The 66,263-nt window shown below is 41.5% G+C and overlaps 2 protein-coding genes and 1 pseudogene across 2 annotated transcripts; all 3 read right to left on the reverse strand.

The window, feature by feature from the left end:
* Nucleotides 1–29,177: 29,177 nt before the first annotated feature.
* LOC115899958 lies at nucleotides 29,178–36,915 on the reverse strand (annotated as a pseudogene).
* A 1,463-nt stretch (nucleotides 36,916–38,378) lies between these two features.
* On the reverse strand, nucleotides 38,379–39,369 carry LOC104672858 (taste receptor type 2 member 50). The gene has a single exon (XM_010376735.1). The coding sequence runs from the start codon at nucleotides 39,317–39,319 to the stop codon at nucleotides 38,420–38,422; it is 900 nt and encodes a 299-aa protein (XP_010375037.1). The 5' UTR covers nucleotides 39,320–39,369; the 3' UTR covers nucleotides 38,379–38,419.
* Nucleotides 39,370–48,804: 9,435 nt separating this feature from the next.
* On the reverse strand, nucleotides 48,805–51,114 carry LOC104672859 (taste receptor type 2 member 20). The gene has a single exon (XM_010376736.2). It carries the CDS (start codon nucleotides 50,690–50,692, stop codon nucleotides 49,763–49,765), a length of 930 nt encoding a protein of 309 aa, XP_010375038.1. The 5' UTR covers nucleotides 50,693–51,114; the 3' UTR covers nucleotides 48,805–49,762.
* Between the last annotated feature and the right edge of the window lie 15,149 nt (nucleotides 51,115–66,263).

Here is a 66,263-nt window from a genome sequence, read left to right on the forward strand (position 1 = left end):
CCTCAGGGTGGGTCCCAGAGGCGGCTGAGGCTTGTGGCTACGGACACTAACGAAACCAAAATCAGAGTATACGCAGGTGCAGTCAAGTCTTATGACTTCTCCACTAGAATATGCACAAATGTTCATCAGCAAATCTGATCTTTGCTTTACCTCCCTCCCATGACCTAAAAAGGAGTCCACCACACACACACACCCCACTTCAAAAACATAATTCTTCCTTGCATTCAATTCTGGGCATTTGGAATAGACCTAATGGTGGATTAAACCTCTCCTCCTACCCATTGCTTAGTCTTCTTAGAGGATGAAGGATTTTGCATAACACAAGTCAGCATATAATAGATCTTTCTATGTATAGAAACATACTTTCAAATGGTCCTCATTATAGTGATTCGACTAATATACAAAGGACCCAACACACAGCACAATGTCTATTAGAAGAATGATTAATTTGTTCCCCTAAAAATCCTAATATCTACACAGAAAAAATACCCTATACACATTTTATCATTCTTTACCAGTATAGTCATACAAAGGAGTATCACAAAAGCAAAAGAACACATTTGGTTTGACTCACAGTTCTAAATTTAATATAAAATTGCTAAAACCACCAAGACAAACATGACTATGAAATATTTAACGATCTTCACCTAAATTCAAGTCACCATTCAACCACCAATACCTCTGCTCTCCTTACAAGAACTTTCCAAGAGTAAATTCTGGAATTAAAAGGACAAATTTTTCTGGTGATAGAAATTAGGAAGACATTGGTTGAAGGCTGTTCCTTGGCTGTCAAACTTTTTCTCAATAATATTTTGTAAAATAAAAGCATCAAACACATCTTCACATGAACTTACAATCTATCAAGCAATACTGGAGCAAGCTTTAAATAATAGCCACATTCTGTCAGGGCTGACTAACATTAAATCAGCATCAGTCTCATGTCTTGCAGCATCCACAGTTTGTCTTCTCAAAGCCACTTAAGGTTTCATAATTAACTCAATTAAACAATGTGAGTCATCTCCTTGATCTTTGACATGAAGGGGTAATTTTCCCCCAAAGTAGTACCTCTTTCCTTGACATGATTTAATCTGTGGTTAGAGTATTTAACAGGATTCTTTTCCTTCTTAGAAATTAAAATATACACCTTTCCAAGATGAAAAACACTAACTGATAATGCTATAGCTTAACCATGTCAAAGGCTTTTTTTTTTTTAAAGTTAAAAAAAGAACCTAACTGCATCTTTGGACCTTATGTGAGACAGTGTCCAGGGTCACTGGGACCCCCGCTTGGTCATTGCAGCCAGGTACCAATTGAAGACAGAAACCCAAGCATTCACTCAAAGCCCCTTCCCGGCGGTTCATCCTAGTGGAAACAATAGGCACAAAGGAATGTGGCATTCCACAGAGGGCATGGAGGACAGGCTGCTTGAGAGCATCCAAGTGGCTCACGTTCCCTGAGTATAAAGCCAGTGACTGCTCCTACAGGAGCAATACTCCACCACACAGTGGACAGCCCATCATCCGCGACAGCATGGATGGAGCTGGGGGACATTACGTTAAGCAAACGAGCCAAGCAAAGAAACGGCGCATGTTCTCACTCATAAGCAGGAGCTGAGAGCAGATCTCATGGAGGCCAAGAGTAGGTGGCCAACAGGGCCCAGCAGAGCCCACTCATAAGCAGGATGGGCAGAGGCTGGAAACGGGCACAAACACACAGCCTAATGGGAGCACAAGACCTACTATTGATAAATCAGCAGGGGGATGGCAGTGGGTCATCTACTGTGTTTCAAAACAGCTAGGAGAGAATAACTTGAACATTACCAGCACAAGGAAAAGAAAATATTTCAAGTGAAAGACATCCCAAGTAGCCAGATTTGATCAATATAGGGATGAATCAAGATATCACATGCACTCTGAAAATATGTACATATATTTGTACATATATGTACACATTTGTAAATATGTGGTACTATGTATCCACAAAAACAAAACCCAATGACAGAACCACTTACCAAGCACGTGCAGAAGAATGGAAAGCCTGACATGGTGAGGCTGTGTGTCCCCACCCAAATCTCACACTGAACTGTAACCCTGTGTTGGAGGTGGGCCCTGGTGGGAGGTGATTGACTCATGGGCGTGGTTTCCAATGGTTTAGCACAATCCCCCAAATGCTGTCCTCATGATAGTTGTCCTGAGATCTAGTTGTTTGGAGGTGCCTGGCACTTTCCCCTTCACTCTCTCTCCCCTTCCAGCCATGTGAAGACATGCTTGCCTCCCCTTCACCTTCCACCCTGATTGTAAGTTTCCCCAGATGTAGAAGCCTGTTCAGCCCACAGAACTGTATGCCGATTCAACCTTTTATTCCTTATTACCCAGCCTCAGGTAGTTCTTTATAGCAGTGGAAGAACAGTAGTCCTCAGGACCAGCAATGTTTTCCTTCTACCCAGTGGCCAACAAGGTCCCACCCCCTAGCTGGTTTTCCGAATCATTTGCCAGAATGCTGAGGCTCTTTTAGGGATACTAACTTTCCCCTTCTCTGGCAAGCCAGGTGGGGCATTCTACTTGCCCCTTACCACCTTTCTCAGAGAGACCCCACCTCTGAAGCAGCCTCCGCCAGTATTCCTTGCACTTCCCTTCTTCTGAACAATAAACATCTTAAACTTGTTTTTCCATCTTCCCAGCACATTGAAAAAAATCTCTTATGCTATTTTCCTAAGACACACACACACACACAGAAGTGCCATGAGGGCAGGGGCTCTTGTTTTCCCAGATCTGAGCCTGGCCCTCAAACGCTAGCCGAATTCATAATAGCACGATATCCAGAGGCAGAAAGGCAAATATCCCCACGACTTCAAATACCCTAAAGATCTAACAGGCCGAGTGCCCCATGTAACTATGGTTTGTGCTGGGCCATTCAACTGGTGTCCAAATCACTGTCCAAGTGAGCTCTTTAATTTTGGGACTTTTCAGACACTTTTTTAAAATTCTGTTTTGTTTTTATTAAAGGGCTCTATTACAGTTACAATCAAGAATATCCCAGGCCGAGTGTGGTGGCTCATGCCTGTAATCCCAGCACTTTGGGAGGCCAAGGTGAGCGAATCACCTAGAGTTCAGGAGTTCAAGACCAGCCTGGCCAACATGTTGAAATTCCGTCTCTACCAATACAACAATGAACCAGCCATGGTGGCAGGCACTTATAATACCAGCTGCTCAGGAGGCTGAGGCAGGAGAATGGCGTGAATCAGGTGGTGAGGCTGCAGTGAGCCAAGATCATGCCACTGCATTCCAGCCTGGGCAACACAGCAAGACTGTCTCAAAAAAATAAAAATAAACCAATACGCCCACTTCAGATGTCAGATACATCAGTTAAAAGAAAAGTAATATGAAAACATTTTCAAATTTCAGTGTTGAATTTAACCGTATCTTTTAAGATATGAAGATAAAAGTTCCCCAACGACTGGGGGAGAAAAAAGCACAGTTAAGAAATTTTTAAAACCTCAGGAGAAAAACAAGTGTGGGGTAAGACGTCAAGGCAAACTTTCTTTGCACTTTGATTTCAAAAGAACAGAGATGCCCAAAATATGAACTCTCCTATCTGCATTTTATATTCCTCTATGTCCGTTGAAAGGCTGGAGGTGGGATCCCAGGTTCCAAAGTGCCTGGCCATGGCTCACATCAGGTGGCATCTTTCACAGCTGCTTACTCCCCTGACTGTGCCTAGAGAGCTGTGGCCCAATTTACACAAAAAGGTCCTAATTTACACACGTTCATCACTTTGAACAAAGTCTCAAGAAATGAGACAAATATTGACACTCCACAGAAGCAAGTATTCTTTTCTGAAAAGTCAAGTGTCAGGTTCCCATGAGCCAGGCAACTTGGTTACAGAAAGCACAGGCTGATTCGCTGGTTTAATGTTGAATGCATTTAAAATGTTAAGTGATCAGGGACCCCTCCCAGTGGGTGTGAGCGCTGAGCTGGCTGCAGTAGTGATGCACACTGACCATGTTCTTTCCTTTGGTTTTGCTTCAAGCAGAGCGTCCCACACCCAAAAAGAGGTCATAGGATGGCATCGAGGTCTAGGACAGTTCGAAGGAGAGCTGCAGACTGACTCATCCACAAAGAGTCTAATTTACAGAGAAAATCACTGAACAGAGTTCATAACACGTGAATTTTAAAAATTCATATTTCTAATTTCATCCCATTAGAACTTTTGAAGAACAGATGTGCACCTGCTCTAAGTCAATGAGAGGACGCTCGCACGGTCCCTCACAGGTCCTTGGCCTCCGCCTCCCACCTAGAAAACGTCAGCTCAAGTCGATCAGAGCACAGTGCGATTTTCTATAAATCATGTGCACGCCTGCATCTGAGCTGAGATGTGAATGTCTGGAATGTGCCTGCCAGGCCCAGGAGGAACTGCAGCAGCTGTGGGGACACCAGCCACTAAGGAATCTGATGTGGAGGGAATGCCTGGTAACTACAACTAGTTCCACTGGTTTTTCTTGGCAAGGCTCGACCAGGCATACTGTTATCACTATTGCCAATTCATGGTATTTGGGATGGGGACTTAATAAGTAGAGCAATTACAGAATTTGCTACTCAATTACAATGGCAGAGATTCCAGAGAATGGAAGAACTGTTGCCCAGGAATAGAGTTCAAGAGGTCCCCCCCATGCCCCGGGAAACATGGTATTTCCACGCATCCCTGCTTTGGTCCCCCGGCCACCACACTCCTGATCTCGGCCATCTGATGGCATCACTCCCCAAAGCTGGAAACACCTGACCTCTTGTTACCCTCCCATCTGCCCCGCCTTCCTCCAGCCCGGGATATTCAGGGATGCCCACATACAGGACCAGGAAACCAGGGTTATCCTAAACCAGTGCCTGCATTCAAAGTCCTCCACGGCAGGACAATCACCAACGGCCAATACTCCCAGAACCTTCCACCTCAAAACGGGAACACATCTGGATTCAAGCTAACAACGCTGCATTCTCTTTGCCACGTACACACAGAGGCATATCAGGTTCCACGCTGGTCAGGAACCCAAGCCTAGTCACTCTGTATGATCTCACTTCACCATCCAGGGAAGCCTGCAGTTTTCCTCTGATGCACGGTGTGGATGGTGGATGCATTTCCCCTGAAGACTTAGAGACAGGAGCTTGGCCAAGGAGGCCAGTCACCCCAGCCCCTGCAAGACCCGGACCTGCGCCTCTGCTGTCTGCACCCAGTACCACAAGTCTAGCAGTGCTGGCTCTGTGGTGGGATCCATCTAGGCCTGCAGAGGACCCAGGGCTCAGGAACTGTACAGCCTGGCTACAGCCAGAGTTCTAAGGGATTCCCATGAGGCTCTCCAGCCAAGGTGCCCTCACCACAGGCAGAGCCATGCACAAGAACTGCCTGCTGAACTGGAAAAGTCCCAATCTGCTCAGCCAACTCAAAGGCAACAGCCACCTACAGCTGCTGAGCCCAGAAACGTGGCCACTGGGCCTGAAGGGCTGAATCGGGAATTTAATCTGTGAAATTCTTTTCAAATGTGTTTAGCTATGTAATCAAATCTTTATTCTAATTAAATTTAAAGGAGCCTCTGGCTATGGGCTCCCTTGTCGGGCATCACAGCTCCAGGGAGTAATGGGAAGGAAAGGCCCAGAGTCCCTCTGCATTCTCCACGCTAATTCAACACTTCATAAGGAGAGGCACTCCAGCAGGAGAGGTGTGCACGGGAAGAACCGGGTTGGCCCTGGCACAAGCGTGACCCCCATGGCATCACAGCTGCCTCAGCCAACAGGCAAAAGACAATGATGCCCACCTGGACAGGCCACCGGATGTAATGAGGCACCCCAAGCCCTAGACCCACAGCAGCCAGAGACCACCTGCCGCTCATCCCGGGTGAAACAGGCAGAGCTGCCCGAGCCCTCAAAAGCAGGAAGAATTAAGCAGGCAATTCCCACGATTCCCACCACACAAATGACACTCCTCGGAGACAGACACAGGCTTCGCTGTGAAAGTGCAGAGGACGGTGCAGTCCCTAGGCGGGCTGCTTCTTCCAACGATCCGGGAAGAAACCAGATCCGTTTTCTTGTAGGAGAATCATTTAGTACCGTGATTAGACAGAAGGTGGCTGGAGTTATCAAATCACCAAGCACCGCATGGCTGCTTCTCCAAGGAGGGCCTGGAAACTTGCAGCCACCCGCGTAGGGGCCGCAGTGTTTACAATGGAGACACGGGAGACTGAAGTCTGGCTTCCTCAGGGAAGCTAAATTTGAACTTTTACCACTGAGGAATAGGTCAATTACAATCACTCACCCTCAAGGCAGAAGAGGGCTCAAGACACTGCACCAGACTTCAACACTCAGGGTTAGGGTCAGGGTCAAATTCACAAGTTTTACAAAATGTATTTACTTGGGATGCCAGAAGAGATGTAGCTTCAAACCTCCCCACCAAGGTTTGCTTAGCCCCTTCACCAGCGGATCACACCAATGGATGACACATCCACGCCTCGTCCACGGCAGCACAGAAAACCACTTGGAAGATGGCCACTCCCACCAAGCTTCCTGGCTTTGGTGTTTAAATTCTGCATCTCGTACGTGCGATTGCACTCCTACCGAACAGACATTGCGACTGTCATTTCACCCAAAAGAGCTTTAGGAAATGACAGGCAGCCCAGATGCCAGAGGTGGCCGGCCACCTTACTGTAGCCTAATTCCTTTGTGCCTGTATGGAGGCTTCACAGATACAGCCCGGTCACATTAATGACTGTATGAGAAGCTCAGGGTATAGACGAACTCTGCTGAATTTTTCCATTTATCGCCCCTTTGTTTTGTCCAGAAGACAGCTGAGAAAGTCTGGGGCAGATCATCTCCTCGAGTGTAATGACTCCACCCACTTCTCTTCACCCCAGGTCACCCCTCAGTCACACGCTTTTGAGAAACCAAAGCAATTCTCTTCTCTTCACTCTTGGTTCCAAGTACTAAATTCCTCCATTTTATCAGATTATCAAGCAGCCATTTGTAATCTGGACTGCAATCTGATACAAAATTTCAAGCTAATTTAGGCTGCGGTAATAGCTCCTATTTACATTATAGACAAGGCATGAATGAAAACTTTAATGTTTGTTCATAGGACCAATTTTGTAAACAAACCAATTTTTTTTTTTTTTTTTTTTTTTTTTTTTTTTTTTTTTTTGACAGAGTCTTGCTCTATGGCCCAGGCTGGACTGCAGTGGCCGGATCTCACCTCACTGCAAGCTCCACCTCCCGGGTTCACCCATTCTCCGCCTCAGTCTCCTGAGTAGCTGGGACTACAGGCGCCCGCTACCTCGCCCGGCTAGTTTTTTGTATTTTTTAGTAGAGACAGGGTTTCACCGTGTTAGCCAGGGTGGTCTCGATCTCCTGACTTCGTGATCCGCCCGTCTCAGCCTCCCAAAGTGCTGGGATTACAGGCTTGAGCCACCGCGCCCGGCCCAAACCAATTATTCAAGCAATGATTGTCTTCAGTCAGATGCAAATTAATTTGCTCATAAAAGAGTTTCCAGTAGGAATTTTTAAATCCCCGGTATTTCCTGAGCCTGTCTCTGCACCTTCCCCCAGGTGCACAGCAGGACTTCCCAGGGCCTCCCATCAGCAGGCCCACTGAAGAGAATAAGCCTGCAGCCAGCAGCCCAGGAATCAAGTCCGAGCCCCAGCAGCCCCTCATCCAGCCAGGTCTTCCTCACCAGCACAGCACCCAGAGGTCTTCCAGGTTTAATACCACGTGTGTGTGGAGAGTAGAGTGCTGGAAGGACAACAGTGGACGTTCTACAAATGCAAATTCCCTCCTGGAACAGCCCAGCAACCCTCTGTACCTTCCTCAAAGTACCCATGCCAGGCAGGCATAAAGTCTCTAATGGGGTGCCTAGGAATCAGCATTTAACACGACTCTGATGAATAAAAATGTTTGAGAGGCCTGTCAGCGACAGGCTGCCATAGCCTCCACTCATTTGCAGGCTCTGAAGAGAGAGATTCAGGTAACAGGCCAGACAGGACGGGATAAGGATGGGGAGGTGGAGGGCAAATTCCGTGGACCACCAACCACCCCGCCATTCTCACTGAGACTCCGTGATTTAAGGAGGCAAAGCCAGGGAGAAAAGATGCCCACACCATGCAAGGGACTGAGATTTCACCTAAAGCGGGCAGCATGTGGCTGAGGGCCAAGGCTGGGCAAGCTGGGAGCTCAGAACGGGCTTCACCGGCCCAGAGGTGCCCCCCACATCTAGACCCCACGCAGACCTCCCAAGCACTGCCTGTGTCTCCTGCCTGGTTTATTTCCTGCCCCCTTCTGTGTTGGTTTCTCAGCCGTCCCCTGAAATGCAGGACCTCCGCCCCCACAACCACACCCCTCTCTACAAGCTTGGAGGACTGAAAAGAGCAGGTGGGGTAAGAGCTGGGCTCTGGAGCCAACGTCCTGCCTGAGACATTAGTTCCAACCCACCCAGCTGTGATGTGGGCCTGAGATTTCTCAAATGAGATGGGAAGGTAACTGAACCCACTTCCCAGGGCGGCTGTGGAGACCGAGATCACATATAGCCACACCTCAGCGTCCAGCACACGTGGGACCCCAGCCGTGTTGCCCCTGATGGGAATCCCTCTATACCCCCTCTGCTACCAGAGCCAACTCCCAGCAGTAGCTGTGGAGGGTACGTCCTCTATTCCCACTCCCCTCACCTCCCATTGCTCCAGGCAGTGACCTGCCATGGAGCGGCCACCAGCAAACCCAGCCCCACTGGATAACCAACCACCCCCCTCCCACTTTGGGGCATCTTCCACTTGCAGTTCCAAAGCAAGCTGAGAAACCACCCTCAAGGGCGCTCACCTGTTCCTTATTGCACGTAATGACCTGCCACTCAGGACCACCAATGAACCCGGCTCCACCATCCAGGCTCCGGTGGATAACCGAACTCCCACCCCCCACCTTGGGGCTTCTTCCACTTGCGGTTCCGAAGGGGACAGAGAAACCACCCTCAAGGGCGCTCACCTGTTCCTTATTGCACGTAGTGACCTGCCACGCAGGGCCACCTGCAAACCCGGCTCCACCGTCCAGGTTCTGGTGGGTAACTGTCCCCTGTCCCCCGACTTCCTCCTGGGGTGTCTGGGAGGCTCAGAAATTGCCCTCCAAGGGCACTCATCTGTTCCTTATTGCACTAATACCTCGTTTACAGAAACCCACTTTGACTTCCAGCACTGCAGGTGTGACAATTTAGGAATTCTGCTTGCTTGCAAGCTCCAAGAGCTTGAGGTCACGTCCACCTCACCAGCATCCCAGAGACCCATCACTGTCCAACTCTGTTTAAAATTCCAAAATACTCTTTCAAAATGCTATTGGTATTTGGTTTGTGCATAAAATGCTAAAAACCTTCAAGTGAAACATATCTCCAACAGTTTGATTCAATCATAACATACAAGTTACACATCTGCCAAGTTGTAAAGCCTCATACATTGATAACATTTTATGTATGGTCAAATGGTTCATTAATATAAATTATCAGAATCTCTAACAGATTTTTTTTTCAGCATTAGATGACCAAAGGAAAACTGGGTTCTGGCTGGCTTGCAGGCCTGTAGAGGCAAACATATCTGCTGACACAACCAAGCTCCTTCCCACTGATGTAGCCTCATCCCAGGCCCCTCACCCAGATGCCTGCATGCCCCTGGAGGAACAAGCCGACCTGCCCACATTTCTCAAATGCACAGCTGTTGCTCACACTGCAGATGGAGCTCAAGGCACGAGCAGGTCACCACGCTAAAAATACCACGCAGCGTCCACACCAGGTGACAGTGGTTTTCACTCCATCCCAAAGCCCCATGTGTGAGTTTACAGCTGTGACTACTAAATGGATATTTAGACCCTCAAGACATACTTTGTTTGCTATTATGCAACCAAGTTAAAAGACTATCACTCAGATCTAGGCTCTGAAACTGTGGAATAATTATTTGGGAACAGAGCCTCTGCCAGATCAGGATAAGCACTTGGGACAACACCCTGTGCCCTCGGTCCACACAAACCCATCGAGACCAGAGGCCTCCCGCACTGCTCTGGAATTTGTGGATTTCTGTAAATGAGGTATTAGTGCAATAAGGAACAGATGAGTGCCCTTGGAGGGCAGTTTCTCAGCCTCCCAGTCACATGGCCACATTCAGGCTGAAGCTACACCACCTCCAGAAACACTGTCCCTCGCTGAGGTGTGCCTGGCTTCTCCCTTTTTCCAGAACTTAACAAAACCTGAAAGGACAGGTCTGTGTAGAAAAACACAAAGTACTTGCCATTCCTCTTCCCAGTTCAGGCTGTAGGAAGCTCATTTCAGCCCTCACTGTGTTGACTGTGGCTTGGTTCCCACAAGAAATAAAATCAGAGTTCTAGTCCCTATTTCCTGGGTGATCTGGCAGGCATACATACCTTCAGTTACATGAGGAAAGGCGTGGCGAGCCCCCTTCCTTCAGTAAAACTGCACAGTTCCCAGAACCCTGATGCCATCCCCCTCACGTCACTGTGAACACCTGGACAGAACACATTTCAATGCATGCACCTTCATAGGCTAGTTTTCTATTTCTACACTAAATCACCCCAAATTTAGCGCCCTAAACACTTATTTTCTCACATTTCTGGAAGCTGGAGTCCAAAACAGGTCCCACCAGCTAACGTCGAGGTGTCGGCAGGGCTGGCTCTGGGGAAACAACCGTCTCCTTGCCTCCCGCAGCCTCTAGAGGCTTCTGCATCCCCTGGTCCATATGGCACCCACTGTCTTCAGGACCCACAGCGGCTCTGACGGCCCCTCAACAGGAAGATGCAGAAATGTCAGGAGCCCGGACTCTAACGCTAGGGTCAAGCCTCCCCACCCTCCCAGCTCCTCACGCACTCCCGTGCGAGCTAATATAGATTCCACTTTAACTAGTGTCACCTGTGTAAGGGGTACGTACCCAGCTGTGAACTAGTTAACCTCGCCCACACAGACCCCGGGAATAAACTCACAGGCCATGGACCACTCCACAAGCAACGACTGACCACCTGCTTGGGGACCTCCATGGCTCAGGAGAGCCCTCTGGTGCCTCCCCATGGGCTCAGGGACTGGCGTGGGTCTGCAGCGCTAGAGGGCCCTGGATAAAAAAGACAGCTCCCATGTTGGGAGGCACCCGCCCGCGGTTGGGTTCCCGGTACTTTAAGTAGCTCAGGTGGACAAGCCGCGCCGTGTGCAACTCCATCACCAGAATAATGGCTGCACGTGGCGAGTGCATGGGTGGCCACCCCTCAGCCCAGCTGGCTGCGCTAAGCACATCACTGCCATGACGCCCAATCAGACTCAGCTGCTGGCACAGTCCAGGCATCCGCCCCCAAGAACATTCTGGATCACAATTCACAGTAGTTAGTGATTGCGATCAGGGCCACATGTGGCTGAATGTATTTATAGGAGGACGCCACAGCCAATCTGGCTGGACTGAGACCATTTCCCACTGTACATTCTTACAACACCATTTTATTTGCACTTTACTAAACTTTTATGGCTTTTTTCCGCCTGTCTACTTTATGGGAGTGTTTCTTGTTCTTATGACTGCAGTGATAATTCAAGCTACAACTATCAATGTGTAAAATTAGTTTGGAAGGCACCTTATCATTAAACATTTCACAAGCAAGCAGTCAGAGGCACCTAACCCGGAGGCCTGTTTTCTTCTCTGAGCCAAACCTACATTGGACTCAAAGAAAACGGCAAATGGAGAGGGGCTGGATCTCCAGCGCCCATTCCTAGGGGGCCTGCTGGGGAGCAGATGTGGAGGGAGAAGCCCTGGGCTATGGCACCGTCTTACTAAAGAAAAGTCCATTTGGGTAAATGTAAGCACCAGACTGAAGAGATTAAGAAAACCATGAAAAGAAATCACTAACCACAGCTCCTCCAAAACAGAACTAAACTCCCTTTAGTTTGAATTGGAAAAGCAGAAGTGATGATCAGGATACAAAAAAAATGACAAAGTATCTGAACACAGGAGAATAAACAAGGGCCACTGTCTGTTCCTGTGTCAGTGGGAGCCTCACATCTAAGCTGGGTTTAGAAGGTTGCTACTTTGGACTGAAAGGTATCCCCAACCCTAGTTTGTAAGCAAGCAGAGCAGAATGCTTCAATGATTTCAAGGTTTAGCGGTAAAGCTCTGCAACTCTCACAACCATTTTAATTGGTGTGAATTTTAAAGTGACTCAATCTGTTGGCTGGAGTATCTAATGGCTTAACCATGGGGTCATGTTGGAAAATTATTCCAATTGCTTTTGTTTTTCCTACTGAAGATGCATTTGAATATTCTTGTAGTTTGCACTTGGCTGATTCTCATGTTTGGTCCTGAGGAGGCCCAAGTACCCGGAGAGGAAGAATCTGAAACCTGAAGACACTTGAGTGCTGTCTGGGGAGATGGAGACCCCAGCCCGAGGGCCACTGTCAGACTCAGCACAGGCGCAGAGCTGTCCGACGCAATGGGCCACGTATTTGCCACTTACAAAACAACATAAGCACACCTCCCCAGGTGTGCACGCACTCTCTGTACACGCTCACATCTGTCCGTGCCAACACCAACACACAACCCCGAGGTGTGCACACACGCCCTGTACACATCTGTCCCTGGAACACCAGCACACACCCCCAGGGGTGCACACACGCTCTGTACATGCTTACGTCTCTCCATGCCAATGACAGCACACACCCCCAAGGTGTGCACACACGCTCTGTACACATCTGTCCCTGCCAATGCCACTACACATCCCCAAGGTGTGCACACACGTTCTGTACACGCTCACATCTGTCCCTATCAACACCAGCACACACCGCCAAGGTGTGCACACACGCTCTGTACACGCTCACATCCCTCCCTGCCAATATGAGCACACACCCCAGGAATGCACACACGCTCTGCACATACTCACGTCTGTCCCTGCAGCCTGAGTCAAACAGTCACAGAGAGGCAGAGGAGGAGGAGGAAGGACGCGATGGGCACTGAGGTCCTGGGCCGGTTCCCCTCCCTACCTTGGGAGAGACCCCTCATGTGATCCTGCCATCACTCACCCTTCTGCCTCCATCCTCCATCCTCCCACATGGATCAGGAGGACGCCCACTGCACAGAGCTGTGATGAGCATGAACAGAAGATGGCAGGAGCTCACGCCAAGGTGCTGAGCACGGGGCCTACGGAGTGCTTCTTTCTGCTGTGGCTGACATCGTCAAACAAGAGGCTGACACGGCTTCTGCAGAGAACGTCACTCACTGAGAAACTGAAACGTGTGACCTAGGAGCCTGTGAAGGTCTAAGAACAAACCAACAAAGCAAACAGCTTTGTTTGTTTTTTAAACACCATAGCCTGTGTTTTTCTTTTGTTTAATGCTCTACCTTGAGTATCATTTTGTTTAATTTCAAAGTAAGTCCAATAAATACACAAAATCACAGGACTGAGCATGGAGCATTGTTTCACTTCATGTCCTACAGCCTTTAGGACACATTAAGGAAAGACATGATTCCAGGATTCCCATTAGAAAGGCTGCCCTGAGGCACCTGCTGGGGCAGCCAAAGTGCAGCTGTTGATGCTGCCCCCAAGCTGCTTGGATGAAGCAGAAGATTCCGGAGGTCTCTTCTCTTCTGCCCCTCGCCCAGGAGAGAGGTTGTGGGGAGAAAGGTGAGAGAAGACAGGAAGAAGGAGGGGGGAGTGAGGGAGAGAGGAGGGGGGAGTGAGGGAGAGAGGAGGGGGGAGTGAGGGAGAGAGGAGGGGGAGGGAGGGAGAGAGGAGAGGGGAGGGAGAGAGAGAGGAGGGGGGACGGAGGGAAAGAGGAGGGGGAGTGAGGGAGAGAGGAGTGGGAGGGAGGGAGAGAGGAGGGGGGAGGGAGAGAGAGAGGAGGGGGGAGGGAGGGAGAGAGGATATTACTGCCCATATCACACGAGTTGTAAAACCCCTTCGGTATTTTGCCTACAATCCTGAGGGGAGAGGATGATATTGCTCCCAATATCGAAGAAGGCGTACACCCCCCTGTGACACTATGCCCAATATCCACGTTGGGCGAGGTGGCTCCTAATAGCCGGGGGGGAGAGGAGGTGGTTCCTAATAGCCAGGGGGGAGAGGGGCTGGCTATTAGTCCCCATCTCGCAGGGGGTGCCTCAACCCCCTGCAAGGTGGCTCCTAATAGCCGGTGGGTATTGGGGGTTGCTATTAGTCCCCACTTCGTGGGGGTGCCTCACTCCCCTGCGAAGTGGCTTCTAACAGCTAGGGGGGAGAGGGGGTGTCTGTTAGTCCCCACCTCGCGGGGGGTGCCTCACCCCCCTCACAGTATCACTGTTGGCTGTACACCCCCTGCAGTACAAAGAATAATATTATCTTCTTTTCCTTTAGCTCTCGAGAACAATATCACACGGCAAGGGACACCCCCTGCACTATTGGGAGTAATATCATTCTTTCTTATTCTGGATAGTAGGAACAATATCTCAGGCAGGTTGGACAACCCCTGTGATATTGAGAGTAATATCATCCTCTCCGAACGTGGATATTAGGAACCATATCACAGGGGGCGTGTTCACTTCTTTGATATTGGTAGTGATATCATCCTCTCCTCCCTGGGTATAGGAAACAATGTGACAGGAGGGATGGACACCCCCAAGTCTTGCGGAGTAATATGCCTCCCTGGATATTAGGATCCACGGTGGACACACAGCGTGTTTACAGTTTTGTGAGTAATAGCATTTCCCCTTCTAGACATTACGAACAGTATCAAAGAGAGGTGTACACCCTCTGCAATATAGGGAGGAATATCATCCTCTCACTGGCCGGATATTAGGAACAATATCAAAGGAGTGTTTATAACCCCTGCGATATTGGGAGTAATATCCTCTCCCAGGTGGAAATTAGGAACAGTAGCACCGGTGGCGTGTACACCCCCTGCAATATTGAAAGTAATATCATCCTCTTCCCTCCTGGATCATGGGAACAACATCATTGGGGAGTGTACACTTTCTGCGATATTGGGAGTAACATCATCTTCTGTGTCTTGGAATATTAAGGACAATATCACGGGGGGGGGCGTGTACATCTTCTGAAATATTGGGAATGAAATTATCCTCTCTCTCCCTGCAAATTCGGAAAGATATCACACAGTGGGTGTTCACCTCCTGCGATATGGGGATTAATACCATCTTCTCCCCTTCTGGATATCAGGAAGAGTATGACACGGGGGTGTACAGTGTCTGCAGTACTGGGAGTAATATCAACCTATCGGCCTTGAGATATTAAGAAGAATATCACTGGGTGGATGTACACCCCCTGCCATATTGGGAGTAATATTAGCCTCTCCTCTCCATGGATGTTAGGAACAATATCCCAGGCTGGGTGTATGCCTCCTGCTCTATGGGAAGTCATATCATCCTCTCCCTTCCAGGATATTAATAACAATATCACAGGGCGGATGAACACAGCCTGCGATACTGGAATTATTATCATCCTCTCCCCTTCCGGATACTAGGAACAGTATCACAGAAGAGCTGTACCCTCCCTGCGATATTGGGAGTAATATCATACCCTTCTTCCGTGAATATTAGGAGCAATATCACCAGGTGGCTGTCCATTCATTGCTATGTTGGGAGTCATGTCATACTCTACCCCCGTAGATATTAGGATCAGTGTCACAGGGTGAGTGTACACCTACTGGGATATTAAAACTAATATCATGCTCTCCATCCCTGGATATTAGGAATGACATCACAGGTAGGTGTACACCCCCTGCGGTATTAGGAGTGATAATATGATTAATTATTAAACATCAATGATCGATTTTAATAATTATCAATGGTACTATTAATTAATAGGATACCATTATTATGCATAATTATTTTAAATATATGATTATGTATGCTTAAAATTAATTATTAATATTAATGTCATTTAACAATATTATTAGTTCTTAATATTAATTATTATTTTATTACCAACATCTCTTAGTATTGATTTAAGTAACAATTGCTGATATCATTATTTTATTATTAATAGTGATATTACTATTATTAATACTAATCATTAACATTTTTAATCAGTATTAATTTTTACTATCTTTATTGTGATATTAATATCGATAATTACTATTAATTTTTATTATATTTATTAATTTTAATAATTCATAGACTTGTTCCTGATATCCGATGGGGAGAGGATGAGATTACTCCCCAAATCGAAGAAAGTGTACACTCCTCTATGATGTTATTCCTAATAGCCAGGGGGTAGAGGATAACATTATTGAAACTATCGCAGTGGGTGTACATCCCCTCGGTAATGTTGTTCCTTATATCCTGGGTGGGAGAGGATGATATGACTCCCAATATTGCAGGTTGTGTAGACCTCCTCCGTGATATTGTCCCTAACATCCAAAGGTGGAGAGGATGATATTTCTTCTGATTTCGCAGGGGGTGTACACCACCACTGTGATATGGTCCTAATATCCAGGGGGCGAGAAGATGATATTAGTCTCAATATTGCAGGAGGTGTACACTCCCTAGTGATATGGTTCCTAATATTCAGGAACGGAGAGGACGATGTCACTCCCAATAGAGCAGGGGGTGTACACCCCTTCTGTGACATTGTTTCTAATAGCCAGCGGGGGAGAGGAAGATATTACTCCCAATATTGCAGGGGGTGTACAGCCCCTTGTGATATTCTTCCCTATATCCTGGGAGGGAGATGATGATACTAGTGGCAATATCTCAGGGAGTGTACACACCCACTGTGATATTGTTCCGAATATCCAGAGGGAGAGAAAATGATATGACTCCCAATATCACAGGGGGTGTACATCCTCCTGTGATATTGTTTCTTATATTCAGGGGGAGAGGATGATATTAGTCCCAATATCACAGTGGTTGTACATACCTCCTGCAATATTGTTCCTAATATTCCGAAGGGGAGAGCATAATATTTATCTCAATATGCAGGGGGTGTACACCTCCTTTGTAATATTGTTCTTAATATCCATGATGGGAGAGGATGATATGACTCCCAATATCGCAAGAAGTGTACAGCCGCCTGTGATATAGTTCCTAACATCTAGATGGGGAGAGGATGATATTACTGCCCATATCGCATGAGTTGTAAAACCCCTTCGGTATTTTGCCTACAATCCTGAGGGGAAAGGATGATATTGCTCCCAATATCGAAGAAGGCATTCACCCCCCTGTGACACTATGACCAATATCCATGGTGGGAGACGATGACATTATGCCCAATGTCGCAGGGGATGTACACCCACCCTGGGATATTTTTCCTTATATCGAGAGGGGAGAAGATGCTATTGCTCCCAATAATGCAAGGGCTGTTGCTGTACACCCCTTCTGTGATATTGTTCTTAATATCCTAGGGAAGAGAGAATGATACTACACCCAATATCACAGGGAGTGTACACCCACCCAGTGATATTGTTCTTAATGTACCCCACCTCCCACCACCAGGGATATCATTCCTAATATCCAGGGGAAGAGAGGATAACATTATGCCCAATATTGCAGGGCAATGTACACACCCTCTGTGATGTTGTTCCTAGTATCCAAAGGTAGAGACGATGACATTACTGGCCATATCCCAGGGAGTGTACACCCTTCTGTGATACCGTTTTTGACATTCAGTGAGGGAGAGGATAACATTAATCTCATTATCGCAGAAGGTGTACAGACCCCTGTGATGTAGTTCCTACTGTACAGGGGAAAGAGAAGAATATTGCTCTCAATATCGCAGGGGGTGTAACCACCTTGCCCCCCGTATATTGTTCCTAATATGCAGCGGGGTGGAGGCTGACAGTACCCCCAATATCCCAGAAAGTGCACACACACCTGTGATATAGTTCCTAATATCCAGCAGGAAAGGGCTGATTTTACTTTTGATATCGCAGTGGGTGTACACCGCCCCCAACCCTGGGGTATCATTCCTAATATCCAGGTGGGAAGAAGATGACACCGCTAACAGTATCGAAGGGGGTGGACACCTCTTCAGTGATATGGTTCCTCTTATCCAGGGGGTGAGTGGATAAAGTAGGAACCCAATAGTTCCCAATAAAGCAGGAGCCTTACAGCCACCCTGTGATTTTGTCCTTAATAACCACAGGGGAGAGGTGATATTATTACCAGTATTGCAAGGGATGTACACCCCTCCCGTGATATTGTTTCTTATATCCAGGAAAGGAGAAGATGGTAGTAGTACAAATATTGAAGGGATGGACAGTCCCTATGGGATATTGTTCTAAAGATACAGATTGAAAGAGGATGAGATTCCATCCAATATAACAAGGGGTGTACACCCCACCTGTGATATGAATTGTAAAACCTAGAAGAAGAGAGAATGGCATTGCTTCCAAAAACACACAGTGTGTACACCCACCCTGCGATATTGTTCCTGTCATCTAAAGCAAGAGATGATGATGCTACTCCCACTACTGGAGAAGGTACATACCCCCCTGTGATATTGTTCCTCATAACTTGTGGGGGAGGGCATGATATTACTTCCAATATGACAGTGGCTTGACACCCAGTCAGTGATATTGCTCCTAATTTCTAGTAGGTAAAGTATGATGTTCCTGCCAAGAGAGTAGTGGGTGTACAGCCGCCCTGTGATATGTCTCTGAATATTCAGGGAAACACAGGACGACATTACCCCAAGTCTCCCAAAAAGTGTACACCCATTGTGTGATATGGTTCCTAATATTCGGAGGTGCAGATTATGGTATTTGTTCTCTGATCGCAGGCTGTGTACACACAACCTGTGAAATTGTTCCTAATATCCTGAACAAAAGAGACTGCTAATAATGGACACACATTGTGGGGGGGGGGGAGTGATTGGCTATTATGATCCACATCGCAGGGGGTTGAGGCACTTCCCGTGATGTGGGGAGTAATAACAGCCCCCTCTCCCCCACCCCCGGCTATTATGATCCACATCACAGGGCAGTTCAGGACACCAGCCCTGCCCCAACCTTGACCCAGACAGTGGGTATCATGGGACCACCTCAGGGTGGGTGGCAGCTCAGCTCTAAGGTATCCCTGCTGCCAAAGACCAACTGTTCCTGCTTGTTTGAAGCTGGCCACAGGGTCTCTGTTGGTGAGACATGACCATGAGGCAGACACCCTGAAATCTAGCACGACAGAGCTCAATGCCCCCATGAGAGGCACCATAGCATACAGACTTTACAGACATACTAGCGAAGGCCACAGCAGGCTCTGAGTGAGGAAGAATCTGACCAAGATCTTGGGGTCCTGCCACACAGCCCTTAGACCAGGGACTGGAAACTGTTTCCCTAAAGAGCCAGGAGTCAGTATTTTCAGCTTTGCCAACTGATCTTTGTCTCAAGGATGCAACTCTGCCATGGCTGCACAACAGCAGCCTTCTGCAAGTGGCCTGTGAAGAGATGGGCATGACTGCACCCCCATAAAACTTTACTTATGGGCATGGAAACTTCTCAGTGTCATGAAGTGTTATTTTTTTATTTGTTCAACCATTTGGAAATGTAAAATCCGTTCTTGATTCATGGGCCACAAGAGCAGGCAGGGACAGGCTGCCCCTTGCCGACCTCAGGAATGAGCTTAGAGAAGGAAAGGACAGGCTGGGCCAGCGCAGCCTCCTCACAGTGGATTCGCTGCAGAAGGGTCCTTCTTAGCAACCACTTCTCATCCTTCATCTTGGCTTCAAGTGCAGTTCAGGTGGAGAAAGAGAGAACAGAACTGGCCTCAGCAACAAGAAGGAAGGAGATGCAGGGTCAAGCAGCCGTGTGGATCGATCACACTCAACATTCACACCAAGCGGAGCACAGACAGGACCAGCCCGGGGGGGGGGGGGGGGCGAATGAAGGCTCTCTGGGGTGTGGGACCTCTGGGTGGGCAAGATTCTCTACCTAAAACTCATATAGAGGTTCTACACAGCAGTAGTTATAGAAAACACACACTAAAAAAAAGGCCAAAATAAAAATAGGACACCAAGCTTGGCCAACTGGGTCTCACAAGCCAGTAGGTAAGAAAGCCCAGGAGGGCCCACCAGAGGAGCTGGGGGTGGGTTCCTGCCTGCAGGGGGCCTGGGACACCCCATTCCCACAGATGAGGACCCAAGCTTTGGGGAGGAAGCTGTCAGAGTCACCAAGTGAGCTGATCAGAACTGGAGCCACAGAGCAGGTGAGGAGCCCTGGCCACGTCCCCGTATGGGCTGAGAAGCTGGGATGGGGGCACACCTCCAGGGGCAGATGCAAACAGTGGACCAGGGGCCTTTCTCCTGCCCAGATGATGCTCAGCTCCCAAGGGAACACCCAGGCCTGGAACCCAGGGACACACCACCTGACCATCATGCCCAGGCCTCCTGGACCAGGCAATGTCCAGTACAGGCAGGCAGTCTGGGCTTGGGGCCAGGACAGGGGTGGATGGTCCTGGGCAGGCCCTCCTTCTACCTGGGCTGGTTGCACTGTAGTTTTGGTTCTGGCAACATATTGCTGCCCACTTTGGCCACACTAGTCCCTGGCTCCCTGGCTAGGCCCAGTGCAGTCCAACCCACCTACACAGGCCCCATACACCCAGTGCCCACCAGGTTCCTGTCAGCCAGGAGGACCCATGCTCATCCCCTGAAGTATTCATGGGAGCCTGCATCCCACAGGGACCGACAGCTCAGGGCCAACCTCCATGGAGACCTCTTGGTTGTGGTGGTAGGGGCGGGGGGGAGTTGACCTCCAGCCCTCCAATCCTGGCCACTGTGTTTTGTGGGGATCATTCAGTCCTGGGATCTTCCTGGGGACCCCAGAAGGAAGAGAACAGGATTGTCATGGCAGCCTCAGCCCCAGGCTCTGGGCCCAAGTGCAACAGTCTTTCAGTTCTGGTTTGATCTGGGCGGTAACAACAGGTCTTGTCATTCACTCAAGGACTGGCTTCAATATAATGCATCAAGGGACTGTGGAGGACACAGATCAGCCTCCAGGCCAGTTACACCTGGTGACTTAACCAGTGCAGGCTGGGGAGTGGAAAAACTGACTACCCTGCCCACCAGATGCCAGTATTGGTCAGGGATCCCTGACTTCAGGCAGAGGCAGGCAGCACAGTTGCTGCCTCCTTTGATCCCATCCCAGGGCCCACAGGGTCTGGAGAAACCTGGCAGGGGCTGAGTTGCGAGAATCAGGCAGGGGGATGCCAAGTGAAGAATGTGAGGGACTAGGTATGAGGGGCACTAAGGGAACAGGGTCTGCTTCCCCTGGGGAGGGGGCAGTGAGACATATAGTAGCCAAGCCTCCACAGGCACCACCCTGCTGCCAGGCACACATGGTGCCCATACCCACCCCAACAGCTGCAGGAAGTTTCTTCATCAACAAAAAGGGAGGATGCACCCACACCCACATAGGCATTGGTGCCCACATACATCAGAGAAGAAAATTGCTGCTGTGCCCAAGGTGTGGGGAAAGGGGCAATGTTCCCTTCCTCCCCATGGTGGGTCCAAAATTACCTGCTCCTGCCAGCACTCCGACCCCCAACTCCACAAGCTGCTGACCACCACAGTGCCATGCCACGTGCCAAGAACAGCTCAGCGGTACATCCCAAAGGGTGCTATCCTGGAGCGACTGTGCTGGGCAAGGGACATGTTTCCTAGTCACAGAGGTTTTAATTCTTTCCCACTCACCGGCCCTGTGCCTCGGTTTCTCCCACTGTGGCACAGTGTAAAAATCCCATCTTGAAGGCTAGGAACCCAGAAAGGTCACCACACCTGGTGAAATGGGGGGTGAAGCTCCCTGCCTTGGACCTCTTGCTCCAGGACTGATGTCCATTGGGACATGGCCATGCCAGCATCCTGGGGAGGGCTGCATTCCTTGCCTGGGGAACCTTGCTCCCAGTTAGGGGTCACTGGAGTTGAGGCCCCTAATGGATTGGGGGAAGCACAGGGGTAGAATGGAGGTAGCCCCATTATACAGGCCTGTGTAGACCCCAGAAAACAAGCATTGAATTCAGACTCTTGTCTGAAGCTGGCCACCTGAAAGGATTTGGGCTTTGGGGTGTGATGAGGGCCTGGGGTCAGGGAACAAAGTGTGCTGGTTTGGACACGCAGGAGGTTCTCTGCAGCTCTCTCAGGTACGTATGTTGCCAAGTATATGCTTTTAAAAACCCCAGGAGGAGGGGGCACCCAGAAGGGGCCCTGAAGTCAAGGGCAAAGTCCAGCCTTTCCACCTCCCCAGCTGAAGACAGGTTGGAGGACAATTCTGTAGAGTTTCATAACAAAGAAGAGAAAAAAGAAATAAAAAAGACCTGGAGGATAGGTAAACTAATGAGGGCTGACTGGGATTACCCTTCCTAATCCTCAAAACAAGCCTTCCCTATGTGTCCTCTGGGCCAGGTGAGGAAACAGGTCACAGTAGGACATTCAGACCCTGGGTAGGTAGCTGGCAACCTGGAGCCCAGGAGGTCCAAACAGACTGTCCCAACCCTAGCCCTCAGCCAGGAGCGGCACCGCCCACAGCTCATTCACTGGTAAATCAGGCCGACTGGGCTGCCCACCCTTCCCCAATCTCTCTCACTCACCAGGCAACAGCCTCCCTGCTGGTGGCTGCCAGAAGGCAGATGTCAGTGCATGCCCCCTTCATTCTGGCTTCAGCTGCCCACCAGGCCATCCCTCTCTGTCAGGCCTCCTGGAGCCTGGCAGTGTGCATGCGGGGTGGACAGCACCTGGAATACTCAGGCTGGCTTGGCTGGGGGCTGCGGTTCCTGTGTAGGGTGGAGTTAGTGCCCCATCCCATTCCCTGGCCCCATGGCACCTCTGAGAAGACCCTCCACATACTACTGGGCCTTGACCACCAGTAACCCCACATCCAGGAGACATCGACGTGCTCACCTCTGATTGGCAGTGGACATGCAACCCTGGGGCAGACCCCTTAGAATCCCAGGTATGAGAGAACTAGGTGAGGGCAAGGGTGGCATCAGAGTGAAGGGGGCCTGCCCTTCCACACCTGTGGGTATTTCTCGAAAGGTAGAGACGAGAGACTGAGAAAAAAAATAAGGCACAGAGACAAAGTATAGAGGAGGAAAAGTGGACCCAGGGGACCTGCACTCAGCATACGGAGGACCCGCACCCGCACCGGTCTCTGGAGTTCCCTCAGTATTTATTGATCACTATCTCTACTATCTCAGCAAGGGGGATGTGGCAGGACTACAGGGTAGTGGTGGAGAGAGGGTCAGCAGGAAAACATGTGAGCAAAGGACTCTGTGTCATAAATAAGTTTAAGGAAAGGTGCTGTGCCTCAATGTGCACATTGGCCAGATTGATGTTCAACTTTACACAAACATCTTCATACAGTAAAGAGCAGTATTGCCACCAGAATGTCTCACCTCCAGCCATAAGGTGGTTTTCTCCTATCTCAGTAAATAGAATGTATGGTCAGGTTTTACCCCGAGACATTCCATTCCCAGGGATGAGCAGGAGACAGATGCCTTCCTCTTATCTGAAGGGCAAAAAGGTCTTCCTCTTCCACTAATCCTCCTCAGCACAGACCCTTTATGGGGGTCAGACTGGGGGATGGTCAGGTCTTTCCCTTTGCAGGAGGCCATATCTCAGGCTGCCTCAGTGGGGAGAAACCTTGGACAATACCCAGGCTTGAGGTCCCTGAGGCTTTCCGCAGTGCACTGTGTCCCTGGGTACTTGAGACTGGAGAATGGCAATGACTTTTACCAAGCATACTGCCTGGAAACACATTTTCACTAAGGCACATCCTGCACAGCCCTAGATCCATTCAACCTTGAGTCAACACAGCACACACTTCTGTGAGCACAGGGTTGGGGCTGGGGTTACAGATTAACAGCATCTCAAGGCAGAAGAGTTTTTCTTAGTACAGATCAAAATGGACTTTCTCATGTCTTCGTCTTTCTAGATAGACACAACAACAGTCTGATCTCTCTTTCTTTCCCCCACACAGAGAGTGTCACCACTGTATGTCAGCCACTAGGGGACAGGCTTCAGCTTACACTCACCTTCCAAATTCCACCCTCTCACCTTGGCAGAAGCTGGCCAGGAATTGGGGCCAATGGATGGGTGGGGTCTGCAGACGACACCGTGTTCAGGTCCCCCTGACGGCCTCACACATGGGTGATGGCCCTGCAGTTCCAGGTGCCACACACACGCCAGCCCCTGCTCGGGCCCTAATCTTTGAGGAGGGGGAGCATCAGAACCGGGACACTGACGGCACAGTGCCGCTCACACCCACAGATGATTCTCCACACAGGCATCAGGTCTCGGTCCTGGCCGCCTCCCCCTGCAGGCCTCAGCTCTTTCCCGGGACTCATGTGGTCCTTCCTCACATGCAGCTCTGGTAGGATGCATTGATCTGTACCCAGGGGCTTTGAGGTGACAATGGCCACTGTCATGCAGAGTGCAAGGGCACAGGCTGGGTGGCCATTGTGGGGACCCTGACTGCAGCACTCCCAGACTATCATCGGGCATGCTGGCCCCCAGGCTTAGCTAGGGCACCAGCAGTAGGATTGCACTGCTCTGGACTCTGCAGGAGGAAGACAACTGTCACCTCATCTTTATATCCTCCTGCTGGTGTCACTCTGTGTTTCTCATCTCCTAGTTGTAGGATTCAGGGCAGACTCTCTGAAAATCTTTTGGGAAACAGCAGAGTCCAGCAGAGAAGAGGAGAAAAGCCCAGCTGCAAAGATGAAAAAATGGCAGGTGTGACATGGGACCCCATTCAGATTCTGTATGTAAATGAGGTCTTCTGGAACACCTGCTCTCATAGGATAATACTTCAATTATATATATATATTTATATTTATATATATGTAAAAATGTGTGTGTGTGTGTGTGTGTGTATATATATATATATATATATATATATATATATATATATATATTTTTTTTTTTTTTTTCTGAGAGAGAGTCTTGCTCTGCAGCCCACCCTGGAGTGCAGTGGCATGATCTCGGCTCACTGCGACCTCCACCTCCCGGCTCTCAGTTCAAGCAATTCTCCTGCCTCAGTCTCCCGAATAGCTGAGATTACAGGCATGCACCACCATGCCCAGCTAATATGTTTTCTTTTTTTTTTTTTTCTTGAGGTGGAATCTTGCTCTGTCACCCATGCTGGAGTGCAGTGGCACAATCTCGGCTCACTGCAATTTCCAACTCCTGGGTTCATGCTATTCTCCTGCCTCAGCCTCCTGAGTAGCTGGGACTACAGGTGCCTGCCACCACGCCCGGCTAATATTTTGTATTTTTAGTAGAGACGGGGTTTCACCGTGTTAGCCAGGATGGTCTCAATCTCCTGACCTCATGCGACAGAGCAAGGTCGCCTGGGCGAAAGAGAGAAACTAAGTCTCAAAAAAACAAAAAGAAAAAGAAAAAGAAAAAGAACAATATAAGCCAAATTCACTCAAAATAAATAAAAACAAGATGAGAAGTCAATGATGTCAGGCAAAAAGCAAATTCAAGGGACCTTCTTATTCGAGTTCAAAATGAGTCCTAAAGCAGGGGAGACAACTCACAATATGAACGCATTTGGCCCAGGAACTGCTAATTAATGTACAGCGCAGTGGTTCAAGAAATTTTGCAAAGGAGGCGAGAGCCTTGAAGATGAGGAGCGTAGTGGGCAGCCACCGGAAGTTGATAACGACCAATTGAGAGCAACCACTGAATTCGATCTTCTTACAGCCACACGAGAAGTTGGCAAAGAACTGAATGTCGACCATTCTGTGGTCGTCTGGCATTTGAAGCCAATTGGAAAGTTGAAAAAGCTTGATAAGTGGGTGCCTCATGAGCTGACCAAATATTTTAAAAAGCATCCTTTTGAAGTGCCATCTTCTCTTATTCTGTGAAACAACAATGAACCATTTCTTGATCAGATTGTGACATGCCATGAAAAGTGGATTTCATACAACAGCCAGCTCAGTGGTTGGAGTGAGAAGAAGCTCCAAACCACTTCCCAAAGTCAAACTTGCACCAAAATGGTCATGGTCACTGTTTGGTGGTCAGCTGCTGGTCTTCTGATCCACTACAGTTTTTGAATCCTGGTGAAATCATTGCATCTGAGAAGTATGCCAAGCCATTCAATGAGATGCACAGAAAACTGCAGCATCTGGAGCTGGCACTGGTCAACAGGAAGGGCCCAGTTCTTCACAACGCCTGACCACATGTCATACAACCAGGGATTCAAAAGTTGAATAAACTGGGCTATGAAGTTTTGCCTCATCTGCCATATTCATCTGACCTCTCGCCAACCAACTACCACTTCTTTAAGCATCTTGACAACTTTTTGCAGGGAAAACACTTACACAACCAGCTGGATGCAGAAAATGCTTTCCAAGAGTTCATCGAACTGTGAAAACATGGAATAAACAAGTTTATTTCTCATTGGCAAAAATGTGTTCATTGTAATTGTTTCTCTCTCTTTTTTTTTTTTTTTAGACAACCTCATTCTGTCACCCAGGCCAGAGTGTAAAGGTGCAATCTCAGCTCACTGCAACCTCTGCCTCCTGGGTTCAAGAGATTCTCCTGCCTCAGCCTCTTGAGTAGCTGGGAGGACAGGCACATGCAACCACACCTGACTAATTTTTGTATTTTTAGTAGAGACGGGATTTCACCATGTTGGTCAGGCTGGTCTCGCACTCCTGACCTCCTGATCCACCCGCCTCAGCCCCCCAAAGTGCTGGGATTACAGGCATGAGCCACCATGCCTGGCCGAGCATGCTCCTTTGTTCCTACAGGAGGATGTGATTGGCTTGTCTGTTGGCTGGTAGGGAACTGAATCATGTGACACTGACTGATAAGACTGTAATACTATAAATACAATATATAAATTATAATACCATAATGGTATAATACTATCTACTGCAATACCAAAGGCATTGATGAAAAGCCCAACACTATCATATGTGACTGAGAGACTGAATGTTTCTTCCCTCAGATTGGTTGCAACATATTTTCCTATTACAATTCTCTCTCCTTCATTCAAAGTGAACGATCCAAATAACAGACAGAAATAATAAAGAATAAAGGGCAACAGATGCAAAGAACTCACGAGATGATACTCTATGGTAAAGTTTATGTACTTAGGAATTAATACCAACTCATTATTAGCAAAAAATAAGCATCTTTACATCAAGAGTAGTTTTTTCCTTTAATAAAAAAGGTGGAATGTGTGTAATGGACAAGGGCTAATCAAAATTTGCCAAATGAGGCTAGTAAGACAATGCTAACAATTCACAATCATTATTCACTGGTCCATTAATCACAGGACAATACATACAAATGAAACTTACCTGGCCAGGTGCGGTGGCTCATGCCTGCAATCCCAGCACTTTGGGAGGCCAAGGCGGGCAAATCATGAGGTCAGGAGTTCAAGACCAGCATAGCCAACATGGCGAAACCCTATCTCTACTAAAAATACAAAGAATTAGCTGGACATAGTGGCAGACACCTGTAGTCCCAGCTACACAGGAGGCTGAGGCAGGAGAATCACCTAAACCTAGGAGGTGGAGGTTGCAGTGAGCTGAGATTGCACCACCGCACTCCAGCCTGGGCAACAGAGTGAGACTCCACCTCAAAAAAAAAAAAATAATAATAATGAAATAAAAAAATTAAACTTAGCTACATATTAGAAAAACATCAAAATTCAACCATGAATCCAGCACATTATCAAATGAATAGACAAAAATTCTACCGACAGACTTAAGAAAATATCATTATCTATGAAATTCAAGGACTACTGCTTAAAGAGCATTGACAGAACTCTCACCTCAAGGTTTCCCTGCAAAACAAGGTGAAATGCATACTCAAGACTCTTTAAGAATGAACCACTGATAAAAACAATATACTTGTAACTTGTGTAACATTTCATACATTTTTTTCAAGCACTGCACCATAATTAATTTGCATCGGGCTTTCCAAATTAGAAAAGCTTCACTTATAGAACTTCTTTCCCGTGGGAGTTTTCACATGACTTTTCAAGTAAATGTGAAAACTTACAATATTCTTGCAGTTTCTAAACTATTAGAGTTTTAATCCTGTGTGCGATCTTGTATTTACAAGGTCCAGGCAGCTACAGTGTGCATTTTCATATGTCCTTCAGTGGGTATGAGAGAAATGAAACATTCCCACATTCTGGACATTCATAGAGTTTTTCACAGGAATGAGCTGATGTCTTCAAATGGAACTAACACAAGTGAAGGCCTTACCACAAATTTAAATTCAAAAGGCTTTTCTCCACTCTGAGTTCTCCCAAATCTTCAAAACCCGTAAAATCTGAAGACTTGACCACATTTCCTATATTCTCAAGGTTTCTCTCCAGTGTGAGCTCTTTCATGTTTACGAGGGAATGGACAAGAGTAAATGTTTTACCACATTTCTTACATTCAAGGGGCCTCCTTCCTTTCTTTCTTTCTTTCTTTCTTTCTTTCTTTCTTTCTTTCTTTCTTTCTTTCTTTCTTTCTTTCTTTCTTTCTTTCTTTCTTTCTTTCTCTTTCTTTCTTTCTTTCTTTCTTTCTTTCTTTCTTTCTTTCTTTCTTTCTTTCTTTCTTTCTTTCTTTCTTTCTTTCTTTCTTTCTTTCTTTCTTTCTTTCTTATTTTTGAGATGGAGTCTCACTCTGTCACCAGGCTGGAGTGCAGTGGCACAATCTCAGCTCACTGCAACCTCCGCCTCCTGGGTTCAAGTGATTCTCCTGCCTCAGCCTCCTGAGTAGCTGGGATTACAAGCATGTGCTACCACACCCAGCTAATTTTTGTATTTTTAGTAGAGACAAGGTTTCACCATGTTGGCCAGGATGGTCTTAATCACCTGACCTTGTGATCCGCATGTACAGGGTTTTCCCCAACACCCCGTAGCTTTTTATGTCCTTGAAAAAGAACTAAGACAACTGAAATGTGCCACCATGCCCAGCTAATTATTTTCTTTCTTTTTTCTTTCTTTCTTTTTTTTTTTTTTTTTTGAGATGGAGTCTCACTCTGTCGCCCAGGCTAGAGTGCAGTGGTGCGATCTCAGCTCACTGCAAGCTCCGCCTCCTGGGTTCACGCCATTCTTCTGCCTCAGCCTCCTGAGTACCTGGCGTGAGCCACTGTGCCTGGTATTATTTTATTTTTTGTAGAGACAGGATTTCACCATGTTGCCCAGGTTTTTTCACATTGTTTTAATCCAGGCTGGTTATGAACTCCTGGGTTCCCAAAGTGCTGGGATTATAGGCTGAGTCACTACACCCAGCCTCTATATCATGACTCCTTTCATGGCGAATAAGGTGACTGGAACTAGTGTAGGCTTTACTGCATCTCTTACATTCATAGGGTTTTTCTCCAGTATGAATTCTTTTGTGGAGGTGAAGGGAACTAAGGCGACTGAAGGCTTGGTCACATTGTTTACATTCATAGGCTTTCTCTCCAGTATGAGTACTTCTGTGGTTACAAAGGGAACTCAAACCACTAAAGGCTTTGCCACATTGTTTACATTCATAGGGTCTCTCTCCAGTATGAATGCTTCCATGGTAACGATGGGAAGTGGAACAGCTGAAGGCTTTATCACATTTGGTACATTTATAGGGTCTTTCTCCAGTGTGAGTCCTTTCATGCATCTTAAAAGAATAAGAAAATCTGAATGTTTTCCCACATTCCTTACATTCGTAGGGTTTCTCTCCAATGTGAGTTTGTTCATGTATTAGACAAGAACCGGAAACAGTGAACGCTTTACCACATTGTTTACATTTATAGGGTTTTTCTCCTATGTGAGTTCTCTGATGTCTTTCAACTGAATTGAGAAAATAAAAAGCTTTCCCATGTATGGTACATTTATAAGCTGGATTTCCACTGTGCATTATCATGTGTCTTCTAACACCTGGAACAGAAACGGAGAGTTTCCCACACTGTTCACATTTATATTGCTTCTCTCCATATGGTTTGTATCCTGGGTGAGCTAGGATGTGCCTATTAAGGAGGGAATGACGTACAAAGACTTTTCCACAAATACTGCATTCACATTGTTTTCATCCAGTAGAAATGTTCTCATTCAGATCAAGATTTGGAATTTGGCTGACAACTTGTCCATCATACTACCTTCTTTGCTTACACACAGTCTCTGTACCATATTATTTCTGTAAAAAAAATAACAAGCACATTTTTATTGCTTTGTTTAATAACTTTCTACTTATTAATAGGTCTTGGACTTACACTGCTACCAATACCAGGGAAAATGCATTTTTTTTTGTTTTTTGTTTTTGTTTCTTTTTTTGCCATGACTGAATTATTTGAAATTAAATGGGTTACTACTGAAAACACAGCTACCACCTGCATGGCTATGACCAAAATAGTAAGATTCATATACACAATTTTGTAGTACTATTTTCAAGTAAACTGTTTTCCAAACACTGACTGCTACTGAAGTACGTTACATTTTGGGTGAAATTTTTCTAAAAAGAAACAAATTTCAAGTGACTCTTATTTGTTTTGATTGCTTGTTTTAAGTTCATGACATGCTAAGGTTCCTTCAGAGGACTTTATTTCCTCTTCTCAATGCAAATTATCTTATATCTTTCCCAGGTTTTTCAAAGTGATCTTCAATATTCTGGTCTTTCCATTTGTTTCCTAAAATGCAGACCCAAAAATTATCATGAATTATTACAAACTATAGAAACATTACTAGATTTCATGTTCATTGTACACAGTGCCCATGTCTGATTTCTTCACCAAATCATTCCCTTGCCACATTCCAAATCACAAATAGCACTGATGATAGGGAAATACTTCTGTAATTAAGTGAAATGTGTTGTTATTCTTACCTACAGAAGCCAGGTTCCTGCAGGTTTCCTGCATCACTTCTCTGTAGAGATTCTTCTGAGAAGAATCTAGCAAAGCCCATTCCTCCTGGGTAAAGTTCACAGCCACATCTGCAAAAGCCATGGAGTCCTAGAACATTCCACACATGTGGATAGAAGAATGGGTGAGACTGACAGCACTGGGAATCTATACTCACTTCATAAGCTGTTTACATGATTCTAAAATTTCCAAGCATTTATCCTATGACTTGATTGTCACAATTCTTACTCTGTTCACATACACTCCCTCCCACACAGCAGTACTAATGCTAGATTTGAACTATTCAAAAAGGCAACAGCAAAGTAGAAACACCCATCTCATTAGAGAATCCAGAGAGTAAGATGTGCTGCTAGGAGTTACCTTTTGACTTCACTTTGTACATTTCCAGTATCTGCCATAATAAAGTCCTACCTGATGTGCATAAGTGAGTTAATATTATCAGTCCTGAGACTACTTATTCTTAAAAATGCCTGCTCACAAAGTTCAATCTTTGTTTGTATTAGTAACTTACATTTTGAAAGGGATTCCACCAACCCAAGTAATAAGAATGACTCACTGCATCTAAACGCTTATGCAATATATTTGCCAAAAGTTTTTCTGCTGAAGGTCTATTATTTTGTGTCACTGCAGTGGTGCTTAGGGAACCAGACACCAAAACACAGTCTGAACACTAAGTGTTCAATGAGTTTCCCTGGTAGACAATATTTTACATGTGCTGTCACTTGTTAACTGGGGAGTTGAGCCCATTCCGTGTGATTACACCAAGAGACAGTAGTCTTATTAAATTTAATTGAGTAGTAAATAAAACCAATAATTGATATTTAACAATATGAAAACAACAATTTTTAAAATCTCTACTGCACAATGTCAAGGCAGAAAGGAATAAGAGGAAATATGACACATGTTTTTTAAAATGACATTAATGTCACCACTTCCAGATGCTAATCCTGTGACAACACATAAATTCCCAAATCAGGTTGTTTTAGGCAAGAAAAACTACTTTTTCATACGTAGTAAAAATGACAAATGTCTAATGATTTTTAGTCATCTACAAAAGAGTGATGGCTTGTCTAACATACTTCTAAGATTTTCAAATGAAAATATTCAGGACAGCACAGTATTAGCAGAGAGATGAGCAAGCAGACCAAGGGAAAAAAAAAGTCTTAATGACCCAGCATTTATACGGAAAGTTGATGAATGATAGAGTAGGCACTGTAGAATAGAAAAAGAAATCACATGCACATTAAAATATGAGGCAAACTAGGCTGGCATCTACTTGGGAAAATGCATTGCATTCTTCTATACTCCATGAACAATAATCAACTTATTATATATTCAAATATGAGCTGAATATTTCAGAGTTGAGTTCTGAGCTGAAAGATTAAATGTTGACATCATCAGCACACAGAAAATAAGGCCATGACCAGAGGAACTTACTTAAAAAGTAAGAGCCAAGGCTGGGCGCGGTGGCTCAAGCCTGTAATCCCAGCACTTTGGGAGGCCGAGACGGGCGGATCACGAGGTCAGGAGATCGAGACCATCCTGGCTAACACGGTGAAACCCCGTCTCTACTAAAAATACAAAAACTAGCCGGGCGAAGTGGCGGGCGCCTGTAGTCCCAGCTACTCGGGAGGCTGAGGCAGGAGAATGGCGTAAACTCGGGAGGCGGAGCTTGCAGTGAGCTGAGATCTGGCCACTGCATTCCAGTCGGGTGACAGAGCGAGACTCCGCCTCAAAAAAAAAAAAAAAAAAAAAAGTAAGAGCCAAAAGAGAAAGAAAGAACATACATTTAGACTCTTATTTTATACCACACACAAAAATTAACTCATAATTAATTGATCATAGAGCAAAAAGTTAAGAATTATGATTCTGTGATATTGGAGACACTAACTGTACCAAATGCAAGAAATCAAAAATGGGTTAATCAATCATAATTCTATCTATGTATTTCTTTACTTAGATCATTATGTCTATAATGATAATCCCCTGCCTATCAATCTATCAATTTTTACGTTGTTATTTTAAATAAAACTAAATTAGATACTGAGTACTGAGTCACTATCACTCTGAATAGGCAGAAACTCAAGTGAAAATATTATCGATCCTCCCACCTTCTCTCTAGAATTTTGGTCCTGTTACTTTTAAATGCAACTGACATTTGAAGAAAAAAGGTTTACATAATTAGATATATGTACGTAGATGAACATAAATAATATATGTGAATACTTATGAATAACCAGCCTTATTCCTCTCTATTGAACCATTTGGCTCCATTATCAGTAAGGAGACTGCATGAGATCATCAACAAAACAAGCCTGATTGATTAAAGATTGAAGAATTGAGACCTTGGGCAGTGTGATATTTTCAATTCAGAGACAAGAGAAAGAACTAGCAAAGGAGACTGAGAAATGGTGCTCAGTGAACAAGGATAAAATCAGGAGATGGCATCATCCTGAAATGCAAACAAACTATGTTCAGTACTGCTCATAGAGCATGCAACACGAAGACTAACCACTGGCAACACAGACTCACCAGCGATCTTCCAAATGTCAGATTCAATGAAGTGGTGACAACAGCCTTATTGAAATGGGTTGATAGGCCAATAGTTGAAGAGGCTTCATATTTTGCTAAATAATTATAAACCAAGGGGGTAAAGAGTTGAAAAAGCTGATTCCTGAGGTCAGTCTTTGACACTGAAAATCAAAAACCCTCAGCCAGTTCTCAGGACTGAGCCAATTCAGAGAAGCACAGTTCAATGATTAAGGGGAATCTTAAGTCCTCTTGATGAAGGACATTGAAAATTCACTGTGAGAATACTCAGGGTGTGTCTCATGTTGCTTTCTCAAGGACCTGTAGCTATTCCCCAGACAACAGTCCTCAGAGAAAAGAACACACATCCATATTATCTGAGACTTTTAAGTTTGGAGCCGGAACTAACACTAACATCTGGGTACCTCAAAAGACACAGTGGTTCATGGGATAAAGCGAAAAGTTTTTACTTTTGGATTTTTTGTTTTCTTTTGTTTTGTTTTGAGATGGAGTCTCGCTCTGTTACCCATGCTGGAATTCAGTGGCATGATCTCAGCTCACTGCAACCTCTGCCTCCCGGGTTCAAGTGATTCTCGTGTTTCAGCCTCTCAAGTGGCTTGGATTACAGGTGCAACACCACCACACCTGGCTAATTTTTAGTAGAGGCAGGGTTTCACCATGTTGGTCAGACTGATCTCGAACTCCTGACCTCAAGCGATCCAACCCTTGGCCACCCAAAGTACTGGGATTACAGGCATGAGCCCCCGTGCATGGTCCTGTTTGGTTTTTTGTTTTGTTGTTTTTGTTTGTCTCTTTTTAGAGACAATATCTTGCTTGATTGCCCAGGCTGGATGCAATGACACAATCATAGCTCACTGCAAATTCGAATTCCTGGGCTAAAGCAATCCTCCTGCTTGAGTCTTCTGGGTAGCTGTAACTACAGGCACACACTACCACAAACAGCTATTTTTTTTTTCTTTTTACAGACAGATTCTTGCTATGTTGCCTAAGCTGATCTGAAACTCTCATCCTAAAGTGATCCTCCCACTTTGCCCTCCTAAGTTATTGGGATTACAGGTATGAGCCGCCTCAATAGGACTGGAGTATGAGTTTTTGAAGATCAGATGATACATAGAGCTTTGGCCCATGTCCAACCCAAAGCAGATCTAATGGGTTTATCATAGTTACCCCTTCCCAAAAGTGTAATTGAAATCGACAGGTTCAACAGCTGGCAGGACTCTCACATTGCTTCCTGACCTGTATACCAAGGGACATTATTGTAAGCACGACCAAGGGGAGGCTTCTGAACCTCTACTTTCCTGGCAATAAAATGAATAAAACATAATAACTGCATTCTCCAGGAAACAAAATTGCTTACTGCCATGGAAAAACAACTCAAAAGTTCTAGGGGGTGGTGGTCCATTTTATAACTTTATTCAGTTAACCTAACTGGACTCTGTTAGAACCAGATGGATTATAGGAAGAATGCACATTAGCGTAAACTTAAGTCACACTTACACATTCACTCTAGGATATGGTATCTTCACTGAGCAGAATGTGGTTTCCGGCACTTTGTAAGTGGCTTTTGATTTAATGAATACCTTTTCATCTACACCCATTGTGGGGGAAAATCAAAACAATTTGCTTTGGTGTAGTAAAAACAAGAACACTCCTTCACTGTTTTATGTCAGGGCTATGTCACTTCTGCTTTCAGTTTAATGGACATTTTTAAAAATATCATGTTAATTCAATATATTAATAATGTTACATAAATTGGTACTCATAAGCAAGAAGTGGCAAGTTCCTTAAGTATAAGTAAAATACTGTAACATCAAACAGAAGTAAAATGCTAGAAGAAGAGACATAAAGTTCAGCAGATTCAAAGACCTATAACATAGATGAAGTTTATAGGGGTCCAATGCTTCTGGTCCTTTTGCCAAAACATCCTTTTTAAAGTAAATGGCATGTTGCCATATACATATTTCCTATCACTAAAAGGGAAACATAATTTTATGGGGGCCTATTGGGGTTTTGAATTCAACATACACCACATTTGAGGATATTTCTCTGACTCACTAAATGAGTTTGCAAAGACTACTTGCCTCATGTTGAACTGAGAACCAAAACCGGCTCTATAGCAGATATAGAGTCTGGCCCAAGTTGCTTGCCCACTGTGCCAGATGAAGTAACAGAATTCAAAGCTGCTACAGGCATGCATAGTGAGCATTATAGGACTCTGTGCATGCCTCTCACAGGTCCGTAGGAGAGGGGAGAGCAAACTCCTAGGGAATTAGTGCAAGACTATTCCTTCTCCAGCAGAGGAATACCTTCTGTCTGAAAAACAAAACAGCAAGTGCAGAAGATTAACCAAAGCATAAAGCCTCGCTAAGCATAAGTGCTTCTAAGCACAAGACCCTGTGCAACTGTGAAGTCATATGCCCATAAAGCCAGCCTTGTTTGGAGAACACGAGCAAATCTGAGTGGAACAAGGAGTGGATGGTATTGCCCTCAAGCATGTCCTTCCTCAGATTATCTTGACTGTCTTCTCTTCTCTTGGTCAGCACCTTGCTTGATCCAGATCATCCTTCCATTTGGGACTTGAATGGAACGCCACACACTGTAGGCATGAAGTTTGACTTTCATAACTACCACCAAGGGACTGGGCGATGGAAGGCAGAACAGCAGAGATGGTAGTTCTGCCTCAGGGAAACTGGCCAATGGGAAATAGAAGACAGAAGACAGCTGAGCAGATACATTTTCCCTTTTCTTTCCCTTTTATGCCTAATGCCAGCTGTGGTTTCCCCTTGTAGCCCTTCTGGAAAAGTACTGGGAGTCAAGCACACACATCCGATGTCCACCATGCTGTCTCTCTCACCTCACTGTGAAGTGGTCATCAGCAGAGTCATATCATACATCGCAACACGTGGTTTCACATCTGCTCTTGCCTCAGTTTCCACATGTCCCGGCCATTGCTGCCCTGGACTTACCTTCCAAATAAATGTTATCACTTTAACATCAGACATTGGCTCTAGTTCTAGACACCCAAGGCTAAGATATCCGTTTAGTGTTATAATTACTATTTATGCATTTTTCTGTGGGTTTGTAATGTGGCATTTTAAATGTTCATTTAGAAAGGATTTTAAAATATTATATAAAAGTTACATTTTAGTAAGGTAGTTGGTAACTAACTCAGTTTTTTAAATGAGATGCCATTTTCATTTATATACTAACCAGCTGGAAATATCACAATACAAATATATCATTCACAACTGAAAAATTATATGCAAATATACCAAAATATTTTATATTCGTATGCTTTTTAAAATGTATCACAATAGGTACAATCTGATTTTCATGTTCCACATTATCTTCCCATCACACATCAAATATGGCTTCATCAGGGCTATCTTATAGTGATATTTCCCCTACAGTTGTATACTAGTCATACTTTTGCTCTGAGAAATGCTTCTTCTTAGATAATTCTGTAACCTCAAGTTGAAACCAGAAAAGAAAAATTTACGCAACTTTAGATTTTGTGATGAAGTTTCATTTTCATTGGTTTACCATTCCCATATAGTTCACTCCTTTATTCACTAATTTACTTGTTCATCAATTCTTGAATACCTATTCTATGTGGTGTCTTTTAGGCCCTGGGAGTCAACAGCAAGCAAGATCTGTATGATCTCTGCTTTTGTGGGGCTTACATTGTACCAGGAAAGATATATGATAAACAAACAAATAACTAAATCAGATGTAGGGATGATTTATCCCAAGGTTTAGATAACATTGTTAAAATTTCATAACTCAAAGAATTAATACAATTTATAGAATTTACTTGTTTAATGATGTTATACATTTTCTTCCTATAATAGAACTTTCTTTTACTGAATATGTCAACACACTCTCTCATTGCATTATTTGCAACTAGATTATAATAAAACATATATTTAAGACGTTTTCTATCATTAATACATAGATTTCATAGAGGCCTTTTTAACATTTGCAAAAAGTTTAATTCAAGTGATCTTTATAATTTCTATACTATTTGTACATAGAGTATTATTCTAAGGTAGGGAAGATTCAAGTTATTTTATGTGAAGTTTAAAAAGAATTTCATGTATGGGAGATAGAGGAGATAATTGGCAATTCAGGGACTCTGAGGTGGTTTAGAAAAAAAAAAAAAAAAAACCTGAAATATTTGACATCAGATCTCAACTTCAAAAAAGGTTTCCTTTAACTCAAAAACTGGCAGAAATGACTTTTCTAACTGCAGGCTGAGACTTATGACAACACTGAAAAGGTCATAATCGTGTTTCTTTCTTCATCCATATTATAGAAATGACTTTTTTATCAGCTGTTCACATATTTGTATTAAATCTAATATTCCTCAGTACTGTTTATGGTAGACATATACAAAATGTGTTCTAAATATATTTGTCAACCTTGAATATTAATCTGTACATCTTTTTTCTGACAATAATTATTTTGGCTATAAACTAAACATAAAATTAGAATTCATGATGAAATAAAAACTACCCCAAAGGGGAAACTTCATTATTGATTTAGAATTGAGTATCCTTACTATCAAAAAAATTAGATGTTTAAGCACACTGTGGTACATATGCATGGTAAAAATCAGTGGAAAAGAGCAATGATTTTGAGATAAGGTGTCAGTTCTTAACAATTATAAGTAAAGATCTTAAATTTTCCAAGCGAAACATGATAATATGATATGTATATGTGAAATATGCATGGGTTCATGATTCTGAAAAACTTCTTACCACATTTTCTATAATTTGGCATCTTGTGAAAATATGATTAACATTATGTTATTGTCAATGTCTTTTAAGTCTTTCATATACACATACACACACACATATATAGATATAATTTTAGACTAACTTTCGGTAAAAGACTTTTCTAGGCATGCTTTCAGAAATTACTCAAAAACATACACTACAGAAAAAACAGTAGAAAGTATAGAATGTTCCAGACACTATCAGTTTGTTTTCTCCTGGAAGACACACATGATGTTCCACTTGTGAATCTAGAGAGTTGAGAGTTTCAGATATTTTACTCAGCACCTAATCTGACACAAAATCAAAAGAAAGATGTGTTTTAGCTTCTTGGTTCTCCAAATTAGGATGAATGAGTCGAAAGAAAGATATATGTTTCCAACAGCCTTGCAAACCATGAAAACTGGTTCATTCTGCAGCTTCCTAGGACTCCAAACGGAAACGATTAGGAATAGAAAGAAAATGGCCCATGACAGGAGGAAGGAGATCAGAGTTTGCAAAGCTTTTAGGTGGACCGTGGTGCTGGGATCTCGAGATCCTTCACAATGGAGCTGCATCTTCTTGAGATGTTTACACAGAGAAAAGATTAGCATCAGAAAAGATATCAGGGACAGCATAAAGGGTATGAAGCTCCACAGGGTAGTTACAGTCATATACGAAAGGTGTGCTGCATTCCTCAATTTCATCTTCCCGGTCATGTTTCCTTCATATTCTTCTGTCCACATATTCTCATCCATGTTTACCACAAGAAGATGACAAACCAAAAATGACAAAGCCCCCAACAGTATTACCAGAATGATACTCCTAACTCTCCTCTTTAAATGAAGAAAAATAAGGTTGGAGAAATTGGCAATCTTGAGCAAATAAAATACGCTGAGGCTAGCAGCAAGCCACATGCTGAAATGGTGGGTTACAACCCAGGCATTATAAGAAGTAATTCTTAACTGTACACTATAAAAAGCTGGATTCAACTGAGTTAAATACCAATTTAATAATAATGCCCAGAGCAAACCAACTCTGGAGACCGCCAGAGCAGTGAGAATTTGGTCAGCCAAGGAGATCTTTTTTCTTTTCACCCAGTCAATGAAATTTACCAGTGCTATGAAGCCATTGGCAAAATTTCCAAGAACAAATAAAATCAATGTTAGAACTGGAAAAAAAATGTGTAGAAAAGGTATCATATCTGAACAGAAAAAAAAAAAGAAAGAAAATGCAAGCCTAATATCACTGGCTGTGATTTCTTTAATACCCTGATGTTAAATTTTACGTGCACCTGATTTCTGAATGTGCAGCAACATTCTTTTTACTTTTAAATAATGTGACCAGTGTCAAACAAGAAAGTACCAGCTTATGCTAATGGATGAGTTTGATGTCATCTTTATGGAAAACATTCTTATTTTCAAAACAGCTCAAATTAACTCATTCATTCAATGTCCGTTCTTGTGATGAGCTTGAATTATTCATAATGAAGTGGATGTGAAACCTAAATTTTCATTTACCAGCATGCAAATAAAGACGTATTCTCTTTCAATGTTTTGCAATATTTTCCTTGTTTAACCTATACATAATTTGTGTTCAACAACGTCAGTTGTTAGATAGGGAAATTTTACCCTCAAGTCCATAATTCATACAGTAAATGTCTAAGTTCTTTAAAAGAACTTAGTCATAACTAGGATCACCACCCTAATGGATTTACTATTTGTGCTAGATTTAAACAGAATGAGTCCAAACTTTTAAATCAAAATCATCCAAAGTTTTCTTGGGAGCCACAAGAGGACCAATACACCTTAAAATCTGGTTGCTGCTAACCAATACTTTTGTACGAATTTATTGTTACCATGCTTGTGTGTTACCATACACACACACACACACACACAGGGAGAGAGAGAGAGAGAGAGAGAGAGAGAGAGAGAGAGAGAGAGAGAGAGAGAGAGACTGTCACACTCCTAAGGGATGGAAGGAATTATTTTCTTATACTTTCCAAAACGGGAAGTAAGTTTCCTGGAGGCCATCCATGTGAAATTAGTCTTATTTTCCCACTGAGGAAAAAAAAAAAAGTATTAAACATCAAACATATCTCTCATGCTTAACCATTTGGTACACTTACTCTCAAGTCTTTTTAATGTTTAATGTTTAAGTATTTATTATTTAATTAAAATGTTCAACAATTTTGTAAATATTCCTGAGTACCACACCCTTTGAAGCATAATTTTGCAGTATCCTCCCACTATAAGCAGGGTGCTGACCTGTCCCCTGGACTCGGAGCTCACTCATACAACTTTATTTGATGAAGAGAAAATTAGTAGACTTCACACAGAGGTTTGCGATGGCTTCCACTTCAGAGTTTCTTGCTATCTTCCATTGACCATGAGATTATCACCTGGCTAGTACACTGTTCCCAGAATGAGAATGAAAACTAGTGAAGTCAGTTTGCCTCTGCCTGATCCAGCCTAAATTGGCCAAACTCTAACTGGCTCCAAGATGCAGAACTTGGCCCATCTCAAGTCACCAGAGCTATCCACCAAACCCAGCTTAGAAAACCTGAATCCAAAGATATATGAGATAAAAAATCTAACATAGTTTTGGAGGGGTTTCTCTAGTAGAAAAACCTAACTGATATAGATACTATAGTGTATAACTGACATAGATACTATAGTGTATAACTGATATAGATACTATAGTGTATAACTGATATAGATACTATAGTGTATAACTGATATAGATACTATAGTGTATAACTGATATAGATACTATAGTGTATAACTGATATAGGTACTTGGTGTAGGTACTATTCTACACCAAGAGTGTGGGGAAATATATTCACCCATGTTTTTTCAGGAATTCAGGAACCAAAAGAAAAATAGATGGGGAGTGGCAAAGTTTTGGCATGTGAGGTAGATAATTAAAGATAATAAAAAATGTTTGGAAAGATTTGTGTGCTGCAGGTAGCATCATCTCAAATTTCCACATGTTGCAGCTAAAAGTTTCTACTTCAGCTCTCCAAGAGTTGTATAAAAATGTATATAAACGGTGATTTTTTTTGCAAGATATATAATGAGCAGAATAATTAATATTCTTTATGGAACATTTCTCCAGTTAATAATTTTTAAATACAATTATAATGCACACTTAGAAATGGGTGAAAACAAAAATAGTAAACACAGCAATGTATCATAAATACTCCTGCACCCATCATGCAGGGCAAAACATGTCACATTGCAAATAGCTTAGGTCCACCTCCATGCCACTCTCCAAGCCCCTACACCTTTCTTCACATACCCTGAGGAAAGCAATAGCAATAGCCATAATTTAGGATGATCATTTCCTTGATTTTCTTTGTTTTTTTTTGAGATGGAGTCTCGCTCTGTCACCCAGGCTGGAGTGCAGTGGTGTGATCTCGGCTCACTGTAACCTCCACCTCCCGGGTTCAAGCGATTCTCCTCCCTCAGCCTCCTGAATAGCTAGGACTACAGGTGCATGCCACCACACCCAGATAACTTTTTGTATTTTTAGTAGAGACAGGGTTTTGCCATGTTGGCCGGGCTGGTCTTGAACTCCTGACCTCAGGTGATCCATCTACCTCAGCCTCCCAAAGTGCTAGAATTACAGGCGTGAGCCACCATGCCCAGCCTTGATTTTCTTTATACATTAACAACTAGGTATGCAGTCCTAAACTCTATGACATGGTTTTGTCTGCTTTAAACCATATATAGGTGTAGTCCTGTATGTTCCTACTCATGGCTTCTTGGACTCATCTTTATGTTTCTGAAATTTAGTCACATAGTTGCATCTTTATGTGATTCATTTCTTTTCACTTCTCTATATTATTCCATTGTACAAATGTGTTGTAATGATTCATTCATCTTTAGTTGATACATATTTGGGGGGTTTCTTTTTTGAACAGTTATGAATAATTCTAGTATGACCATTCTTTCATATATCATTTGATTCATTTCCTTTGGATATACACATAGAAAGAGAATTACAGGGTCATCAAATATGGCTTTCAAATTCTCTTCACAGACATAGAAAATTCCAAATTTAAATTAACTAAATTTTCTTTTTTACACCTTTACTTACAGACTATATGTAGCTATTTCTATATATCTTATTAATCAAATACTGAACCCAAAGAGATGCCCTTATTTTATAAACTCAAAATTTATTCAGACTTATGCACATATTTACCACTTGCATTATTTATTATTCCTTCATGCATGTTCAGCTTTATATTTTTAATAATTTTCCTTTTATCTAAAAAATATTCTCTTGAATTTCTATTTATTAAAGTCTGCTATGGTTTTGAAACACACTGAAGATATGATTGCATTGAATTCTAGCTTCAATTTTGTCTGTTGAAAATAAGATTGTCATTTAGACAGTTGTTTCTTTTTACATAATCTTTTTCTTCTACCTACTTTTCAGATTTTCGATTGGTCTTTGATATTCTGTGGCATTTGTATCTTAATTGGTTTTAGTTATCTCATCTGAGGTTTAATGACTTCTAAAAATATATGGATGTCTCAGAATAGCCAAAGTTATCCCAAGCCAAAAGAACAAAACTGCAGGAATCACATTACCTGACTTCAAAGTATACTACAGAGCTATAGTAACCAAAACAGCATGGTACTGGCATAAAAACAGACACATAGAGCAGTGAAACAGAATACAGAATGCAGAAACAAATCCACACCTATAGAGAACTCATTTTTGACAAAGGTGCCAAGAGCACACTCTGGGGAAAGGACAGTCTCTTCACTAAATGGTGCTGGGAAAACTGGATATCCATATGAGGAAAAATGAAACTAGATGCTTATTTATCACCATATACAAAAATCAAATTAAGGAGGCCTCAATGATTCAGTGATGTTTGATGAGTGGTAGTGTTTAGTGTTGATTTCTGAGAAAGAGCATTCCAAGAAGAAGGGACACAAGTATGAAGTCCCTGAGGCAATTCTTGGTATATTCAAGAAATTACACAAAGTCCAGTGTTGCTAGCATGGGATAAGCCAGGCATTTTAGGACAGACAGGCAGACAAAATCGAATCACTCAAATGATTATAGGACTTTGTAAGGATTTTTGACCTTACTCTAATGAGATGAGAAGCCACTGAAAAATCTAGAGCTGAAGAATGGTATGATCAAATTTGCATCTTCACAGGCTCTCTTTGGCTGCTACCTTGAGAATACATAAAGAGAAAAGGATGTGCAGTATAGAAAGAATAATTAGGAGTTGATGGCCATTATCTTGGCTAGGTATGGCAGCAGCTTAGACGAGTATGGCAAAAGTGATGACAAGGGATTGGATTCTGTATGTTTTTGAGGGTAGAGCCAACAAAATTTGCTGATGGCTTAGAGATGAGTTCTGAAAGAGAGAAAATGTTAACTCCGTGTTTTTGGTCTAAGCATCTGAAAGACTGAAGTGGTCATTAACAGACGAGGGAAAGGCTATAGAAGAAACGACTTTGGAGACTAGAGGGAAGATCACTATTTTGATCTGGACATGTTAGTTCAAGTTCTTGTTAGACATCCAAATGAAGATGTCAAGTGACCCCTTAGAGATCGGATTCTAGAGACCAGGGTTGATGTCTGAGCTGAAGGATTAAATATTGGCATCAATAGCACACAGAAAGTAACTAAGGTTATGACTAGATGAACTTACCTAAGAAGTGGGAGTAAAAACAGAATGATAAAACATGAGTGTAGACCATTATTTCATACTGTACACAAAAATTAACTCATAATTAATTGATCATAGAGAAAAATATAAAAACAGATTACTGAAATACTGAGACATTAACTGTACCAAATGCAAAAAGTCAAAATGGGTTAATCAATCATCATTCTATCTGCATATTTCCTTACTTAGATCATTTTTTTTATATAATGATAATCCCCTACTTATCAATCTATCAATATCTACATTGCTATTTTAAATAAAACTTAATTAGTCATCTGGTCACTATCACACTGATTTAGCAGAAATTCAAGTAAAAACATTATTGATGCTCCCACCTTCTCCATAGATTTTTAGTATTGTTACTTTTAAATGTGACTTTGACGTTTAAAAAAAGGGTTATATAATTTGATATATGCAACTATATGTATATAAATAAAAAATATATATGAATAATCAGCCTTATTCCTCTCTATTAAACCATTTGGCCAAATTATCTATAAGGAAACTGCATGTGATCACCAAAAAAAAAAACAAAAAAAACAAAAAAAAAAAACCCAGACATAATTTATTAGAGGTTGAAGAATTTAGACCTTGGACAATCTGATATTTTCAGTTTACAGACAAGAGAAAGAACCAGCAAAAGAGACTGAGAAGTTGTGTCATTGAACAAGGATAAAATTAGGAGAGGGCAGTATCCTGAAATGCAAATAAACTATATTCACTGCTGCTCATAGAGCATGTAACATGAAAACTAACCACTGGCAACACAGACTTACTGGTGATCTTGCAAATGTCAGATTTAATGGAGTGGCGACAGTAACACCCTCATTTAAATGAGTTGATAGGCCAATAGTTGAAAAGGTTTCATACTTTGCTAAATAATTTTAAACCAAGAGGGGACAAAGTTGAAAAAGTTGACTCTTGAGGTCAGCCTTTGACGTTGAAAATCAAAAACCCTCAGCCAGTTCTCAGGACTGAGCCAATTCAGAGAAGCAGAGTTCAATGATTGAAGGAAAACTTACATGCCCTCAGTAAATGACACTGAAGATTCACCACAAAAATATTCAGGAAATATTCACTTGACCCTTTCTCAAGCACCTGTAGTCATTTCACCTGTAGCCATAACAGTACCCAGAGGAAAGGACATATATCCATACTCTCAGAATTTTAAACATGGGGTCTGAAATAACATTAATAATATTCGAGTACTAAAAAAGACACTGTGTTTCACAGAATGGAGTGGGAGGCTTTGTTTTTGGTCATTTGTTTGTTTGTTTGTTTTTAGAGACAAAGTCTTGTTTGTTTGCTCAGGCTAGAGTGCAGCCCAGGCTGGAGTGTAATGGCACAATCATAGCTTACTGCAGACTCAAATTCCTGGGCTAAACTGATCCCCCTGCCAGAACTTCCTAGGTAGTTGGAACTAGAGGCACACAGTATCACAATCAGTTTATTTTCTTTAACAAACAGGGACTTGCTATCTTGCCCAGCCTGATCTGGAAGTCCTGGTCTCAAGTGCTCCTCCCACCTCAGCCTTAATTGGTTTTAGTTATCTCATTTGAGGTTTAATGGCTTCTAAAAATATATGGATATCTCAGAATAGCCAAAGTTATCCCGAGCAAAAAGAACAAAACTGCAGGAATCACATTACCTGACTTCAAAGTATACTACAGAGCTATAGTAACCAAAACTCAACCTCCCAAATTGTTTGGATTACAGGTGTGAGCCACCTCACCAGCCCTGGGGTATGAGTTTTTGAAAGTCAGATGCTGCATAAAGCTTTGGCTCATGTTCAACCTAAGGTGGATCTAATGGGTTCATATTTATTATCTCTTCCAGAATGTTAAATGAAATTAACAGTTTCAACAGCTAGCAGAACTCTCACATTGCTTCCAGACCTGTATATTAAGGGACATTATTGTAAGTAGAACCAAAAAGAGTTCTCTGAAAGTCTCCTCTTCTGGCAAGAAAATGAGTAAAACATAATAACCGCATAGTCCAAGGAATAGAATTGGTCACCGACATGACAAAAAACTCAAAATTCCAGGAGGTGGTTGTCCATTTTTGATCCCTATTCAGTTAACCTGTCTGGCCTCTGCCAAAACCAGATGGATTACAGGATGAATGCACATCAGCATAAACTTAAATCACACTTGCAGATGCTCTCTAGGATGTGGCATCTTCACTGAGAAAACATGGTTTCTGTCTCTTTGTATGAGGCTTTTGATTTGGTGAATGCTTTTGAATCTACATCCATTGGGAGAGGAAATCAAAATGATTTGCTTTGGTGTGGTAAGAACAAAAGCACTGCTTCACCATTTTATGTCAGGGCTATGTTACTGCTGTTTTCAGTTTAATTGGCATTTTACAAAACATCATGCTAACTCAGTATATTAATAATATTGCATTAATTGTAACCCAAAAGCAGGAGATGGTGAGTTTCTCAAATATAGTAAAATACCATAACATTGAACAGAAGTAAAATACCAGAAGAAGAAAGATGAACAAGAAGATTCAGTGACCTAAAACATAGATGATGATTTTAGGGGTCCAGTGCTCCTAGTCCACATGCTGAAATACCCCTTTTAAAGTAAACAGCATGTTGCTCCGTATGCATCTATTTCCTGTCACTAAAAATGAGACACAATATTTTTTGAGCCTCCTGGGATTTGGGAGCCAATATATTCTACATTTGCGGATATTGCTCTGATTCACTAATGAAGTTTCCAAAGGCTACTGGTCTGAAGTAGAACTAGAACAAAAAATGACTCTAGCAAATGTAGGCTTTAGTCCAAGCTGCTGTGCTCATTGTGACAGACAATCCAGCAGAATTCAGACCTGCTGGAGGCATGCATAGTGAGCATTATAGGACTTTGTGCATGCTTCTCACAAGCTCACAGGAGAGGGGAGAGCAAACTCCTAGGGAATTAGTGCAAAACTATTCCCTCTTCAACAGAGGAGTGCCCTCTGTCTCAAAAACAAAACAGCGAGTGCAGAAAATTAACCCAAGTATAAAACCCTTCTAAGCATGCACATCTCTAAGCACAAGACCGGTTGCAACAGTGGAAATTATATGCTCATAAAGTCAGCCATGATTGGAGGGTATGACCACATCTGAGTGGCACAAGGAGTGGACAGCACTGGGCGCAAACATGTGCTTCCTCAGATTCACTTGACTGTCTCCCATTCCCCTGGTCAGCACCTTGCCTGACCCACGTCACCCTTCCATTTGGGACTTGAATGGATCACCACATTGTGGGCATGAGGTCTGACTTTCATTACCTCCACCAAGGGACTGGATGATGGAAAGCAGAAGAGCAGAGATGGTAATTCTGCCTCAGGGAAACCCTGGCCAGTGGGAAACAGAAGACAGAAGACAGCTGAGTAGATATATTCTCCCTCCTCTGTTGCTTCCATGGACTAATGCTGGATGTGTTTTCCTCTGGCAGCCCTTCTGAAAAAGTCCTGGGAGCCAAGTGCACGCATCTGATGACCACCATGCTGTCTCTCTCACCTCATTGTGAAGTGGTCGTCAGCAGAGTCATATCACACATCACAACACATAGTTTCACATCTTCTCTTGCCTCAATTTCCATATGTCCCAGCCTTTGCTGCCATGGACCTCCTTCCAAATAATTGTCATTACTTTAATATCAGACATCTGCTCTAGTTATAGACCCTTGAGACTAAGATATTCATTCAGTGTTTTAATTATTATTCATTTATTTTTCTATGAGTTTATAATACGGTGATTAAAGCGATCATTTAGAAAGGATATTAAAAATACTATCTAAAAAATATATTTTAGTAAGATAGTTGGCAACTAAATATTTTAAATGAAATGTCATTTTTGTTTATGTAATAACCAGCTAGAAATACCACAATACAAATGTATAGTTCGCAATAGAAAAGATATGTGCACATATACAAAACTCTTTTATATGCTTAGTAAAAAGTATTGTAATAAATGCCATCTGATTTTATTTTCCACTTTGTCTTTGTGTCACACATCCGATATAGCTGCATCAATGCTATATTATAGTGATATTTCTCCTAGAATTGGGGAATAGCCAAACTTTTGCTCTGAGAAATTCTTCTTCTTGGATAATCCTATAACTTCAATCTGAAACCAGAACAGAAATATTCATGCAACTGTAGATTTTGTGATGTGTTACATTTTCATTGGTTTACCACTCCAATATAGTTCATGTATTCGTTCATTCACCAATTAATTTGTTCATCAAAGTATCATTTTTGAATAACTATTCTGTGTGCTGTCTTTATGTCTACAGTAAGCAAGAGCTATATGATCTCCACTTTTATGGTACTTACATTGTACCAGGGAAGATATATGATAAACAAACAAATCAGATGTGGAGATGATTTATCTTAAGATTTAGATAATATTGTTAAAATTGCATAACACCAGAAATTAATAGTCACACAGAATTTAGCTGTTGAACTAGGTTATACATTTTCTTCTTATAATAGAACTTGCTATTAGTGAATATGTCAATACACTTTCTCTCATTTCATCATTTACACCAAGATTATAATAAAACATATCTTTAAGGCATTTCCTATCATCAATATATAGATTTCATAGATGCCGTAGTTTCTATACCCTCTTTAGATTGAGCTTCTTTTTAAAGTAAGGAAAATTTGAGCTTTTTGAGGAATTTTAAGGATGGAAGATAAAGGAGGGAATTGGCAATTCAGGAGCTCAGAGGTGGCTTAGACAAAAACCTAAAATATATAACATCAGATCTCAACTTCAAAAAAGTTTTTGTTTAATTCAAAAACTGGAAGAGATGACTTTTCTAATTGCATATGGAAACTTATAACAGCACTGAAAAGAGCTCATGATCATGTTTCTTCGTCTTTTTTATAGAAATGATTTTTTGTAAGCTATTAACATACTATATTAAATCTAATATTCTTCAGTATTGCTTTTGATATACATAAAAAATGTACACTAGATATATTTTTCACCCTTGAATTTTATTTTGTGCATTGTTATCTAACAATAATTGTATTTGCTTTATACTAAACATAAAATAAGAATTCATCATGAACGCCTATGATCCCAGCACTTTGGGAGGCTGAGGCAGTGGATCACTTGAGGTCAAGAGTTCGAGACCAGCCTCTCCAACATGATGAAACCCCATCTCTACTATTAAAAAAAAAAAAAAATTAGCCATGCATGGTGGCACATGCCTGGAGTCCCAGTCACTCAGGAGGCTGAGGCATGAGAATCACTTGAACCCAGGAGGTGAACGTTGCAGTGAGCCAAGATTGTGTCACTGCATTCCAGCCTGGACAACAGAGCAAGACTCCATCTCAAAAAAGAAAAAAAGAAAGAAAAAAAAAAAAAGAATTCATGATTAAAAAAAAAAAAAAAAAAAACCTACCCGAAAGACACATTCTCATCATTGATTTCGAATTAAATTTCCTTACCATCCAAAAAATTACAGGCTCAAACAATGATAGTTAAACAGTTAAATACACTATGGTACATATACATAATACAAATTACAATGAACAACAGCAATAATTTTCTGATATAAGGTGTCAGTTCTTAATTATAAATAGAGATCATAAATTTCTCAAATGAAATATCATACAATAAAATATATGTGTGAAACACACATGGGTTCATAATTCTGACAAATTTCTTATCCTACTTTTGTATAACTGAACAGTTTATATGAAAAATTGATTAAAGGTATGTTATGGTAAATGTTAAGTTTTCATATACATTCAGACATACACACGCATATATATATATACTTTTATATAATAAACTTAGGTAAAAGAATTTTCTAATTCTACTTTTGTAAATTACTCAAATACATAGACTATGCAAAAACTTGTAGGAAATATAAAATGTTCTGGACACCATCAATTTGTTTTCTGCTAGAAAACACACAATGAGCCTCTGGTGAATCTATGGAGTTGACAGGTTCTGTCCTTTGGCCCAGCAATTCACCTGCCACAAAATTGAAAGAAAGCTCTGCTTTAGCTTCTTGTTCCCCCAAATCAGAATGAATGAGTGGAATGTTGGATATATGATTCCAACAGCTTGGCAAAGGATTAAGACAAGTTCTTTCTGTTGCTTCTTGTAATTCCAAAGCGATATGATTACACATAGAAAGTAAACGGCAAATAATATGAGGAAGGAGGTCACAGTTTGCAGAGCTTTTAGGTGGATTTTGGTGCTAGGATCTTGAGATCCTTTGCCATAGCGCTTCATCTTCTTCAGATGTTTACACAGAGAGCAGATTAACAGCAGAAAAGATATCAGGGTCAGAGTGAATGGTATCAAGTTTGCTACCGTGACCGCAATCAAGTTAGAAAGGTACGTTGCATTCCTCAATTTGATCTTCCAAGTTATGTTTCTTTCATATTCTTTTGTCCACACATTTATATACATGTTTTCCATCACAAGATCACAAACCAAAAATAACGAAGCCCCCAACACTATCACCAGAACTACACTCTTAGCCTTCCTTTTTAAGTGATGAAAAATAAGTCTGGAGAAATTGACGATCTTGAGCAAATAAAATATGCTGAGGCTAGTAGCAAGCCAGTTGCTGAAATGGTTGGTGACTGCCCAGGCATTAGAAATAAAAATTGTTACTTTTAAACTAGATGAAGTTGGATTCAACACAGTTGAATACCAGTGTAAGACTATTACCCAGAGCAAACCAGCTCTGGAGACTGCCAGAGCAGCAATAATTTGATCAGCTGAGGAGATCTTTTGTCTCTTGACCCAGGCAATGAAATTTATCAGTGCTATAAAGCCATTGGCAAAATTTCCAAGAAGCAATGCAACCACTACTAGAATGGAAAAAACAATGTGTAGAAAACTCATCATGTCTAAACAAAAAAGCAAGTAAAAAGTTCAGGCCTAATGTCACTGGTTGTGACTCCTCTAATATTCAGACTTTAGATTAAATATGCACTTGATTCCTGAATGTTCAATGACATCGTTTATACTTTTAAATTCTGTGAACAATGTCAACAGGAAAGCACCAGCTTAAACTAATGAATGAGTTCAGTGCTGCCTTTATGGAAAATATTGTCAGTCCCAAAACAGCTCAAATTAATTATTATTCATACAGTCTCTGTTCTTGCTATAGGCTGAAATTTTTCTGACTGATGTTGAAGGGAAAGCTGAATTCTCATTTGCTAGCATTCAAATAAAGACATATCTTCTTTCATTGCTTTGCAATTTTTTCCTTGTTTCACATTTCCATAATTTGTGTTCAGCCCTTCAGTTGTTAGGGAAATTTTAATACCCAGTACATAGATGACACAGCAAGTATTTAGATTGTTAAAAGAGCCTGGTCATATGTAGGATCATAATCACTAAAGATTTATTTTTTAATGCCAGATTTAAATACACAGAACCTTAACTTTTTATCAAAATCACCCAATATTTTATTGGGAACCACAGGAAAGCCAATACTCCTTATACTGTGGTTGCTGTAAACCAATACTTTTGTATGGCATCACTATTAACAAACTCATAAACACACACACATAGACACACACACACTTTTACCCTTCAAGGATGAAAGGAATTGTTTTCTAATAACTTATGAAATGGAAAATGAGTTTCAGGAGCTCATCCTGGTGGAATTAGTCCTATTTTTCCCATGCCGGATTTTCAGCCAATGAATAATATTCATGAAACGTGTCTCTCATGCTTAGGCTTTTGGTAATGCTACTTGAAAGCTTGTAAATATTCCTGAGTACCAGATCTTTGTCACATAATTTTGCAGTATCCTCCCATCATAGGTATAGTGAAAACCTTGCACTAGGGCTCTGAGTTTGATCATGTAATTTGCTTTGATAAACAGAAAATTACTACGCTTTACATCGAAATTTGAAATGGTTCCATATTAGGCTTTCTTGTTCTTTTCCATTTATCATGAGAACATGTCCACACTAACATACTGTTTCCAGAATGAGAATGAGTAACTCATGGAGTCACATTGCCCCTGCCTGACCCAGTCTTAAATCGGCCAAACTTTAACTAGATCCAAGAGGCAAAGCTTGAAACATCTCAAATCACCAGCGCCATCCACCAAACCCCAGCTTAAGAAAACAAAATCCAAAAGCATGTGAGATATAAATATCTAATGTGGTTTTGGAGAAGTTTCTTTTGCAGAAAAAGCTAAGTGATATAGACACTCTGATAAAACAAGAGTGTAAGAAATATGTGAACCCTTGTTGTGTCAGAAATTCAGGAGCCAAAGGAAAAATAGGTTGGAAATATCAAAGTTTTTGTAACATGAAGTGAATGTCTAAAACTAGAAGGAAATGTTGGGAAAGATCTGGAGGTTTTAGGTAATAGCATCTCAAATTTCTCCATTTCACAACTAAAATAAGAATTCACTTTAGCTCTCTTGATTTGTATAAGAATGTACGTAAATGGTGGATTTTTCCCCTAAGTATAAAATGAGCAGAGCAACTAATAATTTTCATGTGACATTTCTCCTAATTTGTAATTTTAAAAATAAAATTATAACGCACACTTAGAAATGGGCCAAAACAAAAATAGGAAAGAGCAATGTATCATAAACAGTCATGTAACCATTACGCAGGGTAAGACATGGAACACTGCAAATAGACTAGGTCCACTTCCAGGCCACTTTCCAAGTGCCTAAACCTTTATTCACATCTCCTGAGACAAGCAATATTCATAATCTATGCTGATCATTTCCTTGAATTTCTTTATGGTTTACCAACTAGGTTTGCAGCCCTAAACTCCACAGGTTGGTCTGTCCTGCTTTGAACTGTGTATAGGTGCCGTCCTGTGTGTTCTTCTTGTTCATGGCTTCTTGCACTGGACATCATGTTTCTGAAATTTAGTTACATAGTTGCATGTACATGTGATTCATTTCTTTTCACCTCTCTATATTGTTCCACTGTATGGATTTACTGTAATCATTTATATCATTCAATCATCCTTAGTTAATATATATTTTGGGCAGTGTATTTTTGAGCTACTGTGAGTAACCCTACTATGAGTATTATTTCACATATCATTTGAAGCAATTCCTATTACAGGGTCATTAAATGTGGTGTTCAAATTCTCCTCACAGACATAGAAAAGTGCAAACAATAATTTAACTAAATTTGTTCCTGTCACCTTTACCTTCAGTCTCTTTGTTGCTATTTGCATATATCTTATCAATTATATATTTAACTCAACAAGACATTATTTTATTCAGTCAACATTCATTTAGAATTATGCACATATTTATTATTTCTGTTAATTTGTATTCCTTCTTGCAAGTTTAATCTTGTATTTTCAATGTTTTTTATTTTATCTGAAAAATATCATTTGGATTTCTGTGTATGCAGGTCCTCTATTCTTTTGAAACACACTGAAGGCATGATTCCATTGAATTCTACCTTCCATTTTTCTGTGGAAAATCAGTTTTCATTTAGAAAGTTGTTCCTTTTAAAATAATCTATCTTTTCCTCTGGGCACTTTTCAGATTTTCTATTGGTCTTTGATGTCCTGTGTCATTTTATGTTAATTTTTTTTAGTTATCCTGTCTGACCTTTGATGGTTACTAAAAATATATGGATTAATATATTTTATCACTTTTGGGAAAATCTCCACAACATTGCTTCTACCCTATTTTCTCCCTTTTAATCTTCCAGAAATCCAGAAGTATGTTAGATCCTCTGATTGTAGCATCAATGCCTCTTATCCTCTTAGTTTTGCATTCTCTGTCTTGTGGTCTCTTTAGGCTTCATTCTTTGTAGTTGTCTTCCAGTTCACTAATTCTCTCTTCTCCTATGTCTAACTGGTTGTTAACTCTTCGTTTATTGGATTCTCAATACTGACTATTTATTTTTTGCTCTTATCATTTTAGTAGCAGAAATAATCTTTTGTTCTCCTTCTATAAATCATTATCTATGGAGAAACAGAACAAAGTACTCTTACAACCAAGTTATTTTTAAAAATGGGATTCTTTGGTTGGTTGGTTTTGTTTGTTTGTTTTTTGTATGCTTGATATGAAAATGGTAACAATTTTCTTCTTTTCCCAAGACTTTGGTCACAAAATGGAATAAAAGCGTAGTCTACACATTCTCCCACAAGTTGGAAGAACCTGGAAATTGATGTGATGTGAGTAGCTTGTCTGTTGATGAGTCTTCACCACAAACTCTCCCCACAGGGAAATTCAATTAGCTGTGCTGGATTTCAAAATGCCATTCCAATAAATAAATTATAGCACCTCAACCCTAGATACATCATTCTATTTTACAAATTAAAATTTACTCTTTTTTTATTAGCAGAAGTAGAGCTCTGTGTCTGTGCCTTCAAACTTCTTCATTATCAGGTGAGATATAGAAGATGTGAGGGCTTACTTCTATTTGATTTATTTAGTCCTAAAATTCTCACTTTAGATGTGCCAGCAACCTGTGTGGGCTGACAACCGGGGGCAGGATGGGAGAATGCCAGGGGATAGATGCACCAAGGACTGGATACCTCCTTGCCTCCTCCCAACCTTCTCAAAACTTCAGCACAACTCTGAAGCAAAGTGTGCTTGTGGGAGAACCCAGAGTTGCCTAAGATTTAATTTCTGCCATCAGGTTTATGGAGCCCCTAGGGAAATTAAGCTGAGTTTTTAAAATATCCAGGAAGTTAAATTTGTTGTACATGTGAGTTTCTGAACTGAGATTAGTATTTGCTTTACCTGGCATCAGGGAGTGTTATATATCAATTATTTAAATATTCATGTAAGATGTAAAAAGGGGCCGGGCGCGGTGGCTCAAGTATGTAATCCCAGCACTTTGGGAGGCCGAGGCGGGCGGATCACGAGGTCAGGAGATCGAGACCATCCTGGCTAACGCGGTGAAACCCCGTCTCTACTAAAAATACAAAAAATTAGCCGAGCGTGGTGGCGGACGCCTGTAATCCCAGCTACTTGGAGGCTGAGGTGGGAGAATGGCATGAACTCGGGAGGCGGAGCTTGCAGTGAGCTGAGATCGCGCCACTGCACTCCAGCCTGGGCTACACAGCGAGACTCCGCCTCAAAAAAAAAAAAAAAAAAGATGTAAAAAGGAGTAGAAGTACACATATCAAATTTCCAGAAATAAACTTTGCAATATAAACATAATTTATGCTATTAATCCTTTGTCAGTAAAATGTAGAAAGGTTAAAAAATAAATAAAATAAAATCTTCACTTTAGAAATAAGAGCTTGATCATGAAATGGCTTATTTATCTTTCTAATGAAGGAATTTTATTAACACAACTAAATCTTTCTTATAATGTTCCTAAGATTAGTTTATCTATAATGATTTGCTTAAGCAATGTATTTTAAACTAAACTATACTTAATTTCTAAATCTAAATGTATTTGGCTCAACCTGAAATTTTCTGTTTACTAATGTAACTTTCCCACAATGATAATATTTTAAAATTTATTAGACATTATCCAAATTACGTATGAAAATATTTCAAAAATAAATCATTTAAAGAGATAGATGTAGATGATGATTGACAATGATGATAATGTCAGCCAAAAGGGGCCATACTCTTCTATAAATATGACTTCAATCATGTTTTCTAACTGCTACATTTCAGGGTGATGGACTCATGAACTTTTTTCTTACATTATTCTCAGCATCAGGCACAGACAAACATCCTCAGACAGTAATGGGGAGGGGGGAGGGGGGAGGGATTGCATTGGGGAGTTATACATGATATAAATGATGAATTGATGGGTGCTGACGAGTTGATGGGTGCAGCACACCAACATGGCACAAATATACATATGTAACAAACCTGCACGTTATGCACATGTACCCTAGAACTTAAAGTATAATAAAAAAAAATAAAAAAATAAAATGGTAATGAAAATTCCCCCCCCCACAAAAAAAAGAATAAGTAAAAAAAAATGAATTTCCACTGATTTACTGGCTGTTTTTTTTCATTTACCACATACTGAAAATCATGACAAAACTGCCCTACAACAAAGATTCTTCTCCTTTGGGCTGTTTAATTATCACTGCACTTTCACATGAACTTACACAAATCCTCTCTACAACTATAGAGCATATAAACTGTATCTTATCTTTTAATAGTATCATTAGTAGGCAAAATTCTCTCAACTGCTTATTTACAATCTCAGCTACTGTCACTAAATCTGGGTTATTTGATTATAGCAGTCGAAGTAACACTACATATACACAAGCACACTCAAAGATTACGCTAAATATGTTTTATAGCTTAACAATTATCTTTCTAGGGTTTCTTCTCTAATACAGAATCAAAAAATTTATAGAAACAAAATATTTTCCCCAACACATATGCCATGCACATGCATAGTATTGTGATCTTTGAATGGTAACAATATGAGTATAATTATTTCATTTAGGGATAAATGTAGCAAAAATTGTCCTATATACTTAATATCTATAGTGCTACATACTTCAATATTTGTACTTTATGAAAAATTCCCTAATTGTTGCCAATCTGAAATGCGTATCATGAATAATTAAATTGGAAACAAGAAAAAAGTCTATTGCAATATAGTCGTTCAAAATCTGATGTTTCCGATTAAGATTACCATTAAGAATGTGGATGTACACTTACTGCTTATATTTTTCTTTTTGAAATTAATTTTTAAAAAGTATAAAATTTTAGCCTTATTTCTTACTACTATAAAGCTGTATTCTTCTTTATTCAGCAAAACTCTAATTACAATGGCACATGTAGGAATATATTAGTTTCAGCCTAATTTTATATTCATTAATTTATTTAACATTTCTGATTTTAAAATATTTTCATTATTCTGGAACCTAACATATGTAGGGAAAGCAATAGAATCTAAATGTACAGTAAGAGGAAAAAAGAATGTAACATTAACACTCATATTCCACACCTTCGTCAAAAAATAGAATTTGCCAGCAATCTGACATTCCCCATATATGCTTTCTTGTTGATATAATTTCCTTGTTGTTTCCTCCCTCCCAAGTACCCCAGTTATGATAATCACTTAAATGTTTCACTTTAGTTTTGCCACCAATGCAATAAATAATAAGAATTTATTTCAAATTATAAGAATTATAAGAACTTAAAATAATTTATAATTTGTTTTATAAAAAGTTATAATTTCTTTTATAAAGAGTTATAAGAATCTAAAATTTCTTTTATAAGGAGGTGTAAGAATTCATAATTGTCTTATAAGCAATTATAAGAATTTATAATTCTTATAAATTATAAGAATTTATAATTGCTTATATAAGGAATTATAAGAATTTGTAATTCGTTTTATAAGCAATTATCAGAAATTATAATTTCTTGTAAAACCAATTATCAGAATTTATAATTTCTTTTGTAAGCAGTTATCAGAATTTAAAATTTCTTTTGTAAGCGATTATCAGAATTTATAATTTCTTTTGTAAGCAATTATCAGAATTTATAATTTCTTTTGTAAGCAATTATCAGAATTTATAATTTCTTACAAGCAATTATCAGAATTTATTTGCAAAACTATAAAAATATTCTTGCAAATTTCATATAAATGTGATTATATTGAATGTTTTTCATGTTAATAATTACTACTATAGCTGTATATATTGCTATCCATGTAAATCAAATTTATTCAGTTTCCTTTTTTTTTCTAGTTAATCTGTATTTTTGACTTTAATAAAATGACATGATTTCTTTCAGTGGTTTGTAGCATATAGTCAGGGAGTATGCAAAGTTCAGGATTAACAGGGCTCATCATCGTGGATGTGGATTTTAATCAATGGTAAGTAAAACAGGGTATGTAGTAAATATGTAACTATAATGGTGCGCAATGCAGAATTGGAATGACAATTACAGTGAACTATGAGGTTTTTTTCACATTTTGTTTATTTTTTATTATGCTTTATATTCTAGGGTACATGTGCACAATGTGCAGGTTTGTTACATATGTATGTATGTGCCATGTTGGTGTGCTGCACCCGTTAACTCGTCATTTACATTAGGTATATCTCCTAATGCTATCCCTCCCCCATCCCCCTACCCCATAACAGGCCCCAGTGTGTGACGTTCCCCTTCCTGTGTCCAAGTGATCTCATTGTTCAATTTCCACCTATGAGTGAGAACATGCGGTGTTTGGTTTTCTGTTCTTACGATAGCTTGCTGAGAATGATGGTTTCCAGCTGCATCCATGTCCCTACAAAGGACATGAACTCATCCTTTTTTTTTTTTTTTTTATAGCTGCATAGTATTCCATGGTGTATATGTGCCACATTTTCTTAATCCAGCCTATCATTGCTGGATATTTGGGTTGGTTCCAAGTCTTTGCAATTGTGAATAGTGCTGCAATAAACACACGTGTGCATGTGTCTATATAGCAGCATGATATATAATCCTTTGGGTATATACCCAGTGATGGGATGACTGGGTCAAATGGTATTTCTAGTTCTAGATCCTTGAGGAATCGCCACACTGTCTTCCACAATGGTTGAACTAGTATGGCCTTAAGGGGGCCATCTATAGACCTACCCTCAGGGTGCATTCTCTTTCTCAGGGATGTTCCTTGCTGAGAAAAAGAATTCAGCGATATTTCTCCCATTTGCTTTTGAAAGAAGAGAAATATGGCTCTGTCCCATCCTGCTCACTGGCAGTCAGTTTAAGGTTACTCCCTTGTTCCCTGAACATCGCTGTTATCCTGTTCTTTTTTCAAGGTACCCAGATTTCATATTGTTCAAACACACATGCTCTACAAACAATTTGTGCAGTTAACGCAATCATCACAGGGTCCTGAGGTGACGTTCATCCTCCTCAGCTTACGAAGATGACAGGATGAAGGGATTAAAGTAAAGACAGGCATAGGAAACCACAGGGTATTGACTGGGAAAGTGATAAGTGTCCATGAAATCTTCACAATTTATGTTCAGAGATTGCAGTAAAGACAGGTGTAAGAAGTTACAAAAGTATTAATTTGGGGAACTAATAAATGTCCATGAAATCTTCACAATTTATGTTCTTCTGCCGTGGCTTCAGCCGGTCCCTCTGTTCGGGGTCTCTGACTTCCCACAACATATATGTATTCTGATATGAGTGCAAATCCTGGGTCTGAGGATGTGATCCTTCATCTTATTCAAATAATGTCACACTCAAAGTAATTGCACTGATTTATAATCCTAAGAGCAGTGTATGAAAATTCCCACTGCTTCATATGCTTTCCAAAATTAGTTGAATAATTTTTGCACTTTCATATTTATATAAAATATAATTAAACTTGGCTGGGCACGGTGGCTCAAGCCTGTAGTCCCAGCACTTTGGGAAGCCAAGGCGGGTGGATAACCTTAGGTAAGGAGTTCGAGGCCAGCCTGGCCAACATGGTGAAACCCCATCTCTACTAAAAATACAAAAATTAGCCAGGTGTGGTGACGCACACCTGTTATCCCAGCTATTCAGGAGGCTGAGGCAGGAGAATCGAGTGAACCCAGAGGCGGAGGTTGCAGTGAGCCGAGATGACACCACTGCACTCCAACCTGACCACAAAGTGAGACTGTGTCTCAAAAATAAATAAAATAAAATATTATTAAACTTAACATTTTACAAACCTTTTTCTATTATAATTCAGAATGTATCTTCAGTTGAAAAATTATATCACTCTTTCAATTCTATGACTATAATTTCATGCACATTTATTAGGGATTGATTATATATTTCATATATTTATTTGTTCATATTTCATTATTAGTTTTTCTAATTTCTTTCTTGAAGTTTCAAATTCCTTTTTGTTATGAGCAAGTGTAATTATACTGGAGATATTTCCTTTAATCAATCATTATGTCAAATGACTTTGAGAAAATATGATTAGTTAATGGTATATTGTAGTGGAAGTTTCAGGATTGTTTAACAACTCCTAAAAGGAAACAAAGAAAAAATATTAAAATATAAAAATAGTCTGTAAGTTTAATTATAGTAGTCCATGGGAAAACACAAATTCCATTACCAGTATGGAAAGCATGATTGGTAGTAAACATACCATGTCTGAATTCTTTTTAAGGCAGGCCTAATTTCACTGGACAAGATTCCCTTTAAGGTTCTTACCTTAAATTCTATGTACACCTGATTTCTGAATGTGCAGTAACACTCTTGTTCTTTTTAAATTCTCTGACCAATGTCAAACAGAAAAGCACCAGGGCATGCTAATGAACGAATTCAATGCTATCTTTGTGGAAGACTTGATAATGTCTAAAACAGCTCAAATTAACTTATACTCAAACACTATGTCCAGGCTATAAGATAAAATTTTTCATACTGATGTTGAAGTGAAAAATGAGTTATCACTTACTAGCATGCAAATAAACACATATTCTGTTTCATTGTTTTGCAGTATTTTTCCTTGTTTAACCTCTCCATAATTTGTGTTCGGCAATGTCAGTTGTTAGGGAAATTTTAAAAACCAACACATAGACCCTACATTGGATATCTAAACTGTTAAAAGGAGTTTTGTTGTAACTAGAATCATGACGACTGTAGATTTATTTTTTTAAAGGTCAGATTTATGTAAACAGAATCCAAAGTTTTCTTGTCAAAAGAATCCAAGGTTTTCTTGGGAAGTGCAAAAAGACCAATACCCTTTAAAATCTGCTTGCTGCTAATATGTTTGTATAAGTCTATTGTTAACAAGCTCATTAACACAAACACACACATGCATACATGCCCCTCATGGATGGGAGGAATTATTGTCCTGTAATTTCCAAAATGGAAAATCAATTTCAGGCAAGTCATCCAGGTTGAAATAGCCCTATTTTCCCATTCACCCTTTTCAGTCAGTTGCTTAAACTTTTAAATAAGTTATTCTCTCACACTTAAGCTTTTGAATGCTTAAGCTTTTGAATAAGTTATTCTCTCGAGTCTAGCTAATATTTAAATATGAATTGTTTAATTAAAATATTCAGCAATTTAAAAAATATTCCTTGGGCACTTAAAGAATAAAACATGTATTTTCCATTGAAGACTCTAGACTTCCCTCGGTATGGATATTCACTTTTATTTTTCTCTGTTTAATTTCTTTTGATTACTCTATTAAGAAGAATAGATGTTAGTATTGGTCTCCAATCTTGTATTTTATTTCTTTTTAGGTTTTATAGTATAATTGTTTCCAAGAGATCTCGGAGTCAGACTGCCAAGAGAGGAAACCAGTTTTTCTGCTTCATATAGTGATGATTCTGAGATTCCATTTTACAACTACTCTCTGCCTCAGTAAAAACGCAGATGATAATAACATTCTCTTTGTGAGGAGTTAGTATAGCATTTGTATAACTGCTTTCCATTTTACCTGTCTGGGACTGGAAGAAACAAAGATGGCTAGTTACTGATTTGATCCTGTATTACTAGATATTTAGAAGATGCCAGTGAAAACTTCCATTTCTTTTTTTCTTTTTTTTTTTTCTTTTTTTCTGAGACAGACTCTTGATCTCTCACCCAAGCTGGAGTGCAGTGGCATAATCATACCTCACTGTAGTCTTGAACTCCTGGACACAAGTGATACTCTTGCTCTCCTGCCTCAGCTTTCCAAGTAACTGGAACTACAGGCATGCACCACCAAGCCTGCTAATTTTTAAATTTTTTGTGAATACAGGGTTTCCCTATGTTACCTAGTCTAGTATCGAACTCTTGGGCTCAAGTGTCCTCTCAAAGCGCTGGGATTACAGGTATGAGCATCAGTGGTTGGTCAAGAACTTCCATTTTTGAGTAGAATATAGCAAGTTCAAGAAGGGAAGATATCCTTCTGCAATAACTACGATAAGAGAAAGAAAAGGCCAAAAATATTTTTTAAATTAATCAGAGAGTTGTACAAGCAACCAAGACCAGCTGAACTGAAATCCAGCACGAGAGCTTTTATAGATGAAGAGTCGATTTATATGTTCAGTGCAATCCCTATCAGATTCCAGCAGGCATTTTTTTTTTTTTTTTTTTTGGATAAAATGAAAAACTAGTCCGACAATACATCTGGAAATACCAAGTTATCAGATGACCAAAAGAAATTTTAAAAAATAACAAAGTTGGCCGGGTGGCTCACAGCTGTAATCCCTGCACCTGGGAGGCCAATGTGGGTGGATCACCAGGTCAGGAGATGGAGACCATCCTGGCTAACACGGTGAAACCCCGTCTCTATTAAAAATACAAAAAATTAGCTGGATGTGGTGGCGGGCGCCTGTAGTCCCAGCTACTGTGGAGGCTGAGGCAGGAGAATGATGTGAACCCGGGAGGCGGAGCTTGCAGTGAGCCAGATCCTGCCACTGCACTCCAGTCTGGGTGACAGAGTGAGACTCTGTCTCAAATAAAATAAAATAAAATAAAATAAAATAACATAAAATAAAAATTGCAGAATTACAATTTCTGATTTCAAAGCTTATTACAAAGCTGCACTTATCAGGAGGGTGTGGTGTTGGCATTACAGTAGACAAAAAGAACATAAAACATAACTGAGAGTCTAGAAATTAACATTGACGTTCATGGTCATTGAGTTCAAAAAGACTACCACTGCAGCTGAATAGGAATTAATAATTTTTTTCAACAATTGATAATGAGAAAGTTGAATAATCACATACATAAGAAATGAATTTATATCCTATTTCATATCATTCCAAACAAAAAAAACTAATATTTAATCATAGAGCTACATGTAAAAACTGGGATTAGTAACTGAGATACAAACACATATTAAATGTACCAAATGCAAGTAATAAATTTTATGGGTGCACCCTAGATTTTGTAGCGTTTTTGTTTGTTTGTTTGTTTTTGTTGTTTTGAGACACAGTCTCACTCTGTGGCCCAGGCTGGAGTGGAGTAGTACAAACTTGGCTCACTGCAGCCTCCAACTCCAAGCTCAAAGAGTCTCTTGCCTTTAGCCTCCTGAGTAACTGGGACTACAGACTACAAGCACACACCACCACACCTGACTAATTCTTGTATTTTTGGTAGAAATAGAGTTTGGCCGTGTCTCCCAGGCTGGTCTTGAACTCCTGGGCTCGAGCAATCCTCCTGCTTCAGCTTCCCAAGTATTTGGAACTATAGGCATGCACCACCACGCCAGCTAAATTTTAATTTTTTGTAGAGATGAAGTTTCCGTACATTGTGAATGGAACTCTGGCTCTCAAGGGATCCTCCCACCTTGGCCTCCCAAAGTACTAGGACTACAGGCATGAGACATCACATCCAGCCTGCAGTGGGAGTGCTTGAAAGTCAGATGCTTTCTCTTGCCTGATTGCCCTAGCCAGAACTTCCAACACTATGTTGAATAGGAGTGGTGAGAGAGGGCATCCCTGTCTTGTGCCAGTTTTCAAAGGGAATTTTTCCAGTTTTTGCCCATTCAGTATGATACTAGCTGTGGGTTTGTCATAAATAGCTCTTATTATTTTGAGGTACGTTCCATGAATACCGAATTTATTGAGCGTTTTTAGCATGAAGGGCTGTTGAATTTTGTCAAAAGCCTTTTCTGCATCTATTGAGACAATCATGTGGTTCTTGTCTTTGGTTCTGTTTATATGCTGGATTACGTTTATTGATTTGCGAATGTTGAACCAGCCTTGCATACCAGGGATGAAGCCCACTTGATCATGGTGGATAAGCTTTTTGATGTGCTGCTGAATCCGGTTTGCCAGTATTTTATTGAGGAAAACAGTATGGCAATTCCTCAAGGATCTAGAACTAGATGTACCATATGACCCAGCCATCCCACTACTGGGTATATACCCAAAGGATTATAAATTATTCTACTACAAAGACACATGTACACGTATGTTTATTGCGGCACTATTCACAATAGCAAAGACTTGGAATCAACCCAAATGTCCATCTGTGACAGACTGGATTAAGAAAATGTGGCACATATACACCATGGAATACTATGCAGCCATAAAAAAGGATGAGTTTGCGTCCTTTGTAGGGACATGGATGCAGCTGGAAACCATCATTCTTAGCAAACTATCACAAGAACAGAAAACCAAACACCGCATGTTCTCACTCATAGGTGGGAACTGAACAATGAGATCACTTGGACTCGGGAAGGGGAACATCACGCACTGGGGCCTATCATGGGGAGGGGGGAGGGGGGAGGAGGGAGGGATTGCATTGGGGAGTTATACATGATATAAATGATGAATTGATGGGTGCTGATGAGTTGATGGGTGCAGCACACCAACATGGCATAAGTATACATATGTAACAAACCTGCACGTTATGCACATGTACCCTAGAACTTAAAGTATAATAAAAAAAAAAAAAAAAAAAAAAAAAAAAGAAAGAAAGTCAGATGCTACCTAGAGCTTCGGCTCATGTCCATCCCAAGGTGGATGTAATCAGTTTGTAGTTATTACCTCTTCCTGAATGTGTAATTGAAATGGATATCTATGGCAGCTGGCCGGACTCTCACATTCTTCCTCAACTGTAGAGTAAGGGACATTATTATAGCAGGACCCAAGGGAAGCCTCTGAAATTCTCCTCTACTGGCAACACAATGTATAAAATATAATAACCGCATTCCCTAAGGAATGGAATTGGTCACTGCCATGACAAAACACTTGCAAGTTACAAGAGATGGTAGTCCTTTCTATAACCCGATTCAGTTAACCTACCAAAACCAGACGGGTTATAGAATGAATGCAGATTATTCTAAACTTAAATCAACACTCACAAATGCTTTCCAGGATGTGCTATCTTCACTGAGCAGAGCAGAGCTCCTGGCACTTTTTACAGGGCTCGTGATTTGGTGAATGGTTCTTAATCTACACTCATTACGAGGAAAAATCAAACAATTTGCCTTGTATTGTAAGAATAATAACACTGCTTCACTGTTTTAATATCATGGCTATGTCACTTCTGTTCTCTGTTTACATTTTGTAAAAAACATCGTGCTTATTTAATATATTAATAATATTACAGCCCGGGCCATGTGGCACATGACAGTAATCCCTGACACAGGAAGATCACTTCAGCCCAGGAGTTTGAGACCAGCCTGAGTAACATGGTGAAATCCTAACCCTCCAGAAAATACGAACACTAACCAGGCGTGGTGGTGTTCCTCTGCAGTCCCAGCTGCTAGCAATGCAGAGGCGGGAGAATCACTTGAACCCAGAAGGTTGAGGCCGTAATGAGCTCTGATCCTGCCATTGCTCTCCAGCTTCAGGAACAGAATGAGACCCTGTCTCAAAATAATAGCAATAATAATAATATATGAGTTGGTAAAATAGTCAGGAAGTGGCAAGTTTCTTAACTATAGTAAAATACTCTAACGATGAATGGAAGTAAAATACCAAAAGAAAAGAAATAAACCTGAGGAGATTCAGGGACCTACAACATAGGTGATGTTTTAAAGCGTTCATTGTCCCTAGACCACATGTTGAAACAATCTTTTTTAAAAGTAATTGGCATGTTGCTCTATGTATATATTTCCCATTACTACAAAAGAGACACAATGTTTCGGGGTCCTATTGGGATGTTGGAGACAATGTATTCCACATTTGGGAATAGTGCTCTGACTCATTACAGAAGTTTCCAAAGGTTACTGGTCTCAAGTGGAACCCAGAGCAGAAAAGGACTCTACAGCAGATATAGGCTCTGGTCCAAGCTGCTCTGGCCACTGTGCCAGATGATCCAGCAGGATTCAAAGATGCTAAAAGCATACAGAGCGGGTATTACAGGACTCTGTCTATGTCACTAACAAGCCTGTAGGAGAGGGGAGAGCAAATTCCTATGGAATTAATGCAAGACCATTCCCTCTTCAGCAGAGGAGTAGCCTCTGTCTGATAAGCAAAACAGCAAGTGCAGAACATTAATCCAAGCACAGAGTCCCTCTAAGCACAAGCCCCTATAAGCACAAAACCCTATGCAACTGTGCAAGTCATATGCTCATAAAGTCAGCCATGACTGGAGGGTATGAGGACATCTCAGTGGCACAAGGAGTGGCGGTATTGAACACAGACGTGCTTTCTTAGATTCTCCTCACTATCTCCTACTCTCCTGCCCAGCACCTTGCCTGATCCAGATCATCCTTCCATTTGGGATTTGAATGAATCACCACACTGTGCGCATGAGGTCTGACTTTCATAATCTCCACCAAGGGACTGGGTGATGTAAGACAGAGCAGCAGAGATGGTAGTTTCTGCTTCAGGTAAACCATGGTGAATGGGAAATAGAAGTCAAATGACAGCTGAGCAGATAGATTCTCCCTCCTCTCTCTCTTCCATGGACTAATGCTGGCTGTGGTTTCCCCTTGTAACCCTTATGGAAAAGTGCTGGAGCCAAGTGCACGCATCTGATGACCACCATGCTGTCTCTCTCACCTCACCGTGAAGTGGCTGCCAGCAGAGTCACACCAGATATCACTACACACTGTTTCACGTTTGTTCCTGTCTCAATTTCCACATGTCCTTGCCATTTTTGTCTTGAACTTGACTTCTA

This window comes from Rhinopithecus roxellana, chromosome 10 (assembly GCF_007565055.1).
Source record: "Rhinopithecus roxellana isolate Shanxi Qingling chromosome 10, ASM756505v1, whole genome shotgun sequence".
Lineage (NCBI taxonomy): Eukaryota > Metazoa > Chordata > Mammalia > Primates > Cercopithecidae > Rhinopithecus > Rhinopithecus roxellana.

Coding starts and splice junctions, on each gene's coding strand:
- LOC104672859 (XM_010376736.2), bottom strand. CDS start 50,692: ATGATGAGTTTTCTACACATTGTTTTTTCCATTCTAGTAGTGGTTGCA.
- LOC104672858 (XM_010376735.1), bottom strand. CDS start 39,319: ATGATACCTTTTCTACACATTTTTTTTCCAGTTCTAACATTGATTTTA.